Source organism: Eublepharis macularius, chromosome 7 (genome assembly GCF_028583425.1).
Source record: "Eublepharis macularius isolate TG4126 chromosome 7, MPM_Emac_v1.0, whole genome shotgun sequence".
Lineage (NCBI taxonomy): Eukaryota > Metazoa > Chordata > Lepidosauria > Squamata > Eublepharidae > Eublepharis > Eublepharis macularius.
Genome location: NC_072796.1, coordinates 45,950,877 through 46,022,965, shown reverse-complemented (window position 1 = coordinate 46,022,965; position 72,089 = coordinate 45,950,877).

Here is a 72,089-nt window from a genome sequence, read left to right as displayed (position 1 = left end):
GCCTCTTGCCTAATCAAAGGGCACTTGAAGCACATCCTCCAAAGATGACTGCAGTGGTTGAGTAAGTTCATAAGGGAGTAGGTATGTTGGTCCCAATCACATAGGGCTTTAAATGACAGCACCAGCACCTTGAGTTATGCCCAGAAATAAATTGGGAGCCAGTAGATGAGCCAGGACTAGAGCGCTATGTTCCCTAAAAGCCACTCCAGTCAGCATTGCAACTGCAGCATTCTGCATCAATTGAAGTTTCTGAACACATTTCAAGGGCAGCCACACACAGAATGCATTGCACTAATCTAGATGTAACCAGGCATGTACCACAGTGGCCAGATATTTTCTGCTCAGGAAAGGCCGCAGCTGATGAAAGGCACACCTGGCCACAGCTGCCACCTACTTATTCAGCAGTAGATCTGGGTCCAAGAGGACTATGGACCTGTTCCTTCAAGAGGCATGCAACCCCGTCCAGAAAAGGTTACACCTTAAATCCTGGGTCAGACCTTCACTCACCAGTACAACTTGCATCTTGTCAGGAATAAAGTTCAATTTATTAGCTCACATCTACTCCAGAACTGCCTCCAAGCACTAGTTCAGGGTTTCTACAGCTTCCTAGGGATCAACTGAGAGTGCAGGATAGAGCCGAGTGTCATCTGCATATTGGTGACAACCCAGGCCAAATCTCTAGATGACCTCAACCAGCAGTTTCATGTGGATGTTAAAAAGCATAGGGGACAAGATGGAACCTTGCAGGAACCTGCTGACCAAAGACCAAGGGGCTGAGCAACAGTTCCCTAGCACCACCTTCTGAAACCTACCCTCCAGGTTGGACTAGAACCACTGCAAAACAGTGCCTCCCTGTCCCTGGCCCTCCCAGAAAACTGGTCCAGAAGGATACCATGATTGATTGTACTGAAAGCCCCTGAGAGGTCCAGGAGAATCAATAGAGTCACACTCCCTCTGTCCATCTCCAAGTGCTGGTCAATTTCCAGGAAACCAAGTTGTTTCAGTCTCATTACTAAGCACAAAAACAGACTGGAAAGAATCTAAATAATTTGCCTCATCCAGGAAAGCTTGAAGTTGTACAGCCACCACATGTTCAATCACCTTGTTCAAGAATTAAACGTTTGAGACTGGTTGATAGTTATTAAGAGTTCCTGCATTTAGGGTAGGCTTTTTAGAAGTAGGTGTACCACAGCCTGTTTCAAAGCTGGAGCTACAACCCCTCTATTGAGGAGGCATTAGCTACCAGTGGTCCACTAGGGATTAAAAACCCAATCGATGAAGCTCCATAACCATTGACACTCCTAGCCTATGTGTTGAAGACCACTGCTATAAACAGCAGCGGAACAGAGATGTGAAAGTTCTCCGTTCTAGTCCCACTGGGACCTGACAGACTTTGGAGATGTTAGAATAATGTTTATTTTATTCTTGATTGAGGGTGTTTAATTCTTGGTCATCTGTTCTTTTAATTGAAATTTGTTCTATTGTGTGATGATGTTCCCCTTTCCTGAAGTGTGAATGGCCTGTTGAGGTTTCCTTTTTATTTGGCTCTATCTTCCTATGGCAAACTAGAAGAAGAAATGTTATTCTCTCAGAGCCAATCTATACATTGCAACAGTCATGAGACATGTCAGAGGCACCCCAACATGACTTACATCTACACATGCGTAAAGAGATTTACTTTTCCAAAGGGCTCCAATACTCAGTGCCATTATGAGCTCTGCAAAGGGGAAAAAGGGACTTCTGGGTTCCCTTCTACACCATTTCTGCAAGTGAAAAAAGCTACCAGCAGGGTCTGTTTGTCCTTTCTGAGGGAGAAGCTAGACGTGCAGGTTTTTGAAGAGTCAGGTTTCCTCAGCCTTACAGCAGTTAAAAAGTAAATGGCTGTTAAAAAATAAAAGAGAGCCCAAATGGCCTCAGAATGCCTCGGGCAGGGGAGGGCTCCCCCATCCCCCCTTAAGCCATTTCCCCATGTCACAATAGCACGGAAGGAGATTCTCCCCCCCTGTATTTACTGCTCCACATGTAAATGCACAGAATACTCCACATGGAGCAGAAGAAAGGAAGAAAGAGGAGAAAGAAACTCGTTCTCCTGTTATTTTGATAAGAGAAATGGGTTGAGGGATAGGGTTGCCAGGTCCCTGACTCCTCTGGCAGAAGATCAGGAGCCTGGAACCTACCTTGCTGTGTCTGGGAAGTGACATCATCGCACAGGTCAAGGGACCACCTGACAGCATGCCTGCACTCTCCAGGGGGCCAAATTGACCCACTGCAGGGCACGATTTGGCCTGAATTGGGCCCGCTGCAGGGCATGATTGGGCCTGCTGCAGGTGCAATTTGGCCCGAGTCGGGCCGCTGTGGGCGCAGGAGCATGCCATGCTGCCTGGGGAGGCGCCCTGGGAAGTGTACCCCCCCACGGGCCAGGTAAGCAGGGGTGGGGGAGGGTGGGAGCAGGGGGTTCCCCACCCTCAGTGAGGGAATGGCATCCCTAGTGAGGGAGGAGCTCCTACTCTCCCTGCAGAGGCATTCTGAGGCCTTTATTTTTAACAGCTACTTCCCAAAGCTGCTGTGTAGCTGCAGGGAACTCGAGTTGGGTCTGGGGAATCCAGACCCAGCTCTTTAAAAAATCGGCACATCTAGCTTGTCCCTCAGGCTCCAAATGTTCTACAGTCATCAAGGACACATCTAGTCCTCTTATGTTTGTGTAGTTATGTGTCCATTGTATAGATAAGCCATCATTTGGAAGTCATTGGGGTTCAAACTCTAAAGAAATTTCTGTGTGGAGGAGGGACTTGATGGAATCACACCTATCTCCCTCTTCTGCTGGCATGAGATGTGAGATGGGGCCAATTGCACCTGGCTCTCCCTCTTTACTGACCCCCTCCCCGGCTATGTTACTTTTTGTCCATTAGGTACTGTGACCTCCAATATCATTTTTAAAGGTCTTGCTGGGTGAAAAAGAACCATGGAAACAAGCAATTTCTGCTGATATGTCCCTGCATTCCACCCACTATTATCCAAACTATTCCTTCCTTCTGTCTGTCCATCCTTCCTTCCACTATTTTTGAAAAATTACAGTCTTTACAGCAGTCTCGACACTCTCTTGTTAATGCAGTTGCAAAGATTTATCTTGATAACAAGGTTTGCTTAAAGTTCTCATTACACAGACATAAAATGAGAGGAGTATCTAGCAGAAAGAAAATAAACATCTCTGGTTAATTAACTACCCCTGATAGGAACAAACATTTGGGGGGAAGGACCCCCCCGCCCACATACACACAAAGAACTCAATGTTTATTTTTTCCTGGTCAATACAATACTATAGTGCATGTTTAAGCAAAAAGCAAGATGATGTATTTCATTTTAGGGATGGCAATTATTTTGTACTCTACAAATGAAAATTTAAAAATGCCCTGACATAGCATTCATATTACTTTAAGAAAACACATTTGACCCAATTCAAAACCTCACAGAAATTATAGCTGATAACCTGTCAAGTAATATGCAGCCAGCTTTGCCCTTGTGGATGGAGAATTGTATAATGTCAAATGAAAGGTTTGTGTGGTATCAATTTGAAGGAATTAGCAAATGAGTAATAACTAGCAATTTTTAACGAAAGGATAAAATCATAAAGTTTATGGAACTTCAACAGTTAAAACTGATCACGTTTATCCTCTTCCACTGTGAAGATTCCCTTTGCCTTTGAAGGTAGTTCAGAGGCTACAGTTGATGCAAACATGGCAACTCATCTTCTGCAGGGACAAGCTACAGAAAGTATATCAGTCCAGTCTGGGCACAACTCCACTGGCTGACTAGCCACTCCTGGGCCCAGTTAGAAGTCTTCTGCCTTAAATTACTAAGTGGTCTGGTTCCTCCATACCTGAGGTAATGCCTTATCCCATGTATACCTTCCCAGTTTCTTTGATATATGGGAGAGATTTTGCTGTTCACAAAAGTAATTGGTGTGTGGGGTGGAGCTGGACACTTTATAAAGATAGGCCTGAATCATTCACTGTTGGGTTTTTGCTGACAAGTGAAACCTTGGCTATGGGCTCGGTCAGGGACCGCACAATTCCCTGCAGCCTTACAAATCAAGCATTGTTTTCACACAGGTTGTATGAGGTATGATTCCTATACAAGACTAGAGATGGGCACAAACCAAAATACGAACCAAAATTAAGCACAAACCAGGCTGGTTCGTGGTTCACGAACCGCGGTTCGTCAGATCCCATTTCTGATGAACCACCGCGAACTTTAGGTTGGTTCATTTGGTTCATATTTTGGTTCATGACTGCAGACAGCCTGGTGCCAATCAATCAGTTTCCTAGGCAACAGGGGATGGACTTCTTGCAGACCTTCGGCTGACCCAGAAGTGACCTTCTTCTTGCCCGGAAGTGACCTTCTGCTGACCTGGAAGTGATGGTTTTCTGGCCCGGATGTGCCGGTTTCACGAACCAAATGAGCTGGTTCGTGAACCAGGGACAGGTTTGTGAAAGTTCGTGGTTTGTGGTTCATGAAATTTGATGAACCACGAACCGCATGGTTTGGTTTTTTCCAGTTCGTGCCCATCTCTATACAAGACATGAAGTGAAAGCAGAGGATTGCCTGTTTTTGAATGGATCTTTTCAAGTTATCCTGTGGTTCAAGTAAATTGAATCTGGTATGAGCACTGGTTTTAATGCCCTGGTTTTATATTTTTAATAGCTTTGTTTTATGTTTTTGATTTAAATGCTGCTTCAGCTGCTGTTAACCACAGAGAACATGGTCAAAAATCCATTCAGGAATAAATAAAATGTCCACGCAGTGTCCAGAGAACAGCAACAACATTTTCACCTTTGTAGTTAGAGTTAAGCGCCCCCCCCCTAAAATTTACATTATTGTGACTCCAGTGCTTTATAGCCTTCCTTCAGTGGTTTGGATATACCATAGCTCTACCTTTTCTTTATATAGCCCCAAGAAGGAACCTCACAGCTATCACTGACAGATATATAATCATATCACTCTTCTTTTTAAGGTCTTGTTGCATTCTAGTTTTTATATTTTTAAGATTCTTCATCTCTCGATCCTGTCTACATTATTATAGGATTGTACTGCCAGACTCCATTCTGTCTGTCTTTTTGGGGAAGGAGGCCAATAGCACCTCTATCTGTCTGTCTGATATACTTTTATCCTGCCCTTGAACCATGCAAATTATCTGTGTGGCTTGAACAGTTTACTATCATTTTTTAAAAGCGAGGCAGGTAGGGGAAATTCCCTATTGCCCCTTTCTCCTCCACAGCTATACAGCTATTTGGGCTCCCAGGATGCACAGAGCCCAAGAAACTGAACAGAAGGCAGTTTTCCCTCCCCAGACAACTAGAGGATAATCATGATAAAGGAGGCCATGAGTCAGTGCAGGAAAGAAGCAGAGAAGATGGCTGACAGAGAGCACGCTGGAAATGGGCAACATGCTTTTTCCTTTCCTGCTGCAAGCACTGATCCTCAGTGTGATTCCCGTGGTGGTGCCTCTTGGCTCCTGGAACCAGCGGACCCCTTTGCATGTTTACAGCTCCATACAAAGAGGAGATAGAACTGGGAGAGGAGGGACCAAGCAAAGAAAAGCTAAAAGAAGCTCTGCTGGGAGGGGGCTGCTGCTACCATGGCTACAAAACTGGGGACGGCTGGGCTGGAGAAGGATGGAATCCACCTGCAGTTCTTGTCGGTCACCACTTGTGTGTGTATTATGTGAGTATACACACATATGCATACAGAACAATTCAGCTTCTACGACACTCTAGCGTGAACAAGACACAGAACCCTATGCTGGGTTCTATTGGGGGGTAGCTTTGTTTTACTGGTCAGTATCAGATGATAAAGTAAAACAGACTGTATTCTGGGACATAGTTAATACTTGGGGAAAACATTACACAGGCATAGGGTTATAAAAACTAGGAGAAAGATTTATCTCCCACTCACCCCACAAATCCCTCGATTCCTTCCTGTGATGAATGGAGGCTGTCCTGTCCCCGAAAAGTAAAACAGCCACTCAGCTGTTGCTTCCTTGAGCCCATGGGAGTGCTGCTCCAGCATCCAATCACCTTTCGGGGGGGGGGGGTAGAATGTCAGTGGGAAACACAGCAGCAGTTCTGTCAGTGTTTGCCTCAGCAAAAGAGCAGGCAGTTTTGTGTATAGCTCTGCCTGATATTGTGGAAGAGTAGTTTAACTCTACGTCTGGGAGAGGACAGAGTTGTGAGGACTCCCTCTGGCGATGAGCAGTCCTTGTACCCTTTAAAGCTGTGTGCCACTCTGAGCCCATTCGCGGGGAGGGTGAGCTATAAATACATTAAAATAAAAATAATAAAATAAAAATAAAAACAAATAAATAATATGACTCTTGGGAAAGGGCAGGCTGGTGTGGGTAGAGTCCTGTGCATGTAAGAAAGGTTCTAACCTGGTGGCTAGTCAGTGAAAGCCTATTTGTACCTGAAAGCACTAAAGGGAATTAAAATTGCAAGCTGAAGCCATAACTAGCTTAAATTTATTTGCCTAAGCCAGGGGTTTCCTTTGAATGTTGAGAGACCTGGGCTGCTGATCTGTTCTTTAAAAACGACTGGCCAGAAATACATCTTCTTCATTGTTTGGTTGAACCTCCTATTATAGTGATCGCTATACTCTTCAGACTCAATATAAAAATTACTTCGCAACTGTGAATGCAAAACTTTTATATTCACTGCCAAAGGAACATCAGGTAACTGAAGAGAAGGTTCAAAACAAACCTAGTTCCCCAAAATTATAAGAGGCAATGTGAATCCCCTCAGTTGGACAAAAGGCCCATCACACTTCCCTTTTAGTTTTTTCCTATACAATTGATTGGCTGCCATTCACATGAGGGAAGGAGTGCTGTATGTGAGTACACCAATACAGAGGGAACTAAGCCTGCCCCTGGTATTACCTTGCCCAGGCTCAGCTGACTTACACCATCTCAGGTATGCAAAGTGTTTCTGTTTGCCCCATACAAATCATTGAGAGTCTGACCACAAGTGACTTTCTTCACGTGGAGAACACTAGATTTTTTTCGCAAGGTTACTTGGGAAGTGAAGTCTGAGTGGTCTTTCCCCTCTCTGTTAGAATCACTGCCTGAAGAGCCACAAGAGGGCTTTGTTTGGGGGCGGGCAGCTGCTACTTTCTCCAAGAGTGTCCTGCGGGCTGCCTGCTCCCAGGGAGCTGCTCTGGAGATAGCAGCCGCGTTGATGAAGCTTCAGCCGTGACAGTGGAAGGATCTGCTGCAGATTCTTCTGCTGTTGCTGCAGCTGAAGCTTCACTGCCGCTGCCGCTTCTAGAGCAGCTCCCTGGGAGCAGGCAGCCTGCCGGACACCCTTGGAGAAATAGCAGCTGCCCGTCCCCAAACGAAGCCCTCTTGTGGCTCTTCAGGCAGCAATTCTAACAGAGAGGGGAAGGACCACTCGGACTTCACTTCCCAGGTAACCTTGCAAGAAAAATCTAGTGTTCTGCACGTGAAGAAAGTCACTTGTAGCTTTGCTCTGAGTGTATAATATGATTCTCAGGCCACCTTCTGAAATTCTGACATTTCAAGATCTGAAAATATTCCCATTTCTGTTATAATCTATGGATCACTTCTCCACACTTTGTTCAAGTTCATCGTTTGACTGCTATTTATTGTAAGCCTATAATAGCTGGTGAAAGTTCTCCAGTTTTATAATACTCCAGAGATATATAGCCATTCTTCAAGGCACTTCACCCAAAGGTTAAAAAAATGGCACACTTCCCTTGTGATAGAGAAATTAAATTTTGTGAAATAGGAATGGAGAGCGGGACAAAGTGACCTAGTTGCAATCAAAGACACAGTCTTTAGAGAAGTCAGACACTTCTAACAGGGTTTGTCCTAATTTCTGGATCTATACAAATGGGCATGAAGCATTATGCCTTTAACATGCTATGCAGCACATCTGTATATTTATGTACTTTGTTCCTTTATTCCTATACTTTCCTTTACACCAATAATAGCAATGTTAGGCTATATAGTTTGAGTAAATAGAAACACAAGACTCTCATAACAGTTCTCATTTTTTAAGAGGTCACTGTGACAAGGAACCATTCTTGCAATGTTATCAGGTATGTTGTTATTGCATGTTGTTTCTGTTGCTAGCTCTTCTATACTAGCTTAATGCGATTTAGAAATTAATAAAACAGATTGAGAATAATAATAACATTAATAATAACATTTGATTCATAAATTGCCCTTCAGGATGTCTGAACACCCACTCAGAGCAGTTTACAAAGTAGGCTATTATTATCCCCACAACAATAAACACCCTGTGAGGTGGGTGGGGCTGAGAGAGCTCCTAGAAGCTGTGACTGACCCAAGGTCACCCAGCTGAATTCAAGTGGAGGAGTGGGGAATCAAACCCAATTCTCCAGATTAGAGCCCCGCGCTCCTAACCACTACACCAAACTGGTTCTCGAAGATGCATCCACATGATTGCTGACCTCCAGGTGGGTCCTGGAATTATAACTGATCTCCAGGAGACAGAGAGCGGAACTACAAGTGACAAAAGGCACAGGTTGAACACTTGTCAGCTTCCCTCAAGTTTTGATGGGAAATGTAGGCAGCTTGGTGGAATGTTGGACGTGACAGTTGAAAAGTCCATTGGACAGCAGTCAGAGAGTCAAGCTGCAAAACCAGGATGCCTACATTTCCCATCAAAACTTGAGGGAAGCTGACAAGTGTCCAATCTGTGCCTTTTGTCACTTGTAGTTCCGCTCAGAGCTTAGTTCCCCTGGAAAAAAGGTCTACTTTAGAGGATGGACTGCATGACATTATACCTGCAGAGGCCTGCCCACCACAAATCCCACCCTCCCCAGACTCCACTCTCAAATCTCCAAGAATTCCCCAGAGTTAGCAACACTATTTGCCTCCGAGATCCAAAGGGCTAGTTTAGGCATGCTTGGTTACTTTGTCATTCCCAGTGGGATGTTTCATTATTTTTTACTTCAAACAGTAATAGCCCCCCCCCATCTCATAAAATGATCTTGCAAATCTGTTTACTAAGTGGATAGAGAGATTATTCTTTGAGGAGAAAGAGGCCCTAAGGTGTGTGGAACAAGTTGCCCAGTTCTTTGATCCTGGTATACGTGACTTTGCAAAATAAAATGTCAAAGGATATTTTTTGTAAAATCAAAAATTGTCAAATTTCCTTGGACAGGGAGGAGTTTGACATGTTTTGTTCAGAGCCTTTCATAGCTGATTTCATTTTGAGGAGAATAAAGGGAGATGGCATTACTGGTAATTTCTGAATATATAATTTAAGCTTATTTAAATAAAATGACTGACCACTTCAAACATTTTCAAAGCAGTGGTGGTGGCTGTCCTGAAAATACAGGGTAAACTGAGAAAGGAGGCATATGAGGGAGCATCCAATGCATTTTGCAGAGGCACCCCAATTCTTAGAAACAACTTTAATTTACTACTAAAAATATTTATTGCATTAATTTGTCATACTCTTCCTGCAAGGTACTCAGGATGATAGACATTTTATCCACACATTAACTCTGTGAGGTAGGTTGGCTGGTAATTGGCCTAAGGACTGGTGAAGGAGCTGCATGACTGAATGGGGATTTAAACTTGGGTCTCCTGAGTCCTAGTTCTACCATACTATGCTGACTTTTGCTGGCTATGTTACTAGAACCCATTTATACAATATATGGAAGTCAAGTAGTAATTAATGGAACAGCAAAACCGCTAGTCCCTTTCAGTGAAAGATGCTTCATTGGTGTCTATTAGAGATGGGCACGAGCAGCAATATGAACAAAAAAAAGCCATGAACAACCCAATCTACTGTTCATGAACAAGCTGTTCGTGAGGCCCCATTCTAAATGAACAGGTGGTCGTTGCAAGCCTCGTTCGTTGCTGTTTGTCTTGCTGTTCGTCAAGCCAGACAGTCTGGCACCTGCAATCAATTCCTTTGGCAACTTAGGCAGGGATTGTCTGATCTCTGTCTGAACTCCTGCTGTTGCTCTGGAAACCCCAATCTAAGCCCAATTTTGCTTGATAGGCAGGTCTTCCTTTCAAGTGTGGAGCTCCAAATTTGTTACAACAAGGGAGCAAAGAGCAGGGGGGAGGGGGGCTCCCAGCTCTGACTTTGCAGACAGTGGAGAGGGAGAGAGAGAGTTGCCGTTGGCATTTCGATAGAGTGCATTGGAGCTTGAATTTTCATTGTGTGTGGTTGGGATAGGGACCTATCCCTTCAAGTTCCAGGGCTGCTGCCAGACTCTGGGCCAAGCTATTATTTATTATTGGTACCTTTCCTGGTGCCTGCTCAGGTCAGGTTTCTGGGAGTGGTGCCGTAGGGATCTTGACTTGGATGATGGCTGGAGGAGAGCCTGCTGGCCCCCATGAACAGCCAACCACGAACATGTTCGTGAACAGGGCCATGTTCGTGGTTGTGAGTCCCTGTTCGTGGATGGCAATGAACATCATGTTTGGGGTTTTTTTTCTGTTCGTGCCCATCTCTAGTGTCTATCCCCATTCTGTAGCACTTCCTCTAGCCCACTTTGCGCCCTCCACCACAGTTAGGAAGATTACACTTCCTTCTCCATGAAGAACCATAGAACTGTGGTGAAAAAATAACCCTGCAGTTCTGGTTAAATAGATCTTAGTATATTTCCCGGAGTAGACTTGCTTCAAAGGCGACTATGGCTGCAAGTGATTCATTGGTTATGCACCTTTCAATCTGCTTTCAGATTCCTACTTGGTTTTCAAATTTCTGCCACCCTATTGTTTTGCTTATTGGATGTACCATCCTGTTGACTGTATTGAGTTACACTGTGTAATCTGCCTTGAATCTCAGTGAGAAAAGTGGACTACAAGTAATATAAAGCAAACAAAAATTTAGAAAATCATATCAATACCTGAAATAGCCCGGATCTACCTATTCACATGTAGTGTCATGAAAGCCCGGCTTTCAGTTTTTAAAAGCTTTTCAGAACCTGTCAGTGCTCATGAACAAAGCCCTTCCCTTCTTTATAATTTTAAGGTCACTGGGGGTAGGTCATAGTTCAGAATACCCCAATGCCCAGACTGAATGCTGCTCACTTGGGAGGTAATTCCTATGTGGAGAAAAAGCATTACATTCAGAACTTGTTTTTCCCTTCTCTCTTTCTTGATACATAAGGTAAGTTTAATATTTATTAAAATATTTTTACTCCATCTTTTCTTTTGGCTCAAGGTAGCTGCTGGCTCAAAATCCATCTTCTTCTGAACTTTCATACCTTGAGACGACATTAGATTATAACATATGAGGAATCAACTGGAGATAATCACATTTTCCCTCTCCCCTGCAGTTTCAAAAAAGTCCTGAAACCGTTGAACTTTAGTTGCTTAATACAGGAAATGGCCTCCCAGGTAGACCAACAACCTGTTCGGAAGATATAATTAACTGTCTAAAATATCTTCTAACTTTAAAGAAAAGGTATTTATAAACAGTCCTCAGCAGTCATTGTGTTTACAATTCTGATTCAGTTTAGTGTCATCTTTTAAAAAGATGTCTCGATTTCAAAGCAAGATGGGTGATGCAGGAATTATAGAGTATTTTAGAGAAGCCCACCCCCTCTCCTTATTAGCCGTTCCATAATCACATTAAGGTAGGCTTTTTTAAAAAAAGGGCAATTCTTTTCCCTGAAGCCCAGCCAGCAATGAAAGTAAAAATCTGTGAAATAGGATAAATACAATTCAATAATTATATTGATAAATAAAATGAAAATCAACTAATTGTGCCTTTCAGTCAGATGCTTGCCTCTGTTGTTGCTGGCTTTCTGCTTCAGTGCTTGCTAAACTTTTTCTGTCACACTTCAATAAATTTAATTGTGCAGAATAAATGAGCTAATTTTTGAAGTCACAGGCTCTGTTTGCAAGATAAGGGTGGTGATTTATTGACCTCCTCCAGCTCTGCAAGAATGTCACCCTCCTTTTCTACTGACAACTGTGTGAAGGTTTCTTCCCTTTTTTTGTCCCTCTCTTCCACAGCCCTGCTAAATCCTTCACTGATTTACCTCCCAATCTCATTTTGTGAAATCACTTAACATATCACAATAGGAAAAGCTCCCTGTTACACTGTGTGGTTAGGGTAGCCCTGTGGAAGGGGGGCAGGAAGCTTAAAATGTTTTCTACTTGCAGCTGCTGATTCCATGTATCATGCGAATGTTGAATGAAGATTACCAAAGGAAAATATTGGACTCAACTGATATATCAGGTTTGGAGTGAGAAATATAATGTAGTGGTAGGGCACCAGACTGATATGAGGAAGACGAGGGCCATTTCCCCACATCTTAAAAATAGTGCCTCACTCACCGAATGCTGGTGACTTTTTCCGCATGATTTCTGATGTCACTGTTTTCAAAACGGATGCAAGCAGTTATGATTCCATTTTCGTGGGGCCACCTAGCAGAGGTTCTTTTTCACAATACTTCCTGTGGACCCTTGCAGGAAACTGACAAGTGTCCTCCACGCATCAGGCATCTCATCTGTTTTGACTCTTACTGTTAAAGAAATGCAAACTATGAAAAGAAAGGTAATATAGGTTTGAAAAAAGTCCCTGAGATCTAGACAATAAAGGGACGACAACAAACAGATAAGAGCTCTGAAAGCATACAGAAGGATTTGATCTGTCCACTTTGCTGTTTCTGCTCTCCTCCTCCCACAGTACAGGTGTGCTTGCTTCAAGAGATGGTTTATAATCCTTCACTTTCAACAAGAGGAAGGATGGGAAAGATGGATTTGTACATCTAGCGCTCTGTATCTGTGTGAATGTTTATAGTCTCTGCCTATTTGCTGCATTTCCTGCTTTGTTCATACTAGCTGACATGAGGATCATCTATTGCACTATTGCACTTCCATGCCTTAGGGATAGCAAGCTCCCCTACTGCCCTCCCCTTTACCACTCTTTGAGAAGTGGAACCAAATAGGTGAGTGTTTACAGAAATCAGGCTTCAAGCAATCAAAGTATAAGTGTTTAATAAACAAATAAAAAGAGTATACTTGGTCTGTAAAAGCATCAGGATGAGCAAGGATAAAAAGAAATGGTGAAAACACACAATCCTCTAAACCTGAAACTCTATACTTATCCTAATAATAGCATAGCTAGGATAGGCTAATTATTCCTGAAGTTGCAGCATTAAGAGTCCACCATTACTTTAGTTTTCAGAGCTGGGGCTTCTCTCATTGTCCCTTGAACTATTGGAGTAAATTCTAGTATTAAAGGCATTTTCCCCACATTTGTGATCTAGTAACTTTTGTGAGCATATTTGCATGGCTATATTTGCTTTTTAACATTTTGTTGCTGGAAGACCTTTAGTGCTCATGGAGTGGCAGTGAGGTGATACATTCCATCATCAACTCATGTATAGCAGTGTATTACAATTGCTGAACTGTAGAACAAAAATATGCTAAAATATAAATTAAAAAAAACGAAATAAAAATGAAGGCCATTACTGGAAGCTGACTTTGGTCCCTCTGGGCAGCATATTCTAAAGGTTTTGAGCCACCATTGGAAAGGCCCTCATATGCGGAGAGATGTGCCATATGACAATTTGTACAAAGTCTTTCCTATGAGTCGGTTTCTATTTGAAAAAAGACTTCTGAATACAAAATGCAGCTGCTCTTGCTTCAGTTATGTATAGTACCCACTACTCATGAACAGGAATAATAATTTTTCCTTTCTAACACATCTGAAGAATTAACATTGGGTTCCTATTTATATGTATTTTAAAAGGGAAACTGTGATGTACACATTAAACTATCATAGCTGTAAATCTCTGAATACAAAATGATTACTATGAGGTGGCCTCAGAAATCTAGGCATGACATTATTGGTCCTTTCTGATATCTCCCACATATGAAATTGGTTACTCTTAATTAGGAACTATGGAAGATCCAGGATATGCAGTAAATAACAAATAAAAAAATCTACTTCAGCTTCTTTTTGGCCTAGCTACTCCTATGTCCTTAGGTTTGGGGCACAAGGCTCAAGTTAAAATGGAGACTTCTTGTTAACTTCTTGTACAGTGTGGCTTGGATCCTAAATAGGGCCCACACAGGCACACAGACAACTTCTCTACCTTCCCTCTCTCACTACAGCCTTCTGTGACCCTGGAAGTGATGCTCCTGTGGGTCAGTGGACCTGGCGGAACAATGTGGAGAGCAAGCTGGGAGTCTGTGACAGGAGGGGGAATTGGTAAAAATCTCCCCTTCCTCCTCTGCATATGGAACAGGTGTTGTGTTGGATGAGTTGCCCCAGCACCAATGGAACAGCATCTTAAAACCCAAACCTTTCTGTCTCAGAATACGGGTTTGCATGCAGTGGTAGAATGTGAAGGTGCCTGAGGCTTGTATAGAGATGGTAGTGATTTAGCTGCTATTGTGTAAATGTCAGTAATGCGTATTGATAAAAGTTAACAAGTATTGCTCATGGTGATTTGATTTTTCTTCTTCGGGGAAAGACAATTCATTCCACAGAGACAGCCAAGTAAGGCCATTGCTAATTTAATTTGTATTACATTAAAGCAACGGAGAGGTCACCAAGGCAACCGAGAAGGCTGAGTCAGCAAAACTGATGATTAAAGCAGATAACCTGGCTAAAAATTACAGAACTTGTTCAATTAGATTAAAAAGTCACACAACTGTTCCTTCTCAGCAGTCTTCATTGCTGCTTGAAGGGCTTGGAAGTATATTGTCATGGGCTTTAGCAATATTAGCAGGAATGGAGAGGCCAGTGGGGGCTTATAGCAGGGAAATATAGAATTAAGGGAAAGCTACAAACTGGAATTCACCTGACCTTATAGATTGTCTCATATCAGGATCTTGAGCTAGCATTTGTAATTTCAGGTAATGAGCAACAAGGCTATTAATTTTGGGTAGGAATGCAGAGTATTAGAATTAGATGACACAAAATAAATATGTCTTGATATGTATACAAAATAAGGCAATAACTCAGGCTATGCAAGCCCTGCTCAGCCATGAAACTCATTGAGTGAAAACTATCCTGTGTCTTAGTCTGGTGCTTGAAGCATATTTTCGCTCAGCCATGCTCCAGCATGGGAAATCTACTGGAAGAACTGGAGTGTAGTGAGGTAAAGTGAATGGAGTCTTGGTTCAGCTGTCCTCTACTGTACTGTGCATTCCATTTTTGAGGGTGGGGTGGGGAGAATAGACCATACTCCTTTAAGATCTCGGGAAAAAGGAAAAAAAACTGACACCAGTTCACACGTGCATGTGCCCACTCTGCAAGTGAGAATGTACTTGCCTACAGAACAAAGATTTTTTTTCTATCTGCCCCAAAACTGAGAGAGATCTCATAAATAAAAGGAGCCGTCCCTGAGAATGTCATCCCAGTTATATGTATATATGTATGAGATACACCCTGAAAAAAATGTTTCCCATTGACACCAACTGCCTGCACATGCACATTCTCAATTTTGCCCCCAGTCTCAGGGAATGGCATGCCTGTTGAGGTTAGCCCTCCCTCCACTCTCCTCACTTTCCACAAACTATGCAAAATGGAATTATTCAGGAGGGCTTTCTGACATAGGTAGAAGGAATGTACTATAAGGAAATGTTTCAGAGCGATGTATTGTTAAAGGGACAGGGGCTGTAGACTTCAGGGATTTTCCACAGGGTTTTTTCCTGTCAGTTCTGGACCCATACCGCTTTGATTTATCCATTGATTTCCCCACACATTTTTTTTGCCTTTAGTTTTCACTTTGGGTTTTTTGATTTTTCTGGTTCTTTTGAGATCATTTTTACCCCAATCTTTTTCTGGAAGCCGATTTTGTGTTGATTTTTTCCCTCGTGCATATTGCTTCCTTTGGTTTTGTTTGTCCTGCCCACTCCCACCCATCTCTAACCCACTTTTCAATGATTGGATTCACCATCATCGAACCACTGTCCCCCCCCACACACACACCTCCCTCCTCCTGGTTTTGTTTTCTTTTTTAATAATCATTTTCATAGTGTTATAGCAACCTGCAATTGTAACAATACATGATGCAGATTCTCTAAATCCCCAGCTTTCATTTTTTTTAAAAGTAGGTCTCTGGTCCATTCCATTGAGGAGATATGCCTTTTTCATTATATCACCTCAAGGGAAGGGGCTAGAGACCTATTGTTTAAAAAATGAAACCTGGGAATTCAAAGAGTCTGCAGCATGTATTGTTACAGTGGTAGGTTGATATAATGCTATGAAAATAATGATTTTTTAAAAAAAATTGCAAAAGCCCTGGAGGCCCGAGGCGGGGGATGGCCACTACTGGCACTAGAAAAAGCAGCACGGTTTGAAAAACAAATAGCTGCCGTTGCTCCCGGCACTGTCCCAACACAGGGTTGTTTGCCCTGCTGGTGTCAGCCTCTGTGTCCTAGCTCTGGGTCAGCCTGATAGAGCTTTCCAATTTGGACTCGGGGGGGGGGGGCTTAGATATGGGAGGTGGAGCTGCTCCCTTTTAGGCTGCAAAGATTTCTCATGTGCTCATTTTCAATCTTTTTTTAAAAAAAATCAGTCCTTATATTGATATAACATTATAAGCATGTGCAAAAATGAAAAAGGGTGCGCGTGCTGTGATGTTGATGATGCCACCAATGACAACAATACCCTTACTTGAAAATCTTGATTATGTAAGGCATGTGCAGAACAAAATAAACCAACTCCACAACTGTAAAAATGCAAAGGGAGGACAGACATGAGGAAGAACTGTACCCAAAACTATTCCAATGCTTGTGGATCCACTGCTACGAATATTAGGAATAAGCTGTGTATGCAGAAAAACTGCGTATTATCGTGTACTCTCTGTTGTTGTAGTATTTTCCTACTGGGTTGTTTCTCTGTTTAATATGTCACGTTTAGTTGCTTATGCTTGTTAGAGCGCTGGTTTCAGCTCTGTATTGGATTTCGTTTGTTTCCAATCTGCACAAATTTACATTTGCATATCCTAGTGCATTGTTTATTGAATGTTGCAGTCATTGATCATATTGACTTATACTGTGTAATCTGCCTTGAGTCCTAGTAAGAAAGCCAGACTATAAAATGAACAAACAAACGACAGTTGGACTGATTTCCTATTATGACTAGATTACTCTCATTTGACTTTTTAATATCACATCCAACTTCACTCCAAATATTTTTTTCCTGCATCCCCTACCTGTAGACCAAGACTTTATTATGTAGAAAAAACCCCTTCCTATCTTTTGTAAGAATGTAAAAACAAAATGCTGGCAAATTGTAATATTTTGATCAATACTAAAAGTTATATCGTCTTTGGATTGTGGGTTGTTTGTATAGGTTTTGGACATATATTTTTGAATATTTTGCCAATGCTTTTACTGACTTTTGAATTATTGGCTGTATTGTTTTTATCTGTTTTCAGGAATTGGTTTTTATTATTTCTAGATATGGACTCCTGAAGGACTCCTGGGTAACATGTTGATGACATTGAAATAGAAGAGCAAGATTCGGGTCCATTGGCACCTTAAAGAGCAACTAGATTTCCAGGGTATGAGCTTTCAAGAGATTTCAAGCTCAGACTATTGAAAGCTCATACCCTGGAAAACTAGTTGGTCTTTAAGGTGCTACTGGACCTGAATCTTGCTCTTCTATTACAGGCCAAAAGAATATGCAGGGATTCTGATCCAGCATAACAATTGGTTTGTTTTCTCTTTGCAACCCATTCTTCGAGCTTTCAAAGAAGCTGTCAAGATTTTGCTATTCACCCTGGCCCTAACATAAGTTTCCTTAGCAGGAGGAAAAGGATTTTCTGATGCCTAGTTCCTTCTCCTCTGTTCCATTCAGAGGATTTCTTCCTGACCTATTTCAGGACCCAAGATGCACATATAGATCCCCAAATATTCTATGAGTGTTCATGGCTATAGGAGTGCACAAGTGGAGATCTCACAAGGACCTGCAGCTGGGGACGGCATCTTATTTTTCCTTTCCCCGTTATCTTCTCTTTTCCCCTGAAAATCCCCATAGCCTCTCCTCTTTTCCTGTTTCCTTTGTTCCTTCCCATATACTATCCAGCCTACATTTATCTGTCCCCCTGTCTTCCTTCTTCCCCCCTCTGGCTGGGAAAACTATGGCCTAGTTGTGTGGTGCTAGATGCTAGGCTGGGACCAGCCCAGTTGTGTGGTACAGAACCTGCAAGTACTTACAGGATGGGGGGGGGGGCTCATTTTCTCCTCTGTCCCCTTTCCAACACTATTTCCTTTCCCCCTCTCCTGGAAAACCTCATCTTACCCAAATGAGGTCTCCTTGTGAGTTGGGAGGAATTAGCAACAAGGAGAGGCTTGGGAGAGGAGGGGTAACTTAGGGATCTTTTAGTCTATGTATATGGGGATTGTCCCAACTAGAGAACTCCATTCAATAAACAGATATTTCAAACAAACAGGGAATCCTTATTGAACATAACCAAAATCAGAAGCACACAACTCATTCACACAACATGCAACATGCATCCAAGGCTAACTAGAAAAGGGAGTAAAAATCTAGACGTCCAAGAGAGAGGAGGAGCGATGAGCGGCCGGCGCTTCAGGGCAGAAGGGCTCAAACAGAGTTCGAGGATGGAATGCTGGATCCAAGCATGCACACATTTTAGGGCTGAGGGGCAGCCTATTTTATACCATGGGTCCTGTCTTGGAGTGAGGTTGCATCTTCCACCCCAGAAGCAAAGGCTTGAGTGCTTGCTCCCAGGACAAAGGATTGTGAATCTGTCTCCGGGGTGAGACAAAGAGCTGGCAAACTGTTTCCAAAGTGGGACAATAAGCTGGTAGCAAGTTGGTTGGTGGCTGCTGCCAGGCTTGGCCTTGATGGGCACCTCCTTAAAGGCCAAAACATCCTGAGAAGCCTTCCCCTGCCTTTTATTGACCAAAACTAAGGGTTGAAGACAGGCAATACTATTGTTGTTGCTTAGCAATGGGTATTAAGGGTATTCATTTCTTTAAGCTACAATGCTGTTTCTATTATTTGGGTTTTTTTTAAACTCTCCCAATTTAAAAAAAAATCAGATTTTTCTGCAAACCTGGGGCATTTTTCAGTTTTATAGAAAGATCTGTCTTGTTTGTCTGTTCATGGCTGCGCTCTCTGTATTTAAGTATCCATAGATTTGGCCATGTTCAGAATTAGATATAATTGATGATTCTTGCTGCCCAGGAAATTGCAGTAACCTTCCTCACATAGTCCCAGGAATGGCTCTCTTGCTTTCTCTAAAGCTAGTACAGCATGCTGATGTGTTCTTGAGGTCACCAGGACAGGCTCTGCCCAGTACAATAAATTAATGCATTTCAAAGGCTTTAAAAGTTCTAAACTGCACCACTATCAAATCCAATTGCACTTTATAGTTTTCTTCCAGCTTCTCAAATAATACATAACATAACACTGTCCTGAAGGCAGTAGACATTTCTCCAAGCATTGTCTTGAGGGGCTTTTAGACAGACTCATCCAACTGTTGAACTGGCAGCTTGGAATTCATCCCAGGATCTCTCCGGGCCAGAGATGCCACTGGCCATTTTATTAAATGTCAGTGCCCATTGTTATTATCCATTGAAAAGCCACTGCAGAATCACTTCACCCCTTAAACACTCTTGCTTTACAAGCATACAGAATGCTACAGGCAGAAAGCCTATTTGTTAATGTGTATCTTTCTTTAGCAATGTAAGATGTTTTTATTAAATAGCAGTCAACCAGCATTTCTTTTTCTGCATACTTTGAGAATAGTTGTGCATAATTACAGAGTACTAGTCAAGAACATCACTTCATTACAGGGAAGCAAGGAAGGAATTTAGGGTTAACATTGTGCACCCTGTTATATAATATATGTAGGCAAACAAGAACTGAAGCCCTTCATTGGTTTGCCACAGCAACATGCTGGCCTCTTTTACTTAATAAGAAGGAAATGGGGAGCAACTAGTACAAGCCACATACATTTGCAGATTTCAGAAATGAAAGTGTTTTTGGACTATGTTTGCCATCTATCAGATGGGAGAAGGGGAGGCAGTTGAGTGACTGCTAGGGTGGTCATGATGCAGTGCTGTCACTTATGGTTACATGGCTGGAAAAGATCTCACAATATTGAGGAATGCTGTTTCAGAGAGTCTCGCCCCCCACCCCTGCCGCCAAAGCCTCGCAAGGGTTGTCAACCAAGAGCTGGCATCTTTAGTCTGGATAACTGATCTATATTATTGTGTTTGTGTCAGTGAAACCTCTGGTACCGATTTACTGAATTAGTATAGTGGCACAGAATGTTCATGAAAATTCCATCTATTGAATGAACAAAGTTATTAGGGTGTTTGGAAACTAGCTTCTCTGGGGAAAAGGAAAGCTTAGGGCAATAGTTAAACTTAAGGCCCTAGGACCATTTGTAGTTTTGTGGGGCATGTTAAGAACTGGGAAGATGTACCAGAAATACTACAGAGTAGTCTTCCAGAGATAATATAGGTAAAGGAGGGGAGGAGAGTCGAGAAGGGACTGATGAGAAGGATAGGTGAAGGAAAATAGAGACTCAGGAGGGAGAGGGCAGAAATTAAAGGAAGCTGAGGCAATTTTGCATATTCACTCATTCTAACTAGCCAACTCTAGTTGCGGACTTCTAGTTTAGCAGTTTGGGAAGGAAATGGGCAAAGAAATGGAGGACATAAGTTTTCTGTGCTTACTGCTGCCCTTTCTTTCTGAATGGTTTGTTTCCATGTAATTAATATGTTACCCTAAATGGGGGTCTGTGTGTCTCCTTGTGAGTTGGGGGAATTAGCTTTCAAGGAGATGCAGCGAGAGAGGGTAACCGGGAGATATCCACCAATATATTCCAGGATCGTTCCCTTAGAGAACTCTCTGAAAGAACCAAGCAGGTATTCAACAGGAATTATTTTTATTAAAGGGGCAGTAAAAGAGCAATTGCACAGAATACACACAACACAGAGAGAGAGATAACTGGAATATAGGCAGGGAGAGAGATTCGGGTTGGGTGATATTTACCAGTCTAGGAGATAGAGGACATTCATAGAGTAGCAGCTTGAGCAACCAATATTTGTGGCAAGAAGAAGAAGTCTCAGACATGTGCCTGAGGGTGTGCATAGGATCACAGGACATACTCATAGCATAGGGCTGGGGGCAGCCCAGTTATAGTGTAAAATGTACCCTGGGGCAGAATTACATCTCCTGTCCCTGGAATAGTGGATCGTGTGGGCTAAGATCAAAGCACTTACAAGGAACAGAGTTTATTTTATTTTCAAACAGCTCTCTTTCCATAATTTACAAACAGTACATCAAAGGCAAGGGGGCTTACAACCTAAAAACAGCAGATAAAATTTGAAAATTATAACAAATTAAACAATGTTCATTTGATAAAAGCAGCAAGTCAACAGCAACCAGAAATAATAAGAACAGCTAATAAAAATGGCAGCAGTCAATAGATGAAACAGCTGGGGGAAAACCCTATAAAATCAGCAATTATATCAGCAAAAATATCAGCACTAGTAGAAAAAATGATCATATTTTAAAACAAAACAAGGTAAAGAGATTAAACTGGGAAACAATCTCCAGAACAAAACAAAGTGAGGCACAAGGAGTCCTTTCTTGGGGCAAGGAATTCCCCACTATGGGGGCCACCACAAAGAAAGCCCTGCATACTTGCAGTCTCAGCTCTCTCCAGGTGACCATGCAGAATAAAGCCAATAGCTCATCTCGAGCTAAGGGCAGACACAATCATTCAAGAACTATGATCCCAGCATTGAGGATTTTAAAACACCAGCTCTTTGAATGGGGCCTAGAAAAAATAGGTGACTACTGCAGCCAATTGGCAGCCAAATTGGCAATGGTAGCCAAGGGGTGGCTTTTCACTTCCCTTGAAGATTTATCATTATCAACAGGAGGAAAACTGGGAACAAGCTAATACCTACCTGCTACAAGGCAGATCCAGTGCTGTAGAACACATTTTAAGACAGCAGGTGCAACATAAAAGCATGCCAAAAGAGCAAATTGTCCCAGATGACTCATGGAGAAAACTTAGTGGTGTACTGCAAAAGGAAGGCAAATGCTAGTAAGAAATAATACAAGATCAAGATGTCAAGCATTGTGTGTAATAAACCTTTAGCATCTACACATGACATCAAGAGTTAGGCTGAGCATGAAAAAAAATACGGAAGTAACCACACACACACCCTTTCCCTGGATACATCACTAGTAATAAGGAGGTTCCAAACATGCTTCAAAAAATAGCATTACCCACCCACAATTAATTTTCTGAACTAACTACAAGGGCATCCCAAAGGACAAATGTGCTATTTTTGTTTAGTTGTTTAGTAAATACAATTCATCAGGCCAATAATGCACTGACTGGATATGTTCACATCTGAAAAAATCAGGCCTTTTTCACACTTACAGTTTAAACCACAATTTGAGCTTTCACCTCGATCACAATAGCTTCTGCATTGTGTCTCTTCATTTCACATTGTCTGTGGCAGTTTCGATTTGGCATCTGGTGCTTCATTTTAGACCCACTTCAAAACCTCAGTTCAGTTTTGGAATTTTGGGGTTTCCCATTGCACATAACTTTTTAAACTTTGAGCATGTGCAGTAATGGGGGGCTGGGAAGGCCAGCCACCCTGTAGCCTGTGCCCTCCCAACAACATGCCAGACTTTCACAGGGGGCCCCGCAGGGCAGGTGCATGAACACCCCCAGCCAGGCCATGGCTCCCCTCCATGGCACCTGCCCCCACAACCTGCCCTGGCGAGGAGGAGCAGGCTGGCACACTTTCACTCCCCCGATCATCCCCCAGCTTGGGAGGGCCATGGAGGAAGGCGCTGTGCCAAACCGGCCCCCTGCTCCACACAGTGGGGGAAAGCGTGGAGCAGATGCATACCAAGACCCAGCTCAGCTGAGATGTGCGCCAAGCCATGGCTCAGCTGGCCCAAGTGCTTGCCTGCTTTGCAGCCGCTCCACTCCACTCACCCAGAGAGGGCTGTGGAGCAGTAAAGTGGCCATGCCAGCTGAGCTGTGGCTTGCAGCTGCACCTCAGGCTGACCCCTGCTCTGCTCACTCTCCTGGGTGTAGAGCAGGAGAGGGCCGGGCCAGCTGAGCCGTGACTTGAAGCTGTGCCTCTGGCTGACCCCTGCTTTGCTCGCCCTTCCAAGTGAGGAGCAGGAGAGTGGCCAGGCCAGCTGGCCGACCCCTGCTCCGCTTGCTCAGGGAGGGCTGGAACAGGAGAGCGACTGAGCCGGCTGAGCTGTGGTGTGAGTGGATCTATATCTGTGTGGATTGTAGGAATGATCTTGAGTTTGATTAAGGATTGAATGAAGAGAGTTTATTCAGGAACTACAACTTTGATAGAAAACAGAGAAACAGAATAGACAACTAAACAAGGAGAGAGACTTCCAGGAAGAAGCAGGAAGTAGCCTAAGAATACCAATCTGGAGACAGACAAGAAGGGCAGAAGAGAGGAGGAAAAAGGATCCCATCCTGCTATCTATCTGTCAGACCTGCTGCCCCCTGCAGGTATTCTGTGTCTTCTGCCTTCTCTGTACACAAGATATTGTATTTCCAACACCCCTTCTCAAGGTCTAGTGTATAGAGTCCACAAGGTTTAATTGCTTGTGTAGAAGAATCCATCTAGACAAAGATTCATCAACAGTATATGATCAGGAAGAACTTTTAAAATTAATTGTATTAATTTTATTAAATTTTAGTAAGAAGGTTTTACTTCATCAAAAAATTCTTAGGGCCTAGAGTTTGGCTTGTTAGGCACAGAGAGAAGATATTTAAGGCCCAACCATTGGAAGTGTGAATTATAGTGAATTGTTATAATTATTTTAATTCTTAGGGTTAATATTTATTTAGGTTCAACAATAGCTAGCGATAAACGTAAGATTATCACCTTAAATTGTTCAGGGTTGAATACCTGCATTAAGCATAAGCGCTTATTCGTGGTGTTAAGATGAATGCAGGAATTGTTTTTCTCCGGGAAACATATGTGAGGCGAACAGATGATAAGTTGTTAAATAGTTCCAAATTCCCTTTGCAGTACCTAGCCTCAGGATCATCACATTCTAGAGGGGTAGCTATAATCATCTCCTCCAAACTGAGATTTCAACCAGCTCAATGCCTAAGAGATGGACAAGGTAGATAATTTTTTGGAATGGCACATTAGATGGCCAGAAAATTACACTGGTGTCATTATATGCTCCTAATAGGGGTCACATTTCTTTTCTTAAAGAAACACTGACAAAGCTAGATAAATTTCAGGAAGGCCACCTTTCAATTGGTGGCTATCTCAATTACCTAATTAATCCTAAAATTGATAGATCTTCCATACATCCACAAACAACTTGGGTTGTACATCCAAATTCAAATTTATCAGAATTACTTTGTAAATTTGATTTATGTTTGGAGGCATTTCAATATCGGTGTCAGAGATTATACATATTTTTCTTCTAGACACCAAACCTTTTCCCGTCTGGATTACATATTGTCCTCAAATTCTTTGCTACCAAACCTCTCTGAGGCTAGTATATGTCATAGGCTTTGGTCAAATCACGCTTGGGTTGAAAGTAGTTTACAGATAAATAAACAAAATCACATGACATCAGTTGGGAGATTATATATGGGTTTATTATTAAAACAATTATATTGTGACTCTATAGCAAAAGAGATTAGATCCTTTTTTGATATTAATTCAACTTCAGAAGTAGCCCTGAATGTTATATGGGATACTGCTAAAGCTGTTATCCGGGGACATTTTATTTCCCTAGGGGCACAATACAAAAGAGAAAAAGGGAAAATAATACAGGAGATTAGAAATGAAATAGAAAGGCTTGAGTTACTGCATAAGAGAACTTGTAGCAAGCTTGAGTTACTGCATAAGAGAACTTGTAGCAAGCTTGAGTTACTGCATAAGAGAACTTGTAGCAAGCGTATCTACCAAGCACTTTTAGAAGAATGTAAAAAGTTGGAACTGATAGAAGTTAATTAGATTACTAAGAATCTATCTTAAGCAGGCCCACTGGTATAAAAGCCGAAAATCCTTGAAGATTTTGACGTGAAAGTTAAAAAGCAGAGAGGTACTAAATTTATATATAGTATCAGGGATGATCAGGATCAAATACATTATGATAATTTTTATATTATGCAGGAGTTTGAAAAATATTATAGAAACCTCTATTCTTCTTCCAATCCTCAAAATATTGATATTCAGCAATTTCTAAACAGTTGTAGTTCCCTCCCAACATTTAGTTTCCACCACAGAAAACTTTTAGAGGCACTAATTATGACAGAAGAAGTACTGGAAGTTATTAAATCTCTGAAGCCCGGTAAAGCTCAAGGATGTGATGGGTATCCTAGCAAGTACTACAAAAAATTTGCAGGGCTATTGGCCTTGTATTTGGTCATAATCCGTAATAGTGGTATGGAATCTGGCACTATGCCAGCCTCATGGAATTCAGCAGATATAGTTGTGATACACAAAGAAGGTAAAGATCCACTAAGTACCAAATCCTATAGGCTGATCTCCTTGCTTAATTGCAATTATAAGATATTTGTCTTAGTATTGGCCCATAGACTTAATTTGTTTCTAGGTGATTATATACCTGAAGATAAGCCGGGTTTTATCTTAAATAGAAATATTATGGATAATATCCGTAAAACAATCAATATTATTCAGTATGCTAGACATCATGGTTTATCCTCAACATTTATCTTAGCTATCAATATAGAAAAAGCTTTTGACAGTGTAGAGAAAAACTATTTGTTGATGTTAACATTCTCAGCGACATGGAGGCTTCTTAGGCTGGCCTATGTGGAATTATACTGCACTTAGATACCATCTGACAATTGATGCCAACCCACCTAGAGATTTTCCAGAATTACAAATGATTTTCAAATGAAAAATTTTAATTATCTCACACAGAATGGTCGCTTTGGAATGTGGCTTCTGTGGAATTATACCCCACTGAGGATCCTCCATATTAGGGTTGCCACACCTGGAGATCTTCCATTTCAACTGTACTCCATATGATCTATTATACCTAAATTGGAGACAATGGTGGCATTGAATATTGGCAACTGTGATGTCTGAAACACCTTACAGTAGTTACCAACTCACCTAGAGATCTCCAAGAACTACCAATGACCTCCAAAGGAGAGATTGTAAAATTCTGACAGCAGATGTTTTGGAGAAATAACCTCTTTGTCCCTATTCTCCACAGAGGCCCCTCCATGGTAAGGTTGCCAACACCTCCACTTGGCTCCTGGAAATCTGTTTCCATTACAACTGAACTCCATATGGTGATGTTATCTCTCTTGGAGACAATGGTATCATTGGAGGTCAGTGCCTGTGGCATTATACCCCTCCAAAGTCTATGTTACTTTGCTTCCTAATATACACCTTCCCACCCTTAATTTAAACCCATTATTGTGATTCCTATCCTTGGCTGCCAACAGGAACAGCTCCCTGCCCTCTTCTAAGTGACAGCCCTTCAAATACTTAAAGAGAGTAATCATGTCCCCCCTATGACATCTTGCAGTTTGGATGTTGATACACCCTAAGATCTCTTCTGCATCTGGACCTATGTTTTTGCTACACAGATGTAGAACTCAGCACTTATCCTTGTTAAATTGCATCCTATTCACATCCACCCACTTTCCATTGTGTTCTATCTCTATCTACTGGTGTGTTTGCTGCTTCTCCCAATTAGGTGTTATCTACAAATGTAATGAGTAGCCCCTCCAAACCTTCATCCAGATCATTTATAAAAATATTGGAAAATATCGGGCCCAGAACTGAGCCCTGTGGCATCCCACTGGACACATTCAGATGAAATGCCATTGACAACTACCCTTTGAGTGCAGTTCTCCAACCAGTTCAACTATCTACCTAACTATCCTAGAGTCCAGTCCACAATCCTCTAATTTACTCATCAGAACATATGAGGAACCTTGTCAAAAGCTTTACTGAAATTCAGATAAACTACATCAACAGTATTCTTTCAATCCAGTAAGCCTGTCACTTGATCATAGCAGGAGATGAGGTTGGTCTGGCAGGACCAGTTGAGGACAAATCCATGCTGACTTCCCCATATCACTATGTTGTCCATCAGATGCTTGCAAACTGACATGTTTAATATCTGTTCCAATATAAGTTTGGGTTTATTTGATATTGATTTAATTAGTATCCCAGTTTTCTTTGGGATTCTCTAATATTATTCAGTATACCCGGGGGAAAATGAATCAGCAATTATTCGGTATATATTCAGTATACTGGATACTGAATCACACACTCCTAGTATACTTATGGTTGGCTGTAGGTTTTTTGGGACAACTGGGCACAAGATATCCATGGTTACCTCCATTGGCATGCCTCCCTCAAGTCCCTGCCACATTTACTCTTCTCTCCACTGTGTCTGTACTCTCCCTCTGTAATAGCCACCATCACCACCCTACATTGCAGCTGTGCTACAGGGAATGGAGTACAACATTTTAGTTCTATCAGTGCCGGTGGATCTAAGAGGAACATGAAAGATTCAATGCAATGATATCAGTGTCTCTGGGCTGATTGAGGGGGTGCCTGGAGGAGATAGCAAAGCACAATTATCTTGCTCACTGCTTCCTCCAATGCCTCCAGGCACTTTCTTTGAGAAATGGAAGAGTGATCCCATGAGTCCAGATGCAGGAGAGAACCTTTGCCAGGCCAAAGTGCTTGACAGGTGCCTGACCACATAAATCCCGATGCCAACCTGAGAATACTACAATTGTCTTCCCATCCATTTTTTCTACTTCTTCCTTCGTTTCTTTGCTTTCTCCTTCTTGACTGGATAACAGAGGCTGGAGCTGATATAAGGAGAGGCAGAAGGATCCAAAGTGTCAGCTATTTGTCTGTTATTTTATTCCTAAAGCAGATAAAGTTTAAAATGCAGTGTTTTGATCAATGAAATAAATTCTGTTAAAACCAGGATTGCAAACTTCTTTAGAACTAAAATATTGTGTGGTATGTGTGTGTCTGCATGCGTATGCTCATGTATGCTTCAGAATGGTGGACTATAAGGTACATGACACCCAGTGCTGTTTTCAGAATCATTGGGAAACTTTTCAAGAGTTTAAATGGGCTTTGAAGAAACTCTAGAATCATATGCAGATAAATTCATAAATGCCAAATCCAGATGCCCTATCCTTAAGCATATTGTACTGTAATAGTTAAATAAAATACAAAGTGATTTGGAAGGGGGCTCAGTATTCAACTCTGGGTACATGTGCGAACAGAGATGCAGCATGTGCCCACTCCTTCACATACACTGAAATTGATTTCCTCCAATATTACATGCAAGTAGGGGGGTTAGTTGCCAGGAAGAGCTAATTAGAGGAAAGATTCATAAGTAACTGATCAATAAACACAACTGAGATTGGAATAACACATTTGGTAGGACATGTAAATAGCAGAAACTTGGCATACAGGTAATAAAGAAGTTAACAATATTGATTGGTTGATTACATTTATATTACATTTATAAATGATTACATTTATATTATATCATGTATTCTCTATTAACAATCATGTATTGTCTATGGACAATTTATTCTCTGTGGGCAAGTGTGTCCTCCATTATTCCCTACAGGCGAGCGTGGACTCCATTATTCTCTATGTGCAGGTGTGACCTCCATTATTCCCTATGGGCAAGCGTGGTCTTCATTGTTCTCTATGGGCAAGCATGTATTCTCTACTGGCGATTATGTATTGTCTATGGGCAACTTATTCTCTATGGGCATGCGTGGTCTCCATTATTCCCTATGGGCAATCATGCATTCTCTATTGGCAAACATGTATTGTCTATGGGCAATGGGTGTCCTTAGTTTTAGTATGTCCCTTGAACTCCTGTGTCTTTAATGCTTCCCACTGGTTTTTGTGGTTCTAGCATTTCTTTAGTGCCTGTTCCTGCCTGTTCCATTGTGTTCTGGGAGCATTTTGCCAGGGAAAGACTTAATAAAAGCATGACATTTCCATGTTTTCATTTCTAAAATCTTGTTCTCCAATGTCTTTAACACATCCCACTGTTCTTTCTGGTACCCCTATTTATTTAATGCCCATTCCAGCCCATTCTGGCTTTTACCCCATTCCGGGTCAAACAGCTCTTACTTCACTGGCTGAACAGGCTGTATTACTTGTTTCCTTGTCTTGCTCTGCCCTGACTCCTGGGTGGTCTGTTTGCTTTTCTCTTTTCTCCTCCTTTCCTATTACCATATCATTGCTTGCCCAATATTCCTTACAAGTTTAGTGAAGTGGCACATTCAAAATGCAGGAGCCTGGTACCCTCATTTTATTTAATCCTCAAAGTGCTCCACTAGAGAGACCTACATTTTAACTTTGGATTTTGGAAAAACAGAACATAGTTATCACTGCTGTGCAAAGATACTAGCTGTTGGGTACTCTTAGTTGTTTTTTTTTAACTGAAAGGTATTAGCAATACCATTTTTACTCTGCAGTGGCCCTCATTTATTAAAGGTCTGCATTGAGTTGCTAAAATATTTGCTTCAAATTCTGCCAGAGTACAATAGGAAGTGTAGGAGTGGGAGGGGATGGCAGCCTAAACAGAGCTGAAGTTGATAGCATCGGCAGACACCAACTGCAAGTGAGAGCTTTTAAAATCTATATATTTGAGGCACAGAATTCTCAAGCTTCCTTGCCTCAGGAAAAGGAACATATATGCATCTCATTTCTGCACTTCCCTGAGATAAAATCTACAGAAAATCCATCAGTGGAAGGGAAAAAAATATTATTGTGATATGTTCCTGTTTTTGTGCTCCATCCTTATTGTCAGGGGAGTCATGGACTCTTCTAAGAAAGACAAAAAGACAATGCCAGCCCTTTCATTGTTGCCTTGCAAACCCAGTTAGAGATATTGTACCTTTATGTGCAGGGACTCTCCCCCACCCTGACCAACTTATTGTCTCGATTATCAATAATTGCTGCGTGCTGATTTGAACATCTACTAAAGCATATATATGAGACACCCAGTGAATAGCAGGTTTAGAAGCAGGAAAAATCTGTTATTATATTTTGAAATTGAGTGCAAACATTACAGCAGAGGTTCTCAAATATGCAATTCTTTCATTTGCCATAAATATGATTCAGAATGACTTATATTCACTTGCAAATCTAGTGTCTTTGGGGAGCTCAGGATCGAATAAACTTGTATAAGCTCCTTATTGTTCACATTTTGGTAACAATAGTTGGGAAAGAATTGTGGTTGGCTGGTGGCCATTACAGCAACTTGGGGCATAACTCAAACAGGTCTCGCTTCAGTGACCAAGAGTTTCATTGATCCTGATCTTCTCTTTGGGCTGGTTCTCAAGACAGAATAAAAGGCACAGCCAACTGCCCAGAGCTCAGAAAATTTCCTCTAAGGTAGGGACATGCATGAAACATCATCAGACCTTTATAGCTCTTAAGCCATGTTCCAGCAATTCTCAGGTTTCTCGTACGTACGTACGTATATATGTATGTGCTGTAAAGTCACAACCAACTTATGGTGATCCCAGCAGCAGCTTTCAAGGCAAGTGAGAAAAGGGTTGCCTCTCTCCAGGTGGTGGCTGCAGATCTGCCAGAATTACAGCTGATGTCAAGAAGACTACAGAGATCAGTTCCTCTGGGAAAAAATGGCTGCTTTGGCATCATTCCCTGCTGAGGTCCCTCCCCACCCCAAACCATGCCCTCCCCAGGCTCTACTCCCCAAATCTACCAGGATTTTTCCAACCAGAGTTGGCAACTCTAATTGAGATATAGCAGCAATGACCACGTACTAGCCTTGCTAACAGTCACAATGTATTTACTAATACAATACATAAACTCAATACACAGTAAAATGCATGTACAATAAACAATTATCAATACAATTAACAATACAATTAATTCTACACTTCACATGTGGAAAACCATTCATACAATTGCTAAAATACAGGTACCTCAAGATAATAAAGTGCTGGTGCTACCAATTGCTACATAAATTCATTGCACATATAACTACTAAAGTGCAAGTGCATAGTAACAACCCAGCATATTTCTATTCCACAGGTCCTGGATAGCAAAAGTCCAATTAGTGAGTGAGAATGTCCAATAAAACAACTTCAATCCTTGTTGTATATACTTGCTGTGTGGAATCCAAAAACAAAGGTCTGGTCCTCCGATGGGTTATCTAGATCCTCATGTGACCCATTTCATATAATGTTTGTCAAAGAGCGCACAGAGAGTAAAAGTTCATTAATGTTATTCATAGATACTTCTTCACAAAAACCATTCAATAATTGAAGACCACTCTTTACTCTTTTTTTTTTTTGCTGAACTCTAATTGAGAAGCACAGGTGGTTTGCCGTTGCCTTCCTCCACAGAGTCTTAAACTATATATTCAGAAATTACCAGTAATGCCATCTCCCTTTATTGTCCTGAAGGGCGGTATATAAATCGAATGTTGTTATTATTATTTTTATTCCTTGGTGGTCTCTCCTCCAACTATCTAACCCTGCTTAGTTTCTGAGATCTGATGAGATCAGACTATACTATGCCACCTTTCCCAGGTTTCTCTTAGAAGGCTCCAAAGAAAGATCTCACAAAATAGAAAGATCTCTGAAAAATAGTTCTTATGGTTACAGAACAATAGACTGAACTGTACCCTTTCCAGCCTATATCTATGTAGCTGCAATGGAAGCTATCTCCTAGTAGTTTTGTTTCCTTTATATAATGTGGACAGAGAAATATGATGTGGGCACTAAAATAGGCACATTTGCTTATTATTTAAAGCATTGCGCAAGCCTCCTGGCTAATTAGGGGCTAAGCGTCAGCATTTATTTTTAATGCATATATGCAGCTCATTGGCATGTGCAAAAATACCACATCAAGTTCAGACATAGTGCATTCTTTCATAACAGTCATATTGTTTTGCTGTGAGCCACTTCAGGTGATTTCTGGAGAGGTGGTATACAATTTTGTTAAATAAACAGGAAGTCAGAATGATAGTTGTTTCCATTGGTGCCTCCTTCTCCCCCAACCAGAATGAAATGTTCAGATACTCTACCTGTCATTCAAGAGTTTTTTTCCTTCCAAGTTTTGGGCCAATCAGTGAACAATGTTTTCATGAATTTCCCCTCCTTTCCTGGTATCTTCAAATGGGTGAGGGGTGTGTGTGTGGTATTTGGTTTATTTCCCAAAATGGAGCAATGTTCAAGCTACTCTATAATTTTTTTAAAGCATTGTTGAGATGAAATGTTCTTTTAAACATTCTTAAACCCTAGTCCAATCTAGGACACTCTTTTGCACAATTAATTAATACATTGTTCCCTGGATGGACAAAAAGAGTGTGCTTCGGTACTAGCCCTTGATGTGGATGTAGGTATTACTGTTATACAAGTGTGTCTGTTTTTATTTGTGGAGTAGGGTTGCCAACCATTCCCCTAGTGGAGGTGGGAAATTCCCCACTCCCACCCTCTGCCCCTCCACCACTCACCTGGCTGGTGCAGGGGTAACGTGAGGGAACGAGCTCCCGGGACAGCATGATGATGTCATCACGCTGCATCAGGACCACTCTCATGCTTCACACAGGGCTGATTTGGGCCCCAAATGGGCTGAATTGCTTGCCCTGCCCAGGCTACCAGTAACTTCCTTTGGGTCTGGCTGAGGTAGAGCTGACAAGCTACTTTAGGAGGAAGGTGAGCTGGCTGCACAACTGGGGGTTGTTGCCCAGGGTTATTTATGAGTGTCAGCAACTGCTATTCCAATGGGGAAGGTGGCCTGGAGTTCTGTAAGGTGCCTGCAGCTGAAGTGCCAACAGAGGAGGTACTGCAGGGCCCTGGGTGGAAAAGAGGACAGCATTGCTGGACATGGGCTACGGCAGCTGAGCCTGCAATTTTTCGAGCATACATGAATCTTCAATGCAGCCAGTTAGACCAGAGCTCAACACTTTTTTTCTGGCTGAGTTTGGAATATTCTTCTGACTGGAAATGTCAAGTCATGCTGCCTCTTAACTGTTTATTTGAACTGGAAACCATTTGACAATTAAATAGCAAGCTGCGAAGTTCTTAGGGATGACAATAAGCCTGTGTATATCCAAGTGTTTCAAAGGATTTACTGTCCATTATTGAAAAGCCTTTGTGGAAAGGTTCAAATATTTCACTTATCAGATGATTATTAGCTATAAAGAGGTCACTGGTAAGAGCCCATAATTCAGAGTGATTCTGGAGCTCTGGAGTGAAACAGGCCTCGGGGCTTGATGGATCATCTAGACTAGAAGCTTTCAAATAAAAAAAAGAATCCCCCGCTGTTTTGATTGCTCCCACAGACTGCTGATGTTCCCGGGTATCTTCGTTTACAAGAAATAAGACCTTTGGTTCTGGCTAGATAAAGAGAACAAATAAGATTTACAAAGAAGACAGTGTAAGAAATAATATGAACACTCAACAAGACAGCAAGGTTTTACTTTGTGAAAAATTGGTGTTCTTTCCTGGCTATGTCTCTCTCTACAGCCAGAAAGAGAAGTCTACAAGCCTGGAACTACCTTGCTTTAAAGTATTGTTAAGAACCAAACTTCTTTCTTTAAATATCTTTTAATTTAAAAAAATTATTGTGGACTTTGAAAGAATTAAAACATCATTAGAGACCCACAAAGTCTAGTGTAGTAAATCTAGCCAAAGTTACACATTTCTTAATGCCATAAAGGGCATGGTTAGAGATTTACAGTGCCATCCTAAAACAGAGTTATACAATTCTACTCTCATTGACTTAAATGAATTCATAAAAGTATAATTCTGGTTAGGACCACTCTGTTAAACGTCTGCAATATCTCTGCACTCAGATCATCGGCACTTAAGTGCTTATCCCCCTCTTTTTTTTTTGGTATGAAATGAAATTAACAAAATATTCCAAAACAGCTATTTTAAAATTATTGAAGTATTTGAATAGTTGCTTTAAAGACCAATAATGTCTGCCAGTAGGCACAATGGGAAGAGGGGCAGAGTGCAAACAAATAAGCAGTTTTAATCTCACCATTATTTACATGTTTTCCTCAGATATCCAATACAATATCTGGCAAAATGTTTAAGGATTTGGCCACAGATATATCTGTCTGCTCATGTGCATGAGAGAGACAAAGAGCAATTAATGAGCATGCATGAAGTATTTGCTAGCATGGATTTTTTTGTAATGGAGGATAAGAATGTCTGCAGATGTTACAGAATGCTATGCTGTGTCCTGTAGCTGAGCAGAAGGGAGCAAAAAGCCTCGCCCTAGAAAATATACACCTTTTAGCATACCGTACATTTACTTGAAAAGCTGCTTTGTAGGACGGCCTTAAAACTGGGATTAAGGCTCATGTTTGCACGTTCCATTCAGTGGGTTGGATCGTGTGATCCATCTGCAGAAAGCACTTGCAATTGTGGATTCTCCTCACTATCCTTTCTCCCCAGCAGCTATTTTCGATCTTGAGAACAGGCTGCTCCATCCAGGGCTGGCATTAACACATGGCGTGGTTGGGACAGCTGCCTGGGCCTGTGGCTTCTGGTGGGGCCCACTGCTGCTGATTCTCTGCTCATGCATCTCCTCTGATTGCCTGCATGTGAGTGCTTTGTCACCTCTGCTCCCAGCTGCATATGCTGCCTAGCATGGCTGAAGAAGGGCATGTGGGTGGCAATGGCCCGGTGGGCAGGGCATGTTGCAGCTTCCATACAGTGCAGTGAAGTCAGTGAAATCATTTGGGTCATCCTTGTCTGAGAAAGTTTATTCCCAGAATAGTAAGATATGTGGAACCATGCAGTAGATAGTAAAACCATGAGGAACCATCACAGGGCAGGAAGTTGCAAGGGGGGGAGAAGGGGAAATAACTACTCTTGCATCCTGCATGAATAGAGCTCCACCAACAGAAAAGAAAGAAATGACAATTTTGTCCATCTCTCCATTGCAGCCTCCCATCTCATCCTGCATAGCCATTGCTCCATATGGGCGCTGCTCCCTTTGCTGGGATGAGAAATGGCTGCTGAGGGAGACAGAAGATCAGAGGTCAGTGTGCAAATCTTAAAAAATCATTGCAATGGATCCAACTTCAGTGGCTTCTTTCAAATGTCTTATTACAGCATAATGTGGCTTAGAGTCAGCAAAGATTCACTGAAAACCGCAGCAGTAAGTTTTCAGACAATATATTTCATGATGAATATAGGCGTGAGAATGGCCAATATGCTTGGAAAAGCAACGAATTCAACCTTCTCTCCCAGTAATTTTTTTCAGCGCTCTCAGACTTCACTGGAACAGAGAATGTTCAATATACAACCCTTCTATTTCAGGGTGACTAAAACAATGTTGCCTTAAAATTCATAAATTTGCCCTTTATTTGAACACAGCAACACGTTGTTACAAACAGCGATACATCCAAAAACCATTCCCAGCTTTTACACAAAAACACAATGATCACAATATATTGTCAGTTATCTCTATATCCAATTTACACATGAATGTTAGGACAGCTACTTTCTGTGTTGGAATTCCACTATTTTAAATAAAAACTCTGTAAAGTGCATTTCCTGTTATCAATTCTGCATTGCACATCTTTCATTTGTATTGAACTTCCCATTGTCATCTTTTCAGTGAAAATAATGTTTGCTTAACTGAAAAGGCATTCCAATCTCTGTTCATACTGGAGTTTCTCATTGCAGTTTGACTGTATTTTCCTTCCCTGAATTCCCTCCAATACTGCAGTTTCTTAACTATCAAGTCTTAGTACAAGTTCTGTTTGCTATCAGTTCTCTAACTGTAGAACAACACCTATCACAAAGTAAAAATAAAATGGTGGCGTTGAGCCCCAACAAAGCGTTCAGATTGCGGGAAACTGAGTTTGGAAAGGAAATTGTATAATATATAGTGTGACAAATTACTGGTTTACATTATGTATGGATTTGGTTTAAAAAGCAAAAACAGGGTATGGACTAAAAATAAAGAAATGTAAGTATATACCTTTAAAGAAGTTTCTGTTCTTCAAATAATTCCTATTTCTCTATGGGAAAAGAGCTCCTATGTATGCTAAAAATTAATGCTTAAAAAGTGCCTTTCTTCCCAATCATTAGATCCCCTAAAACGTATGAAGGGAAACTAACTTCAAATCAGCATCCCGCAAACCGTTTCTATTTAATCATTTTGAACCGTGAGCCAAACTAGACATGATGGCCCTCGTGGATCTGACCTGTGGATGCTGCTACCATTTTAAAATCCTGAGAGGCCACAACAAGCTGAGGTGTTCTTGTCCCCCCCATCCCCACTTTTTCAAGTGTTGAAACAGCTGCAGTTCTCTGTGTATGGCCATTATGGCACCTGAAAAGGCATGGGGGGAACAAGAGTGCTTCAGCCTGCAATGCTGCAAGCCTGATCAGGCCCAGGCCTTTGCAAGGCTTGCCAACATCCAGGTGAAGCCTGGAGATCTCCCGCAACTACAATACTGTCAGACAATAGAAATCAGTACCCTTGGAGAAAATAGATCCAGAGGAGTGATCCGTGTTAGTCTGTAGTAGCAAAATCAAAAAGAGTCCAGTAGCACCTTTAAGACTAACCAACTTTATTGTAGCATAAGCTTTTGAGAATCACAGTTCTCTTCGTCAGATGCATGCAGGGCAAGAAGAAACTGGTCAGATATAGAGGAGGAGAGGGGAGAGCGGATTAGATGCAAACAGCTCCTTCTGGTATGGAGATCAGTTTGCTTCTGTAAAGGAAATCAGTTACTTTTGATAATGAGATAACCATTCATAGTCCCTATTCAGTCCCAGCTTGACAGAGTCAAATTTACATATGAATTCCAATTCAGCAGCTTCCCGTTGGATTTTGTTTTTGAAAGGTTTCTGTTGAACTACAGTGACCTTTAAGTCTTTGATGGAATGTCCTGGTAGATTGAAGTGTTCTCCCACTAGTTTCTGGATGTTGCCATTTCTAATGTCAGATTTGTGTCCATTTATTATTTTGCGTAGAGGTTGGCTGGTTTGTCCAATGTACAGAGCAGATGGACATTGTTGGCACATGAGGGCATATATCACATTGGAGGATGAGCAGCTGTAAGAGCCAGAGACAGTATAGTTGATGCCATTGGGTCCTGTAATTGTATTCCCTGGGTAGATATAAGGGCAGAGCTGGCATCTGGGTCTGTTGCAGGGCCTGGTACCTTTGCTGGTGACTCTGCTAGCCGATTCATGATTGTAAGTGAGAAGTCGTTTAAGGTTGGGGGGCTGTTTGTAGGCAAGGAGAGGTCTTCCACCCAGGGCTTCTGAGAGAGGGGTATCATTTTCCAGGATGGGTTGTAGCTCACTGATGATACGTTGGATGGGTTTGAGCTGGGAACTATAGGTGACAACCAGTGCTGTTCTGTTGTTAGTTCCTTTAGGTTTGTCCTGGAGCAGGCTGTTTCTGGGTACTAGTCTGGCCCTGTCGATTTGTTTCCTCACTTCATTTGGTGGGTACTGTAGTCCTAAAAATGCTTGTTGTAAATCTCTTAAATGGGAGTCCCGATCAAGAGCATTGGAGCAGATACGGTTGTAACGTAAGGCTTGGCTGTAGACAAGTGACGAGTGGTATGTTTAGGGTGGTAGCTGGAGGCATGTAGATATGAGTATCGGTCTGTGGGTTTCCGGTATAAGGTTGTATTTATCTGTCCATTATGTAGTTGTACAGTGGTGTCCAGGAAGTGTACCTGTTGTGCACTGCCGAGCAGTGCAGAGGGCAATCTAAACTCCCCTCTGTCTGGAGATCAGGGGGCAGGGCCACAGGACATGTGACCATTTTCAAGAGGATCCAGAACTCTGTTCCACTGCATTCCAGCTGAAAAAAAGCCCTACTTATTGCTATATCATAGTGCAGGAGATGAGATATGGCAGGAGCCATACAAGAGTACTGTTTGGCATGAGGGTTGGGTGGGTCAAGTGGGACTAAGGAGGCAAAAAGATTGCATAGGTTAACTGTCCAGGTGCACAGAAGAAGGCAGTAGCAGCACAGCTGAGAAAGATGACAGGGTTTATCGGGCACAGACTGCCCTCCACCCACACACACCTGGACTTCTTACATACAAGATTTTAGTCCCTCATGAAGCAAATAGAAGGCAGAGGAATATTTTGTGCTTATAAACAGAAAGGAGGCCCCAACCCTTTCACTGCTTGCATTATTTGCTCAGGTGCTGCTTGTTGACATCCATGTGAACTGATTCACAGGAACTTGCCTCAACTGGAGAGCACATAGTGCCACCAAGCAAATTATCCTGATACCACAGACATAGGTTTTCTTCCAGGAATAGGCTGTTCAATAAATATATCTTTGAAACTGTGACTTGTAAATCACTGGGTGATTTGCCTCCAAGGATAAACGCAATTTTAATCAAGCAGCGAAGCCCACAGTATGTAAAGTTCATCTTCATTTATGTTTTCCCGACGGTGAACAAACCCCTCATGGTCTTCAACCTTTAGCTACTTTAGCCTCTGCCAGTTTGCCCATTAGAATTGCTCTTAATTACATGCCTGGCTGCATTCTTAACTCTCATGGGGAACAGTAAACTTTAAAGCTTCCCTGTCCACAAAGAATACGCGCAAAAACATATTCTATTTTTGAAAGGCTCAGTCAGGCTCATCTACAGGATTATTTGCTCATAATTTTTAACACGTTCATCTTGGATGTGCAGGAATTAGTGATGGATTTAGACCATGGAGATCTGGGTTCAAATCCTGACATTTGTCAGATTTGCCTTGGGCTACCAGCCTCATACACCTCAGGGTTTTAAGCACCAGGTTTTTGCTCTAGCTTGGCTTCTTAACTGCACTGTTTCCCACCCCCCTTATGCACAGCATAATTTGCTGGTCATTGCACTCCCATTTTTTTCTTTGCAATTTCCCTGTGTTTTTTCAGATAATAGGTTTGTTGGGAGAATAAATGAGATATAAAGTAATGTGTATGATGAAAAGAGCAATACAAGTTAACAAGAACATGCATAATTTGAAGAAAAGTATTTATTCCAAGTACTTTCTGCTTAATGGAGCAGTTCCTATGTCTCTGTCTCCCATCCCACCATGTACATATACTGTGAGGGCTTCACCTGAACAAATCTGTGCTTGGTGTCCCTCAGCAAAGGACCACGACTCCCATGACCTGGCTCTCCTTTGCTCTCTGCACAACTCTTTCTCTCAACCACTCGCTGCCTTTACCTTGTGTGATCTTTCTCCACAAATGTAGTTATTTATTTAGTCATTTTTATCCAGCTTTTCCTTCCACTGGTGATGATTCAAAGCAGTTTACAACTCACCCATATTGTTTAAATAAATAAACATTTTAAAAAACAAAATACATTTTAAATAAACGAACAGAAGGGGAAAAAACGCCAAAGATTACACTAACAGTGCCATCCTAAGAACACATTCCTGGGAGTAAGGCCCATTGAATTGACTTGAGTAGGAGTCTGAGTAGGTCTGCTTAGGATTGTGCAACAAACACCCTGGGCTGATCCTGGATCCACTGGGCTAGTTCATGCAAGGCCACAGGTTGGGAGCCAAAAACCAGGGAAAACACCGGCAAATAAACTCAGTTAGGATCTTATTCATTTGCTACCAACTTCCTTCCCCATTACCATTCAGTGGCAGCAGCTTGGTCAATATCTGATGGAAGAGGCTTCACCATTCCCTTTAGCCTTCTTATCCTAGCAGTGCAATCCTAAGAAGAGTTACACCAGTCTAAGCCCATTGATTTCAATAGGCTTAGACTGGAGTAACTCTTTTTAGGATTGCACTATTAATCTCATATCTGTCTTGTATCCTCCATCCATTCTTCCCATCATCCTCTGCTTCATCTACTGGTTTCCCCCAAGCCTGCTTCTCTTTCCCCAATGGTTCCTGCACCTCTCTTGCCTTTTATCTTCCATTCTCTTCTCTTGTCACCTGTGGCATTGAAAAAGTGTTAAACTCTCCTAGAGAGCTCCATATATCAGTACTAGACATGGGCATGAACTGAAAAAAACCCCTGAACAAGCTGTTCATTGTTTGTTGCCATCCACAAACAATGAACAACGAACAGTAACGAACATGACCCTGTTCACAAACATGTTCGTTGTTCGTGGTCCCTTCAAGATCCCTTTAAACTATCAGCTGGCAGGCAGCAGGGGGATTTCCCCCCTGCCGCCTGCCAGCTGATAGTTTAAAGGGCCAGTTTAAAGGGCCCTCTCCTGCACGTGCAAGGGGAAGGGCCCTTTAAACACCCCACAAACTGGCCTTCCCAATGTCCAATACCCACCAAATTTGCAGGGGACATAGTCCTCACTGTCCTCCGAAGTCCCCCCAAGTTTCAGAGAGATTGCACCTTAGGAAAGGCATGATCCATGGGTCCTTCCCTTGTCATTTCATCTTCACAATGGCAAAAACGGAGCTCTCTGCTGGAAGTACTTGGAAGGGTTAAAGCCAGAATGAAAGCCAGAAAGAGTTCAGACAGAGTTCAGTCCCTGCCGTTGCCAGGGGAATTGATTGAAAGGTCCCAAACTGTCTGGCTTGATGAACAGCAATGAACAAGGCTTGCAATGACCACTTGTTCGTTTAGAATGGAGCCCACGAATGGCTTGTTCGTGAACAGACGAAAGCGCTGTTCATGGGTTTTTTTCCGTTCGTAATGCTGTTCATGCCCATGTCTAATCAGGACTAGGGTGTTCATTTCCTAGTTCTGCAACATTACATGGTTATCTGATAGCTTGGAAGGGACAGGATGAGGAATGCACAGAGATCACATCTGTATGTAGCTCACAGGTACTTCTCAAGTTTGTGGGAAGTGACTTCTCACATTGTATGGATTATTTAACACTACCACTACCACACCACTCTTATAGGTAGGAAAAGGTGGTATCACACAGGGCGTGCCTTTTCTTTCTACCAGGAGCTGCAACCATGTAATTGCATTTTCAAATAGTACCTGGAAAAAGATCTGGATTTGGAAAGCATCCCACATCAGTTTGTTTGTTTTTAATCCCTACAATTGTTTTGAAATATCTCATTATATTCTTTTAGGGAGCTGTATCTTTTTAACAGCATTGGCCTTATGCTAATTTAAGCATCTTCTCTACACCTGGAGAAGAACAGCAACAACAACAACAAAAATATCAACTTGTGGGTGTCTCTCAACACTGGTTGATGCTTGGCTCCAGAGAGACTAGTCAAAATCTGATGAACATTAGCAGGCCCAGAGAAGCCAAATCCAGTCCAAGTTTCTGTATGTGTGTTATGGGATGGTTCTGAGACTTAAGGTAAAATGAACATATTTCTCTGTTTTATTTTTTTCTAGGCTGTTTCCTGCCTTCTAAGAGTTTAAATACTACAGAAACACTTAAAACAATATTAGGATCCAGTCCAGCTTCCCCTGCCAGTTGAAAGAAAAAAATGTTTGAAACCATGCATCTGAGCCCCCCAAGGGCTTTATGATTTGTTAGGTTTAGTAGTTCAGAGGATTAAAAAGACGGGAATATTAGCAGGCAAAAAAAGGAGAGGAAGAAAAGTCAATGTATTCACTGAAGCAAATCTAATAGGTTGCTGGGCCAGAGGAGAGAAAAAGGTCCCACCTACCACCTGAGTGAATCTTATTTATAATTCCTGATTTACTATAAAAAAATAAATTCCCAGACATCTTTCTCTTTTTTTTCTTTTGCTATGCTAGTCACATTTTCTAAATCCTTTATCAACGGCTGTTCTGCATATGAATGGGCTGTAATTGAACTGTCACATTCATGAAGGTCAGTAACCTTTCATTAGGAAGAATGTGTCTCTCTTGATAAATTGAAAAGTCCCTGGGGATTTGAAAGCAGATTTTTTTTTAAAAAAAACCACTCTTTCAAATATACCTAAAAATCTAATACAGATCTCTCTTTCTGTCTGTTCCTTTCATAGTACTCTGGCAAACTCTTATCCTTTGTCTTTTTTCATAGTCAGCTTTGTTCAGAATATCCAATCACGTGCTTCACCATGACTGGCTTAAGAGCAAAAAGGAGAGTGTATAACTCATGGGCTTTAAATTGCAGAGTCAAAACATCTCTATATAAGTAAACCTTGAGATTCCAACCAGTTGGGGCGGGGGGGGGGAGCTTCTTTAACCTTCTTTATGAAATAGACCAATAACTCATACGGTAACAAGTACAGGACTTCTCTGTGTAATTCACCATTGCGGTTACTCAAGAAGGGATATCAAGTCTGGAAGAAGTTACAAGTTACTCAGATTGTGTTATTCCTGTCTATATCACCAATCACCAAGCAAAGATTCCTAAAGAGAATAGGTGACATGTATCAGTAAAACCATCTTTCTAAATGGCTTTGGGAAATCACCATTTGTCAGCCCGGACTAGAACATCCTTAGCTTTTTCATAGTGTAGTGAAAGGCCCTCCCTTCCATTTCATCACTTTCCCCTACCTCCACATCAACCTCTGTTCCTGCTTAATCCCCTAGTTGGCCACAGGTGCTGTCATGTCATAGCATCCATCTTATATGAATGTGTAGATGTTTCAAAGGGACGCCAACTACAAAAATGCCATAGAGAAGCTGATCCCCCCAGGGGATAGGCCAGACCACAATGCAAGCAGAATATACGGTGTGTCTAGAACAACCCCCACCCTGCCCCTGAAACTGCTCAGAGAGCAGGGAAACCATCCAACAGCCCGCCCCCCTACCTCACACGTGCAGAGGGAAGAAGACGTCACTGAAGATGCGGTGGCTCACTCACACAATCTCCCCCCCCCCTTCATATTTACAGCCATTTTCCTAACCCTAGGACACAGAGATTAATCTTTTTATAAAGGCTTAAAGGTATCCATGACAAAATCTCTAAAATAAACCAGTGATTCCACCTTGGTTCAGGCAGATCACAGTTTTCATACATTGCCAACACATTGATATAAAAGGTAATTAACTTTTCTGAGGTCACAAGTAGGGATGTGCGTTTCGGCATTCAGAATGCCGAAAGAATGCCGAAACAAAAGTGTTTCGGCTTCTTTCGGGGAATGCCGAAACGTTTCGGGGAATGCCGAAACGTTTCGGGTAGCCGAAAGAAAAAAGCCGAAACGTTTCGGGATTCTTTCTGCTTTCTTTCGGCTTTTCTATGGGAAAATGCCTCCGTCTTCCAGGACGCCTGGAGGAGGCATTTTCCCACCGAATAAGCCCATAATTGGTGGGGACCTTCCTCTAACCCTTCCCTAACAACCACCCAAGTTTCAGACAGATTGGACTTTGGGGGGCCCTGTTATGGCCCCCCAAAGCAGGTCCCCCCATCCTCCCATAAGAAAGCGAAGGAGCAGCATATTGTTAGCATGCTGCTGCTGATCTTTCTTCATTATTTCCTATGGGGAAAAAATGAAGAGGCAGGCTTCCTTTGCCAGGGGTGGCATTTTGCATGCAAAATGCCCCCCAGCCCTCAGGGGCCCTTCTCCCACCCCTCCTCCCACCCCCCACCAAGGCTCAGCCTGCTCCCACTTGGGGGGGCCATTTCATGGCCTCCCCAAGTAGGTGCTCTAATCTCTACCACTGACAGCTGGGGGAGGCTTGTGTTGCCAGGGGTGGCATTTTGCATGCAAAATGCCCCCCAACCCTCTGGGGCCCTTCTCCCACCCCTCCTCCCACCCCCCACCAAGGCTCAGCCTGCTCCCACTTGGGGGGGGCATTTCATGGCCTCCCCAAGTAGGTGCTCTGCTCTCATCTCTACCACTGACAGCTGGGGGAGGCTTGTGTTGCCAGGGGTGGCATTTTGCATGCAAAATGCCCCCCAGCCCTCTGGGGCCCTTCTCCCACCCTTCCTCCCACCCCCCACCAAGGCTCAGACTGCTCCCACTTGGGGGGGGGCATTTCATGGCCTCCCCAAGTAGGTCCTCTCAGCCCCTAAAGTCCACCCCTTACAGCCCCACACAAACCCAATTCCCCCCCAGCTGCCACACACAGACCCAAATCCCCACATTAGCCCCTCACAGACCCAAATCCACCCCCACCTGCCCCACACCCATAACCCCAGGAACAGGCTGGCAAAGGCCAGCCCTCTCCCTTTGTTCCCTATGCTGGGAACTTCTAAACTCTCTTTCCCTGGGCAATTCTGCACAGCCCAGGGGTGCCACAATGGTGGGCACACTTCTGAGTGCCAGCTGGTCCCTGTGAAAGAGCACCTGAACCACAGACACCCTCCCTCAAATTCCCCCACCACCTACAGAGATGGCTGGCCAGCCAGCCCCATTGTTCCCTATGATGGGAACCAACTGCACAACAAAGAATAAAACAAGAACAACACAAAATAAAGTTTTAAAAAAATTATTTTCTCCCTTCCAAAGTACAAGGAGGCAAAGCATTATGACACATTACACCAGCAGTCCCCCACACAGAAAAATTAAAACAAAACTCACTTAACATCAGAGAATCACAAAACACGATTCCTGTCAAAAACACTTTATTTCTTGAACAGCTTTAGGTTACACAGCAGGGGGGAACACCAAAGGGCATGGCAGCACTATCTTACACAAAAATAACACAACTCACTTAACATCAGAGAATCACAAAAGCACAATTCCTGTCAAAAACACTTTATTTCTTGAACAGCTTTAGGCTACACAGCAGGGGGGGAACACCAAAGGGCACGGAAGCAGTATCTTACACAAAAATAACACAACTCACTTCACATTAAAGAATCACCCCAAAAATTGCTGTCAAAAGCACTTTATTTCTGTAACTGTTTTAGGTTACACAGTAGGAAGGCACCACAGAGCAGGAAAGCAGTGTACTACGCAAAAATAACACAACTCACTTCACATCAGAGAATCACACAAACACAATTGCTGTCAAAAACGGTGAAGTGGGTTGTATTATTTTTTGTAGTACATTGCTATCATGCCCTGTTGTGCCCTCCTACTGTGTAACCTAAAACTGTTCAAGAAATAAAGTGTTTTTGCCAGGAATTGTGTTTTTGTGATTCTCTGATGTTAAGTGAGTTGTGTTATTTTTGTGTAAGATAGTGCTGCCATGCCCTTTGGTGTTCCCCCCTGCTGTGTAACCTAAAGCTGTTCAAGAAATAAAGTGTTTTTGACAGGAATTGTGCTTTGTGATTCTCTGATGTTAAGTGAGTTGTGTTATTTTTGTGTAAGATAGTGCTGCCATGCCCTTTGGTGTTCCCCCCTGCTGTGTAACCTAAAGCTGTTCAAGAAATAAAGTGTTTTTGACAGGAATCACGCTTTGTGATTCTCTGATGTTAAGTGAGTTTTGTTTTAATTTTTCTGTGTGGGGGACTGCTGGTGTAATGTGTCATAATGCTTTGCCTCCTTGTACTTTGGAAGGGAGAATATAATTTTTTTAAAACTTTATTTTGTGTTGTTCTTGTTTTATTCTTTGTTGTGCAGTTGGTTCCCATCATAGGGAACAATGGGGCTGGCTGGCCAGCCATCTCTGTAGGTGGTGGGGGAATTTGAGGGAGGGTGTCTGTGGTTCAGGTGCTCTTTCACAGGGACCAGCTGGCACTCAGAAGTGTGCCCACCATTGTGGCACCCCTGGGCCGTGCAGAATTGCCCAGGGAAAGAGAGTTTAGAAGTTCCCAGCATAGGGAACAAAGGGAGAGGGCTGGCCTTTGCCAGCCTGTTCCTGGGGTTATGGGTGTGGGGCAGGTGGGGGTGGATTTGGGTCTGTGAGGGGCTAATGTGGGGATTTGGGTCTGTGTGTGGCAGCTGGGGGGGAATTGGGTTTGTGTGGGGCTGTAAGGGGTGGACTTTAGGGGCTGAGAGGACCTACTTGGGGAGGCCATGAAATGCCCCCCCCCAAGTGGGAGCAGTCTGAGCCTTGGTGGGGGGTGGGAGGAAGGGTGGGAGAAGGGCCCCAGAGGGCTGGGGGGCATTTTGCATGCAAAATGCCACCCCTGGCAACACAAGCCTCCCCCAGCTGTCAGTGGTAGAGATGAGAGCAGAGCACCTACTTGGGGAGGCCATGAAATGCCCCCCCCAAGTGGGAGCAGGCTGAGCCTTGGTGGGGGGTGGGAGGAGGGGTGGGAGAAGGGCCCCAGAGGGTTGGGGGGCATTTTGCATGCAAAATGCCACCCCTGGCAACACAAGCCTCCCCCAGCGGTCAGTGGTAGAGATTAGAGCACCTACTTGGGGAGGCCATGAAATGGCCCCCCCAAGTGGGAGCAGGCTGAGCCTTGGTGGGGGGTGGGAGGAGGGGTGGGAGAAGGGCCCCTGAGGGCTGGGGGGCATTTTGCATGCAAAATGCCACCCCTGGCAAAGGAAGCCTGCCTCTTCATTTTTTCCCCATAGGAAATAATGAAGAAAGATCAGCAGCAGCATGCTAACAATATGCTGCTCCTTCGCTTTCTTATGGGAGGATGGGGGGACCTGCTTTGGGGGGCCATAACATGGCCCCCCAAATTCCAATCTGTCTGAAACTTGGGTGGTTGTTAGAGAAGGGTTAGAGGAAGGTCCCCACCAATTTTGGGCTTATTCGGTGGGAAAATGCCTCCTCCAGGCGTCCTGGAAGACGGAGGCATTTTCCCATAGAAAAAAGCCGAAAGAATGCCGAAATAATGCCGAAAGAATCCCGAAAGCCGAAAGCCGAAAGAGATTCTTGTTTCGGCTTTCGGCTTTAACGATAGAGAATCTTCTTTCGGCTTTCTACTTTCGGCTATAGCCGAAAATGTTTGGCTTGCACACCCCTAGTCACAAGGCAAAGGAAAGTCTTTGCATTTACAACCTCTGCTCTTGTAAACACACCAGACAAAAAGGTGTCAACACAAACATGGTAACTTTATAGTTGATAGTGATTTGTATCAAAACATACTATAGTGCCCTAATTTTTTCTTGTTCTTTAAAGCTGTCAGGAGATGAGCCTCATACTTCTAAGTGTTTTGTCAGATATTGTATCCTCTCCACAGCTTGGTGCTAGCGCCTAAAGCGTTAGGATAAGGGGAGCTTCAAACTCCAGACCCCCGGTATGCAAGGCATAAGGCTCATCGGTTTTATTCTCCATTTTCCTGCCACATGTAGAAACACCCCAACTTCCAATCTTAGCCCAAATTGACTCAGAACACCCAAATGACACAGAGACATTTCCCAAACATTCATATTAAGTGACTAAATGGTATATGGCTTGCCCAGATATAAAGGTATCCCTTAAAGGAGTAGGTTTGGCCTTCACTGGTTGCCTTATTCACTCCACATAAAAACCTCTGCAATTGAAAGCCCTTTTTCAAGGCTGGCAGGGAAGAGCATCTAGACTGTCTTTCTTCAGGACAAATCATATGGTTTTGTTTGCGCACCCACACGGGCAGCTCAATCTTGAGGCCCACTGTGCCGCTGGCACCCCTGAGCCTGGTACCTGTGGCACTGCAGATCTTCTCCCTAAGGACTCTTGTGGGAGAGCTACACTGGCAGCTGAGCCTAGCAAGGTGTGGTGAGGCCTCAGCCGGGAGCCAACATTCTGACAACCCCACCAGCATCCCCCAATGGCCATGTGGCCCCCATGACAGGTGCACAAGTGGCAAGCAAAGGCACAGCCAATGAGTGGGCTGTGATCCCTGCTGCCAGTAGACACCCCCTTTCCCCTCCCAGAGAGCAGGTAGCTGGGGACCACATGCCCCTGTGGTCATGGCTCCCACATGAGGTACGCGGGTGGAGGAGCTGCCTAGCTAAGCAGCAGGTGGGGCACATGGCTCCCCTTGGAGATGCAACCCACAGCAAAGGTGTGTGTGGCAACTGCTCTGCTGCAGGGGAGGAACCTGCCAGGGGAGCAACACAGGGCAGCCTGGCCACAACCCCTCCCCCAAGGCTGTAGACCACAGAGTTGGCCCACATCACTGATCGCACCGATCCCACGGGTGGCTCATGCAACTTGGGTGGCCTTTATGGTACCTGGGCCAGTCCGATCGAGACTGTTCACCCTGAGAATACTGCTAGAGAGCTGTTGCATGTTTGCACCACCACCCACGTTCTTCTTCCTCCCTGGACCGGTATTCCACATGGAAGCACCCTCCCACACCTGTTTCTTTTCTTCAGTACGCTCTGGGTTAACAGTCCCAATTGGAACAGGGGAGTGACTGGCAGCCACCTGTCAACCATCGGTGTAACATCTAGTTGGGCCCCAGGGTGTTTTTGCCTTCCCCCCCCCTCAGGATTGCACTGTTAAACATAATCAGGAAACTCAAGATTCATGGCCTCATTTTAACTGGTATATGACAAAAAGAAATCTCTTTTTCTTATGGAACACATACTGGTCAACATTTCTTTCTTTGCTTATGCCTTTTTTGTAGTTTTTCTAGTATTTGCATTAGTAACTATTCCTTTGCTTTTGAATGTAATTTTGACTAAGTCTGGTGTTAGATGTTTGCATTTAAAGACTGGCATTTACATCTCCCTTGCTGATGAGAAGCTGGAGGCCTGACTGCTCTTGTTGCTCTTCTGTATTGTGGTAGCTTGAGCATTACTTGTTGCATTTGTAGTTATTCCTTGGTATGTTTATCTGACGTTAGTAAATCCTTTTTACCATAATTAAATGAACTGGCTCAGTGATTTCTTCAAGGTCGGCCACATGATGCTTATTCCTTCATCAGATCACATTGTAACACAGGAGGATTGAGAGTTCTCTCTTCCCTGTTAAGTTGTCTTTCCTCTGGTAAAAATGGACTGCACCCCCACAAGACTCCAGTATAAATCAAAAGCAAGATTCTCATGCATATGTTAACCCTAGTGGTATTGTTTGGTTTGCACCATGGACACACTCAGAGGGATGTTTCTAGCAGGTGCCAGAAGACATTGATAGAGCTGTTGGGACCACCGTTGCAGCACTGTCCTTGTATGGAGCTATTGAGTAGCTTGTGGAACCCATTGCCAGCAAATCATTACCCAGCATTTGTGGTGGGTACCACTACACATGCTGAAAACTGAGGTAGTACAGTTGCAGGTGAAGACTGTACCACTTCATTTGAAACATCCATTCATGCTAGCTGTAGAAACCCATCAAACAGTACTAAGGCAGACTCAGATCTGGATGTGCAAAGTCCGGGCACATTTTTTAGTATTCAAGGTACCACAGAACCATTCTAGAATGGAGGGATACGCTCCATGTTACTTGCATTTAGGACCCTCGTTGAAGCCCACTTTTATTTTATGATGTTAAGATTCACTTACATGGCCAGAAATCCAAAGAATGCCTGTCTCATCATTCTTCAGGTCAAACCTTCCAATAAGTAAAAGTTAAAAGATGGTTAAAGAACATCTTTCAAAGTATGTTAAGCGTTTTCCAGCCAGACAGAGAACAAACCCACTTTTACCACTTCACATCTGTACAAAAGAAGCCCATCCATTAACATGGGAAACTGCTTGTTTGCATTTCTTAACAGCTGACATTTGTACCTTTCCAAGGAAAGTGAAGGGCATCTCATTGCTTCCTTGTTTAAAGCAGTGTAGAAATAATGGGGATGATAGGGAATTGCAGCTAATTTCCTTTGTCTCCTATTCAGCAGATAATGGTGGTATGTGTGGGATGTTAAAGGCCAGGCAGAGGAGGTGACCTGGAGATGACTCCATTCTTCTGAGGTTTATCAAAGGCTCCTGTCAGTCAAAGGCATGCTGGGAGACTGGGGACTGGCCATCTGGTCCAAAGTTAATCAAAGAGGAAAAAGCGAAGTATGGAAGCGAAAAAGAAATCTCACTGTCAGTTTTGTGCAGGGTGGAGGGAAGAGGCCTCACTGCACAGAGGGGGAAGTCCTATACCCCAGCAGATCCAGCACATGGCCATGGTGATAGTGGGATCACTGGCAGCACGGAAGGTTTTATTTAATACAGAGGAAGCAGTGAGATGATGGTCTGTCAGTTTTCAGTGGCAACGCTGAAGGTCACTCATGCTGTTAGCTATTCAGAGAAGCAAGAGAACCATTTCAGTCAATCGGAAAAAGAGAGGAAATAGCTGGTTCACGATGGGGAGCCAATTTAAATTCAAACGGGAGTCCTGTTTTGAAGCTAGAAGTCTTTTCATCATTGTCATGTTTATTACAAGCATCGACAAGAAATACCATCACTAACCCACACCATCCCTCACTACAGCACACATATGTCTTTGTGATCCAAAGCTCAAAACCCAGGTACGAACTGTAACAAAACATTGAATTTCCAGAAAGATTTATTGTATGGTCTCTCCATTCTATACATTATTATCCATCCATTGGTGATTCAGTCTAATTGACAACTCATGTATAAGCATTGTATGGTTCAGTGAATAGCCTGGAAGCATCTGAAACTATAGCATTGTCGTAGATCTGATCAATTAGTAGAGGGAAGACTACTAGCAGCCCCATGTGAGCCATTCTGAGCTTTGTAGGAAAGAAAGGGATATTAGTTTACTAGAGACATTTTAGATATTAGTTTACTAGAGACCCAAACATTGCACATTGACTATAGAAAATATCTTGATTCCTAAGTCAAAGTCCCTACACATATTTCTATGCCATATGTTGAGGAGATACTGAAGTCACTTGACATATGCCATTTATGGCTAAGCTGTATCTAAAGAGCCCTGACGTAGATAGCCCACGTGAGCCTGATCTCATCAGGTTTCAGAAGCTAAGCAGGGTCAGCCTTGGTTAGTAATTGGATGAGAGACCTCCAATGAAGATCAGAGTTGCAGAGGCAGGCAATGGAAAACCACCTCTATTAGTTTCTTGCCATGAAAAGACTTGCCTACAGACTTGCCTACGCAAGAGGGGGAAAAGTTCCATGGGGGTCTGGGCATATTAAGAGAGCCAGTGAAGTCTGAGTAGCCCTAAAAACCAATGAGCACTCCTGTACTTTCTGAAACTGTAAGGAAGCTGATGATTAGAGATGGGCACGATCTGAATTACAATTTCAAAAAAAACCCGATTTTGGCGTTTTCGCCATCGTGACTCAGCTAATTGGTTCTGTCCATGGCAACCGATCCGGCAGTCGGGAGTTTGCTTGTTCGGGACTTGATCGGATGGATCAGTTTCTGTTCGGAATTGCAGACATTCAGGCACTAGTAATTTATTCCCGGGGCAATGGAGTCAGGGAAATGAGCTGTGTTTGCCCTCCTTCTGTCGCCCTCGAAACACGAATGGAAGCCCAGCTTTCCTTGATTAGCAGGCTTCCTTCCAACCACGAAGCAGCAACCCAGGGGAGGGAGGGGGAAGGGGGTAGGCACAAAGGAAAGGCAAAAGGCAGCGCGGGAGGCTGGGAGGCCGCCTGCGCCGTTTGGCTTTCCCCAGGACAAGGGGCGTGTGGACAAGCTGGCCGCCCCTTGTCCTGGGGAAAGGCAAATGGCAAAAGGCAGTGCGGGTGGCTGGGAGGCCGCCTGCACCGTTTGCCTTTCCCCAGGACAAGGGGTGCATGGGCAAGCCGGCCGCCCCTTGTCCTGGGGAAAGGCAAAAGGCAAAAGGCAGTGCGGGTGGCTGGGAGGCCACCTGCACTGTTCGCCTTTCCCCAGGACAAGGGGTGCGCGGGCAAGCTGGCCGCCGGGACAGCCAGCTTGCTGCGTGGGCGGGGGCGACTCAGGAGCGTGCACGCGCAAGAGCCTGACTACGGTTGCCCCGGGCACTGGCCTCCCCGATTCCCGATTGCGGACCGGAAACGAGAGTTGATTGTTTAGAATCGGTGGCCTGCGTTCAGCAGCAGCCCAGATCTACGAATGGCTGAATCGGAATTTTTTTTGGGATCGGGCCCATGTCTACTGATGATCATGACAAAAAAAATCAGGGCAGAGAACAATGATCCCTCTTATGCCTTTATACAGTGATGTAAGGCAAGTGTTCTTTTTTAAATAATAGTTGAAAAATTTCTGACACAAAGCATAAAAATTCCTCATTACCAATGTATTGTCGAAGGCTTTCACGGCCGGAGAACGATGGTTGTTGTGGGTTTTCCAGGCTGTATTGCCGTGGTCTTGGCATTGTAGTTCCTGAAGTTTCGCCAGCAGCTGTGGCTGGCATCTGCAGAGGTGTAGCACCAAAAGACAAAGATCTCTCAGTGTCACAGTGCACAGTGCAGCCCGGAAAACCCACAACAACCATCCTCATTACCAAGTTTGGGAAAAGAGACCATAGGGCAAGGTTGTCCCACAGTCACAGTCCAGTCAGCAAGAAGTGGCAGGAATCAAGAAAAGCACAGGGAACATTAGACATACATTCAAATGCAACTGAAATTCAATTTCTAGAAAAAGATTGGGGTAAAAGTGGCCCCAAAAGAACTAGGGAGGGGGGAATAGGGGAAATGCAAGGTAAAAACAAATGGCTCCAGAGAACATACAGAAGACAAGGGATAAACCAAAGCAGCATGGGACCAGAACCAAAGTAATGCTACTGTGTGGAAAACCCCTCGGTATCTTAAGTTCAGACCTAATGACTCAAATGTTTGCAGAACAGATCTGCATCAGGGTTCTTGTGTGTGTTTGAAAACACTACCAATCCAAATAGATCAGTGGCCATTAATATTGCTACAAACTGCTTAAACGGAACTGAATGTTTTTTTTTAAACAGAATTTATTTACTACTGATTTATATGATTTGTTGCTGATTTAATTGTCTATTTAAAAATTGCTCTTTGAACAAATCAGTAGCAACAGCAAGGATGGTGGAAATAGAACTCAATTGGGCTGTATGAGAAAATGTATTTGTGAAAAGCTGCTTGTACTGTACCACACCATTAGGAAAGAATACCCTGAAGCAATCTGTTGAATATCCATGAATGGGTCAACAAACAGTCTGTCAAAAATCAGCTTCCTGTTTTGTGACTAGGAGTGTGCATAACAAAAGAAAACGAGCCAAAATTACACACAGAGATGGCTGGTTTGGTTTGTTAAAGTAACTTCCTGAATGGCAGAACAAGTTCGGGAACCAAAGATAGCAAGTCAAGGAGCACCAGGAGAAATTTCATCTGGCCCAGAAAGCCTTCAGACTTTGGGGGCCTTTCTGATTAAAACTGTTAACCCAGAGTTAAATGATACAGGGGTAGCAGGCATGTACATTGCCCACTCGCACATATACGCACACCACATCTTTCCAGAAGTCCACGTAGAAGGACTGATCTGGTCAGATGTTTTGTTCTGGGGCACAACAACAGGACTCTCTTGTTCAGTTTCTCCTTTGATTCCTCCTTTTTTCTTTTCATTCAACTCTGGGTTAATAGTTTTAGTCAGAAATGGAGACTGGAAGCCAGCAATTTGTCAGTCACCCACTCTTACTAGTAAAAACTAGGGGGGAAAGAGGGCCATCCTCCCTCTACTTCCCTTCCCATGAAGGGAAAAAACAATATCTAGTCCTCCCTTTTGGTGTGCTTTTATGCACAGGCTTTAAACAGGGAGTCCCGGGCTGCTGCAAAGCAGATGAGGGTGAGGATGGATTTGCCCTTCATCATGAAAATGAAACTACAAGACACCGGATAACATGGCATAGCAGCAGGGCTCAAAGGTAATAATTTATTGGCTTTGTCACTAAAGCAGGGTTTTTTTTAAAAAAAAAAAATGCTGTGCCAGTTGGCAATGGAGCGCTCTCCTGCTTCTACGCTGTGCTGGTGCTGCCTGTTTCCCACCGTGGTGTGCACCCACCAACGCTTGTCTTCTTTGGGGTCCATTTGTTGTATGAGTTTTCCTGTGCCTGAGGAGAAACTCATTGGATCAATGAGTTTTTGGATGATGCAAAAAGACAGCCTTTCCCCAGGACAAGGGCTGAACCCGGCCATGGAACAGCTGGAAAAATTCGTTTGTTCCATAAACACACATTCTCATGGAACACGTGTTTTGGTGCAAACGAACCAGCCATTCCATATGGAATTTTGTTCCGTGGTTCATTTCGTGCCCATCTCTACTGCCAAGTCATTGTCTTTTCTCACTGCCTTTCCCACTGGTTCCTCCTTGGGCAACAGTGAAAAGCCAGCTGTGACACAACAGAATAATGGTCAATTCTGAAAATTTCTGGAGATTACTTCTTATTTTTAGCACACAAACGTCATTTAAAATATTAGGTAATTGAGGGGGTTTGGTTTAGATCTGTTTAGTTAATGTCTAGAGGCAAATTTCTATGGTTCACTACTCTCAGCTTTCTTAGCATTTATCTGCTTAGAGTACAGGCAAGACCTGATGCTCTTGACCAGTGAATGATATATGAGAGTAGCTATCTAGATTGGGGGAAAAAATACATTTTTGGAACAATCCTAAGCAGTTCTATTCTAAAGTATGTCTTATGTTATTCAGTGGGGTTTAGTCCCAAGAAAGTGCTGTGAGGATTGCAGTCTGAGATGTGACGGACTGCGATGGTCCTTTCTTTTCTATCTGCCTGCAATGTTTTAAAAGGGAGAAGCCCTTCAAAATAAGATCCAGCACTCTTAAACTTACTTTTGAAAACTGGATTTTATTTTGAAAGGTTTGTCACCTGGCTACCTAATTGAGAGATCTGTATTTCACTCTAGCACTAATGTAATGATAAAAGGAGAGCAATGATAAATGAGAGTTCAATAGAGGTTATTTAGAGGCAAAGCATTTTAAAGGAATCAAAGCCTTTTAATGCATATCTGTTCTGTTCTACTGTTACTCAACCATGAAAAGTAGTTCCTGAGGACAGGGCACCAGAGGAAACACAGTGCAGTAAAGCTGAAGGTGAAATAGGCTGCACTACCGACCTTTTGGCCATATGCCCAGTCTGCTGAGACTTAACTGAACCTTGACCTAAAAGCAAATGAGACTGTATATAAACTGAAATAATAGAACTGTATGCCAAGTGCTATGGTTAGAAGCTTTTATGATCAAAAGTTGCTTTGATACCTGGTGAGAGATTCCATGTGATATTGCTTTTTTAAAAAACGTACAGTGCTATTGTTAAAACAGCAATATATCGTCCTTCTTAATATTTATTTAGAGTGATTATATGCCCAATTGTACAATTTATTTTGCTTAGAGTAATATCTCCTGAACTCATTTCCACCCTCGTTTGCTAAAACTTGTAATGGGTAAATCTGAGATGACTCATATATTAGATCATTTCACTGTTTGTTTGTTTGTTTGTTTGTTTGTTTGTTTGTTTGTTTGTTTGTTTGTTTGTTTGTTTGTTTGTTTGTTTGTTTGTTTGTTTGTTTGTTTGTTTGTTTGTTTGTTTGTTTGTTTGTTTGTTTGTTTGTTTGTTTGTTTGTTTGGAGAATACGTACACTACCAACCCAGATACCTATCTGGGGCAGCTCACAAAGAAAAATCAGTACATTAAAAACTTAAAAACAACAACATAAGGCAGAATAATCATAATAAAGGAAAAACATACATAAGATATGGTTTGAAATGGATGTTTCTGTAAGATGGGTTGATATGGGGATGCTCACGAGTTGTGTTTCTGCAACTTGGGGTGAAACAAAGATACTTGAACATGCACCACTTTTCCTGACATCCTGTTTGCAGTCACAAATAGAGGTGTGCACCATGAAAATTTGTGTTTCAGTTTTGGTTCTGGGGGGTTCCAGAATAATTCTGTTCCATTACTGTTTATTCCTGCTGGGGCAATGCCAGCTCAGAACTAGTCCATTTGGGTTTTTCTCATGTTCATGAATTTTGGCCCTTACATGCGTGTTGGCCATGCATGCACAAATGCATGCTTTTCTTTTCAAGGGGGGGGATATGAGGCTCTGGGGCAGCTGTTGGGCAGCTGTGCATGCACACACACACAGGAGCACCTGCACAGGAGAAAGGGGCTGTCAGTTTCACAGACCCTGCGCTGGGTCTGTAGTGAAACTGGCGCGGGAGTCTGTGAAACTGATAGCCCCATTCTCCTGCTACCCAGGCTGCAGAAGAAAGGGGCTGTCTGTTTCAAATGCCCCGCACCGGCTTCAGCAGCCGGTGCAGGGCAGTTGAAATGCCATGGAACAACAAACCACGAACTGAGAAAAGGTCAGAAGTTCGTGGTTCAAGGTTCCATGGAATGCTATGAACCACAAATCATGTGGCTCGGGGTTTTCTTTGGTTTGTGCCCATCTCTACTTGGCAGATAATCTACCTGTCAAGGACCTCTTCCATCCACAAAAGCTAGCAAATGTTCCCATCATAGATGATTATTTCTTTAGGCTGCGGGTTCCCCAGCCTTATTGAACCTGTGAGAACTTTTAGAGTTTTTAGAAAAGGTAGTGAGTACCGGAACAAAATGGCTGTTATACAGTGTGGGCACAGAATGGCAGCCATTAGGGCTCAGTTCAATCATAAAAAGCTGGGAAGCTCCTAGCCAAGCATCCTCCTAGGATGGAGCTAGCTGTTTCTTTGCAGAAAAGGGTTATTCTTCTTGGGCTTTTCCTACTCCAGTGATGTGGGATAAAGTTAGATCTGCTTTGAAGAAGAGATGCTTTGAGGAGAAGGGAGTGGTGCCAAGAAACACATAGGTTGGCAGCACGAACTGAAATACAAACCAAAGTTCATCACGAACCGGGCCAGTTCATGGTTCATGAACTGACAGTTCGTGGGAGCTCATTTCTCACAAACGGCGATGAATTTTATCCCGGTTCGTTTGGTTCGTATTTTAGTTCATCACTGCAGACCGCCTGGCACCGATCAATCAGTTTCCTAAGCAACAGGGGGGATGGGCTCTCTGCAGACCTTCTGCTGACCCAGAAGTGATGTTTTCATAAGCCAAACGAACTGGTTTCCGAACTGGGGCAAGTTCGTGAAAGTTTGAGGTTCATGAAATGCGATGAACCACAAACTGCACAGTTTGGAATTTTCCTGGTTCATGCCCATCTCTAGAGGGCATTATGACACTCATGGGTACCATGCTGAGGAACACTAGTGTTATTTCTACTTTTTGATGAACAAGTAACTTTTTACAACTTCTTTATGTAACCATATGTAATACATTTCATCTCACTCTTTCTCCCATAATATTGGTGTAATGGTAGAGTATAAGACTAGGATCTGAGAAAACCAGGTTCCAGTTCTCGCTCTGCAATGGAAGCATGCTGGGTGACCTTGGGCCAGTCACTCTTTTACTCTAACCTACCTCACAGGGTTATTGTGGGAATAAAATGGGGGAGAGGCGAATTATGTAAGCCATGTTGGGTCTCCATTGAGCAGAAAGGTGGGGTACAAAATAAAGTTTTTTAAAAAACTCACCCAAGCAAGGCCTTTTGAAGGTTTCCCCTTCCAAACAGGTAAGATTAACAGTTGCCTGTACTGAGCATTCTCTGTTGTGACCCCCCACCTGGTAGAATGGCCAGCCTGCAAGGTCAAGAAGGTTCCCACACTACTAGCATTCCATAGAATGTGTAGAATGGAATTGTCCAAGGGGGAAATTTTATTAAGGGAATTTTGTGTAGTTTTAATGTATGTGGAAATTGCTTGGGTAGTTTTATTGTAACTATTACTAGTTTTTATCATGTTTGTTGTATTATTTTATCACATGGAAAGCAGTTGCAGTCCTACAGATATGTGAGTACCAGGCCATGAAGAATTTTATAGGAAGTAATAACCATCACCTTGAATTGAACCTGGCAACTAATCAGTAACCAAAGATGCAACTGCTGAACAGGTATAAAAATAGGTGTCATATATTTCTCTACCTCTTTATGATACATTTTATTTCACTTTACAGATCTAGCAATATTACTGCTTCCCTGCATTCATATTTCAGTAAGTAGCTGAAATGTTATCAGTGTAGTCGCCCCAAAGCAGCAACAAGAACAACAACACAAAGAAGTTCTGAGCCCATTTTGATGTAGCCATGTAAATAAACAGAATCACAAATTTTAGGGGGAGTGTTGGGTTGGTATACTTACACAGTAGCACCAAAAAAAGCTTAAAAAGAAGTAACAGTAGATGGTGTGTGATACCATTGAAGCCAGCAGCAGTGATCCAAGTAGAGTGGTGCCCTGGCATGTGTCCTGCTACTGCAAGGCAATAAAGATAAAGAAAGATCGATCACTTGATACAAACAATCTGATGAAGTGATCTTTGAGTCATGAAAGCTTATACTGTGGAAATTTTGTTGTTCTTTAAGGTGCTACTGGAGTCTAAATTTGTTCTCTTGCTTCCGACTAACATGGCTACCCACTTGAAACGATAGAACCAAGTGAGATTCAGGAAGTGGACATTATTCTGAAGCTGAAGTTGTGCTGTTTCCCTTGTATTAAACAGGGGAAATATGTGTAGAACAACTAGTAGCGACACTAGTCCTGGAGCATGTGGCAAAAGTAAGTGTGGTCTGAATCAGTGCAACGATAACGAAATGGGTGCCAGACCCCCCCACCCCCCAAATTATTATCTGGAGTCAGCTCACACAAAATAAGTTACTGGGTTGCCTAAGGTAATATAAATTTACAAAATACCACAGGGAAAATAAAATTGAGTGAGAGAAAGGGATAAACACTGGGTTGATAGACAAAAGTCTACTGTGAAATTCCATTAGACACAAGCTAGTCATTTGAGGCATCAATTGGAGCTTTTATCAGACAGTGTTGTGTACATTCAGCAAGGGCTAAAGGGAGACTACAGTGTGCCTCATGTATTTATAGTTTGCTGTCTGTAGTTTCTGTTGGACCTGAAAAAGGGAACAAAAATGTTGGTTTTCTAAAAGAGGGGCCTGAGCTTCATATAGTTGTCTGCTAGACCAGTGTGAATTTTCTATTACAAACAACATATTTTTTGTATTGTCGAAGGCTTTCACGGCCGGAGAACGATGCTTGTTGGGGGTTTTCCGGGCTGTATTGCCGTGGTCCACGGCAATACAGCCCGGAAAACCCCCAACAACCAACATATTTTTTGTTCTCCCTTTTCTCCCAGAGCTTCATTTACCTTTGAAATATCTTGACATATTGAGTCAGAGATAGTATATTATTATTCATTTATGGGTCATGGCTGAAGTTTTCAAGGCCAGGTTCCTTCCTCTTCCACACTACATACATATCTGCTGCAGATCTGGAAACTAATTCCCTGTTTATATCCAGAATGGAAACCACCTCAAAAACCTGGGAGCAGGGCGCTGAGATACAGGATAAAAATCTTTTCAATAAACAAATTAAAATGAACTGTGCAAAATAACAATGCCTAAATTTGATGCCACCAGATTCATAAACTCTAAAACTCTAGTTGAACTCTTGTTGATTTCACTAGGGCATAGAGTCACAATTAACATTTGGTGAATATTGCCCAAAGTGTTCGTGATACTTAACACGTCATTATTGTGAGCAATTTTTACACACCACCATAGTGAATCAAAGCTCAGCTTTAGCTGCAAGCACCCATACAAAACTCTGTGCAAGCGCATGCTCTTCCCACTTCACTGTTATAAGAAACTAGCAACAAAACCCGTCATGGGGAAAAATACAACGGGCTCTAGAAAGAGGAGGGCAGGCGGGCATTCCCTCCTCCTCTGTCATTGATCACAGGAGGATGAAGGCGGGGGGGGGCAGGCATGGCCACCTCCTCTGCACCTGATCCTGGCCGAGTGAAGGGGGTGAGCATTGCCACCTGCTCTGTGCCTGATCCCAGTGGGTGAAGGCGGGGAGCAGGCATTGCCATCTGCTTCGCTCCTGATCCTAGCTGGGTGAAGGTGGAGGGCTGGCATTGCTACCTGCTCCTCTCCTGATCCCAGCTGGGTGAAGGGCAGGTGAGCATTGCCACCTGCTCCACTTCTAATCCCAGTTGGGTGAAGGCTGGGGGTGGGCATTGCCACCTGCTCCGCTCCTCATCCCAGATGGGTGAAGGCGGGGCACAGGCATTGCTCCTTGCTCCGCGCCTGATCCATACCTGGACTTCCTGTTGTGCTGTGCTCTCTGGATGTCTGGATGCCTCATCTGGGATTTCCTCCACAGCAGTGCCCTCTGGTGGTGCACCAAGGTAGGATATAGTAGGATGCCACATAGCTCAACCACTGCAGTGCATACTTTCCTTAACATTGAAGTAAATGGCTATCCTTTGCTTCAAGTGAACCTCTGTGTGTACAGTAGACTTCCTAGATAAACATTAATGGTGCTTTCCATCATCATCATCACCACCATCACTAATGCATTGTGAATCCATTCCGCTTATGATGACATTTTCATCCAGTGCAAGGAGCTTTCCCTGACACAAGAAGCTCTTCTACCAGTTGAAGAGCCTCTTCTATCAGCAGAAGAATACTTGTGCAGGATGAAAACACCTCCAATAGTGGAAAGAATCTACAGGATCAAGCCCGTTGTCCTCAGTTAATACAGTGATTTAAGGAATAACTTAAAGATCACATCCCTACCTCATTGTTTATAACATAAATACATAAAATACATAAAATAAATACAACCAGCTTCGGTTGGTTCCTGAAAAATTCAAATTGTTCTAATCCATGATATGCTTTGTGAACTAATAAAAACACACATTCACATACATGGTAGTTTCTCAAGATTCTTTTGACTCAAATGCCACGAGGGTGATCATGAAGACAGATGGTAAGACTGCAATTCTGAGGCTACTTTTCTGAGAGAAAGCACTATTGAATAATATGGGACTTACTTCTGAGTAGACTTGCTTAGGGATTGCTGCCTAAATGATGTAATGTTAGCTGAATTGCCTCAAAGATGAGGAATGAATAGGCAATGGGCATATATTATGAGATCATAACCTGAGTATACCAGGGTCAGAGTTTCCGGAGCACGCACAATAATGGAGGAAACTAGTACTTTAAAATGAATCACGGCTTTTACTTAAGAACCTTTAAGCTTACAGGGTCTAAGAATCACACACACATTCAATAGAGGACTGGGAAATCAAAGGGTGGAAAGGGTATAGAGACAGTTGCATTAGCAGGAAAGATCGTTGGTGGGCGATACGTACCTGTCCGTCGAGAAGCAGAGATTCAGCAGCAAGGAGCAGAATGCCTTGTGGAGTGACCAGCACTACACGAGGAGGGGTAGAATGGGAGTGAGCTCTCGAGCATCTGATCTGTGACCAGAAAGGGTGGTCTTAAATAGCCAATTTCTATCCTGAGGCAAGACCCGGGGTGGGTTTCACGCCTCGTAAGTGGTTCTCAGGCAATTTAACAAAAGTAATTAATGTGCCATTTATTGAGACATAAGAAACCCGGGGTGGACACTTTGGAATCTAATGTTTGTTTTTGTGACACCTCCGAAGGGACAAAAGGGCAAGGAGAAAGAATGGGTGGGGAATGATTGGATTTTCCGATAGTCCATAGCTTGATGGGTGGAAGTGATTGTCTTGATGTGTGATTAACAGAGTCCAAGGCATCTTGCTTCACGCCTTTGTCTTTGGCTGGACAATGACATCTGCATACCACGAGGCACACCTGGAAAGTGGTGCATGACAGGAGCACTGGCGTGTCATGGCTCCCATAGGAAAATAGTTGTCCTTTTTAAACTGTCTCTGGAACATGGCTTCTCTGTGGCCCACCACTGGTCCCAGTTCTGGTAGAGATCTCAGCAGTGGCTGGCATCTTGGCAAGCAAGCATGCTGATCTGGGTGCAGAGCGGCTACTCCAGAGTGGTCCCAGGGAGGGTTGCTTGTGCACACTGGCTGGGGGGTGCCCTGCCAGTCCCACCAAGTTCCCCTTCCAAGCATGGGATTGGTCTTAGTGCCAAGCTGAGCACTGTTCATACAAAGTCCATGTCCAGGTTCGGGGGAGGGAGTTCCAGGCAACAGTAATGGCATTTAATTGATTAATTTTATTGTCGTTGAATACATTCGGTTTTTCCCATAGCAGTTGCTTCTGTCTTAAAAGCCGTTCTCTTGGCTAAGCAGAACCCTGCTTGCTACTTGCAAATTATCTCTACCCACTTTTTAACACAATTGTTATCCAGATCAACCAAAAAGTAAAGCCTACAAAATGCATGTGCACACACATCCACAAACACACACACAAGTACAAAGATGTGTTTGCTATTTTTTACATTCTAATGTAAAACAGACCCTTTTAAAGTAGGCAGCAGTTCAGTATACACACACACACACACACACACAAACTGAACTTCTCAAATAAATGTATTTTTTCTTCAGAAACAGAGAACAGGGATGTAAGATGGTGCTGCAAAGCACTAATACAATTTATTAGACAAAGCCTGTGAGGATGCAATAGCAGGTCTGCTATCAAAGCGGGGAGGAGGGAGGACCTTCAGGCATTTTACATCCCTTAATCCCAATGACAGCCTGTTTTTGCAGATACCCTGCAGTTCATGAATCACTGGCTATAGCATGCAAAATCCCTATTTAGGTAATTACAATACAATACACAAATCTGCACATTGGCTAATGTCACAGAAAATATTCCAAGCTGTCTTCTAGCTGAAATAATGTAACAGCCTCACAGTTTAGTGCATTCTTTTTCTGTTCCACAGCGATAATGTGATGGGGAGGTGGGCAAGTGTCACTTTGGTCAGGTGTGCCCTTGTAGGCTTTAAATGGGCTTCACACACAACTAATGCACTCCTTTATATCAGAGACACTGAGTCCTCCTGATAAAAACAGATTCGGAAAGGAATTTGAGCACAAGTCCCACTCAGCCACAGAGTCCAGGGGTGGATTTGGGCATCACTGTTTCTGAAGTCTAAATCCTCATCTGAAAATGGATTATGTTGTTGTGAGATTTTTTTTAAAGTTCTATGCATACGCAAGTATAATGTTGCTGTTACTGGTTTGTTCCAATCACACACAAAAATATTCTATTCAGGGCTTTTTTCTGGGAAAGGAGGTGGTGGAACTCAGGACTGCACAATGAGGTCACTTTGGGTCAGCTGGAACAAGGAGGGAGTTTTTTAAAGTTTAAATCACCTTCGTTGACAATGGTCACATGGCTGGTGGCCCTGCCCTCTGATCTCCAGACAGAGGGGAGTTTAGATTGCCCTCTCCCCTCTGTCTGGAGATCAGGGGGCGGGGCCACTGGCCATGTGACCATTTTCAAGAGGTGCCGGAACTCCATTCTACCGCATTCCAGCTGGAAAAAAAGCCCTGATTCTATTTTAGGTGTGTATAGGGCGGCAATAAACCAAATGCATGATCACTGGACCTAACAACACCAGTTATACCTTCTCAGGTTAATTCACTTGTTCATCTTCCAGTGTTATATATGCTATCAAGTGCCAGCAATGCCCTTCTACTCTCTACATTGGACAAATAAATCTGACATTAGAAATCTCAACACTCAAAAACCAGTGGGAGAACATTTTAATCTTCCAAGACATTCTATTGCAGACCTAAAAATGGCTGTCCTCAAACAAAGAAACTTCAAGGGGAGATTACAATATGATATTGTGGAAATGGAGTTATGATGGACTGCACTTTTTAAAAAGCCTACAAGTGTTGTTGTCACAGCAGGCAAGGACTAGGGAAGCTATCTGTAGGCTGCCACTGATCTTGTACAGGTTTCCTCGGAAGGGCCCAGAGCACCCAACCAACCCCTTTTGTTTACTCTTTTACAGTATGTTTTATATTAAGTGTGACCGAATGAGGCATGAGGACCCCAGGCAGAATAATAAACAACTTTATTTTAAAAGGTTTAGTAATAACTGATATTCAAAACTCTGTAATATAAAGCAAACAGTAAAGGGTGGTGAACAAACAAAATAAAACACCCTAACACATCTAACTAGACTGTTCTAGCAGTCTCCTGGTGACTGACTCAACTGTCTCACTCCTTCTGGATGAGGGATCCCTCTGTCTGCAGCAGCCTCTCCTCAGCTCTGCTCCCTCAGAGTGAACACCCTCCCACTGTGGAGAAGCCTTCTATTCCTTCTCTCAGGCACCATCCCCCGACTTCTCTATTGGTTCAATTTCCCCCTCCAAATCCCCTCTTAATGAATCATAGGGGCCAAAGGGGATGTGGGAAATGTAGGCCCTGTAGTCACTTTAGTACAGGCTTCCTCAGAGCCACTAGGTCTCACTATGTAGGCCCAGACTCATAGCAGCTGTACACACAGCTGCAGGACTATTAAGGGTTAATAACGCACAGACACAGAGAGCTTTGAGTGACATGCTACTCAAAGGCACTTGATTGAGTAGCATGAGTTGGAAAGAGGCAGGTCTCTTTTTTAGTCCTAGCAGAGAGGAATCAAATGTGAGGAGTTGGGGGATGGAGTCTTAATGAAGAGCAGTTTTACAACTGGCAGGAGAACTGTGGAAAGTTGACAAGGAAGTCTGGGAAGTAGGCAAGATTTCCAAATGGGTCAAAGAAAGGAGATAAATCTTCTAAGGAGAGGAGATTTTTCCCTACCCAGTCAAACAGGAAGGTAGCTCAGGAGAGTGAAGAAATCCTTGATCAGATGTGGTTGGAAACTGTGGAGACCTTCAGATTCAGTTAACAACTGAAGGAAAACACTGATGTGTGAAGAGAAGGGAACTGGGGTACTAGAAAGTGGGTTCCAGCATTCCTAACTCCAAAAAAGAAAGAGAATATTTTTTAAAAGTATACTAGAGTGTTTGGGGGGAAATAAGGGAACCTAAGCCTCAAAACAGAAGCCTTTTAAGTATCTGTGAACAGCATAAGGCCTAATGTCTGTTCTGATTTTACCTCAGAAGCTGCACGTTCTAATTTTACCTCAGAGATATATATGCTGAATTACTTGATTTCACCTGACTTTCCCCCTCTAAAATAAATAAGCTAGTTAGTTATTTTGAATTTTATAAATGCCTCTGGTGCCATTTCTGCTGTTTAAGGATGAGGGAACATTATAGGAGATTATTTACATATTCAGAAAAATGGAACCCCCACCCCCAAACAGAGATTTAGGATTCTTATCTCACTACAGATGCTAATTTCTGCTCTGATCAAGCTGCACTGTACCTTAACATCCTGATGCCCTCCCTTTTAATATCCCACCCACCTTTGGCTGGGATATAAAGCCTCAGTGGTTAAGTAGTTCGGCTGTGAATCAGTACTCTACTGGTTCAAATCCCACTACTGCCATGTGCTCAGCAGGTGGCCTTGGGTAAGCCACTCCTCTCAGTCCCAGCTCCCCAGATGCATTGTGGGGATAATAATAACACTAACTTGTTCACCACTCTGGGTGAGGCACTAATCTGTCTAGAAGAGAGGCATATAAGCACAGTTATTATTATTATTCCTACTCATGTCTTAAGAAAGGAGCTCTGACCCTCAAAAGTTACCCTCTGAAAATCTTATTGGTCTCTATGGTACCACTAGACTCAAATCCTGCTCTTCTACTGCAGACCAACATGGCTACCCATATAATTCTGCATATCTAATTATGCATTCTCTCCACCAATAACCAGCAAGCTGCTGCCTGGAACTTCACAAGCAAACCATGATGAAACTGCCACAGGAAATTAATAAAACCAAAGATAATCTAGGCAGATGTCTAGGGCTACAACATAGCCAAGAGTGCCCCCAAACCTCCCATGCACCTCTCCATTACATCTCTACCAAAACCTCCCATTACATCTCCACATGATACCAAGTATCATTTCAGGTATTGTGTAAGTATCAGTCTCTTAACATATCAAAGATGTAACTTTTCTTGTTCTGAGGAAGAAACACTGGTGGTTACCAAGAAGCCAGCAAATGCTTCCTCTCTTCAGGACACAAACTGGAAGCTTTGAGACATGCCCCCCGCCTCCCATTGCAGTCTCAAGCTGAATCAGACCCCACTGACTTTTAAAAAGACATTCCCCTCTCCCAACTCATTAAAGTCTCTTGTAATTTAGCCCTTAGCTTGGTCTAAAGACTTTTTACGTTGGGATACTCTTCTGGTGAATTGGCCTAACAGGTCAGTATAGTTTGTACAGAACTCTGTGCATCAGAGCCACACCGAATTTACCACAGTCACCACTGACCTTGCAAAAATAATAGGAGGATACAGGCACACCAAATGAGTTATTTTGTTGCTTATCTTTTACATTATTTTTCAGCAGTGTTATCTGGTAGTATATTAAACTGTAATTTATTTCTAAATGTTGGTAGCAGTCACAGACCTTACATTCTTCAAATAGATTACTGAAAAAATACCCTTTTCCACCTTCCCTTCCAATCTCCTTTACACTTCTCAGAGTGATTTTTCTTTTGGAGTAACTATTTCTCCTACTAGCAACCAGACAGTCCCCACCCAGCTACAAGCTGGATGGCAGTTCTAAGCTGCCTTTCTTTCCAGCCTGGCAGTCGAAACTAGCTGCCGCCAACCAAGTGACCAGTAACGCTAGAAGGAGCCAAATATTACATACAGAAAAAAACAAGTATTGTCACCACTTGCAAAGATTTGTAGCTTGGGCCTTGTGACATCTGGCTGATATATTTATGGTCTTGTGTTCTCTGTGAGGCTGTACATTCGCATCTGGAGTCTAGACTTGCTGACTCTGTGTGCTGGTCTTCAAAACTCCAAGCAAACCTTGGCTCCCTCAGAGTTTTCATCCTTTCCCCCCACGCTCGAGGATTGTATCAGTGTATTTTATTTACTTCCAACTGTTGGCACTTTACTGTTGCACTCAGAAATTTGTACTGCAACAGTGTAAAAATAATACACATTTTCTCCAATGATTCTTGTTTACCGGGGACTCTTTTGTGGTCTCTTCCAAGTAAATGTCTCAATTTTGTCACTGTGTCATTTTTGGGAGAGATCATGCAGATACATTTCAAATTTTTTTGTTGCATGAACTAATTAAAAAAAAGTGTGATCAGACTTTCAATGCCCCTCTGTCAGGTTGTTAGAAGGTAAATCTCTTTGGCTGCAGTGGTGTTGGTAAATGCATATACAATCCTGCACACTGGACATAAGGAATCATGTGGTATACAAACTACCATTTCATAGAGAGTTAAATGGAGACAGAGTTTTGTTCTGTGATTTGTCTTAGTGAGATGACAAAAGTGTTCTGATGTTTCTCAGTGCGGTCTTAGAAGGTATCCACAGTCTAGTCCAAGGCAAAAAATTTAAAGTGCTTCTTCACCTATTCTTGATTGCACAATCATGTGCTACTATTAACCATTGGGACATGTAAAAGCTTTGTCTAAAGGGTGTCATTCAGTAGGTCAGGAAAAAATTGGAGAGTTTGACATTACAAATAAAACAGGGATAGAATACACTATTACTTATAACAAGCTAATTTCCTTTTGCTTTGCTTTGACCTTCAGTTTGCTAACACCAACAAAGGTTAGGGTGATATAAGAGAAACGCAAACAGAACAGTGTAGTTGATGCCATTGGGTCCTGTAATTGTATTCCCTGGGTAGATATAGGGGCAGAGCTGGCATCTGGGTCTGTTGCAGGGCCTGGTACCTGTGCTGGTGGCCCTGCTGGCCGATTCATGATTGTAAGTGAGACAGCTCTGCCCCTATATCTACCCAGGGAATACAATTACAGGACCCAATGGCATCAACTACACTGTCTCTGGCTCTTACAGCTGCTCATCCTGCAAACAGAACAGTTACTATTATGCCTGTATCAAGAGGAATACAGTGGTTTGACCCTGTAGGGTGGCCTGACAAGGGCTTGATCAGCCTCCTGCTGCTCCCCAGGATTATAAAAACACCGTTTTGCCAAGCACTTGACAACCTGAAAGGCCAAGCAGGTGACCTGTGCTGGGCATGCAGATTCCTCAAGCCTAGTTCTAGATATAATAGGGACTATTTACACACCTTTATTTTTAACCTCTGAATAAAGGAAGAAACAGCAAGTTGCCTACAGCACAGTGCAGTTACACTGTAATTTAGAAGGGTAGACTGGTGCAGGCAGGAGTGCTATTTAATCTTTTCCTCTCTCCATTTTGTACTGAAAGTCAATCCCGCTCCCAATGTTGGGGTTACTTTTGAACCCACTGATTAAATGTATGGAGACATGTACATTTTGTCCAGTAGCAATAAAAGCAGCTGGAAAAGACATTTTCAAGAGCAGGAGTTAAATAGTTCATCTTCCCTTCTCTATCATTAGTCTTCCCCCTGACTCCAAGGCTAAACTGTATATAACAAGATAAAAATCAATAAAAATGATCAAAGAAAGGGTTGCAAGGCCTGGCCTGGCAACCAGCAGGAGACCAGATAGGTCGAGAGACAGCCGTCAGCAATGGTGTGATGTCGCTTCCAGGAAAACAGTACAGGTTTGGTAATTCCTAGAGAGGTGTGATAAGAAATGATGTTGTCCTATCATCACCAGCAATTTTTTTAAAAAATCCTTTCTCCTGACAGCCTCTGGAGTGCCAGCAGGCACATGGCATTCCTAATCAAAGACCTACACTAATAAGCATTTTCCCCTTAAGTCATCATGTAAACAATTTAGCTATGAATCTGCAGAAACAGTTTCCATTTCACACGTCCTGAGATAGCTGATAGTGTAGATAATCTCAGAATTAATAAAATCTGAAACAAAACTACCAGTACGAACAGCTCCAGAACGGAAGAATTTCCGTCCCTTGAATGGGATCCTGATCGACAAATTTGTTAAAGGGTTTGGGATATGAATATCTACGATTTAGTTCTCAGAGCCAGATCATAGCTGACATTCAGAGCAAGACATGGGGATAGGGAGGAGACCAGTGGCTCTTTAGGACTGGAAGGGTGGAGCAGGCATGCAGTTGAACTCTTGGAGTGAAGTTGATACAAGTTATTCATAGCTGGCTTGGTGTAATCAAAATAAGCCAGAAGTAGTAATGAAGTGTCTCTGCTGAGTTTTCTCTCAGACATATACAATTGTATCACCACAATGGCCCTTTCCTGTATTGCAGCAATCTTCTGCGTTCATGCTTTCTTCCATTATAGGCACAGCAGCTTATTCATTGGTCCATTATGCAGGGGCCAACTTTCTATTGGCCAGATAAATAGTTTATCTTCTATCTCTTTACTCAACATGATGCCACCTGGATTGTGTGGTTGAATAGGCTACCATTTAACAGAAAATTTAATGTTGACAGTAGACAACCAAATATGTCAATTTAAAGTATCCGCTAAATTAAGGGACTACACTTAAAAAGGACTTCTATTTCATGTGAAAACTTTTTTTCTTGGAAGCCTCCTAAGAATATAAATGTACAGAAAGCCCAGAAACTGTTATGCATTTTGGGCCATGCTATAGCTGACCAGAACACGAATGTCTTCTATAAATAAAAGAATAAGATTATGAGCTTTGAAGTTAGGATAATTTCCACTTATTTTCTACCATGGAAAAAAGTTAACTGCTCTTACATCCAAAGTTTCTTGGCAAGAGCAGAAAAGACATTTGGTAAACTGAATGTAGACCAAACTCTACCCCTCCGCCAAGGCCTCAGTATTCACCCAAGTTTCTGCAGCTATACAATAGCAATAAAAATGTGCTGAAGAGCCATTCACAGACCTTCCAGTATCTCATCTGGTTAGCCCCTACGATAATATCTAATACACATGAAAAGGAGAAATGTGATTTGCTATGATTTGATACGGTGCAAGAACAACATTAAAGTGTGTTCACATTATTCCTGTCCAGTTTGCCTATGTGTCAACATTATGTTTTCTTGTCCATTCATACAATCTTTTTTTTCCCATTCAGGATTCTCCTATTAACTTAAGCCGATTTCAAAGACTTCTGTTGGAAGCGGGTGAATTTACAAACTTTTATTGATAGTCTTATTTTGTAATGGCTAAATTGTGTTGATGCTATAAAAACATATTACATTTCCTTTGTATACTAAAGATTCTCTGGACACCTAAAATTGCTGCACATTGATTAAAATTCATATGGGATGGTGAAAAGGAAGCATTTAAACCCCCTCCTACACACCTACACCTACACACACACACACACACACACACACACCTTAGAAGAGCAATGTCATCTCTCTATATAAAGACAAGTGTCCTGACTGACTCATCAATGCCCAGCCCAAACCCCTGGACCCAGAAATGTGAAATTTGGGGAGAACATTCCTTTCATGATGTAAACACCTACTAAGAAGGGGTTTTAAGAAATTTGCCACCCTAAGGGGGTAAAAAGGGGGGAAATGTGTTTTCCCAAAGGGATACAGCTTCCCTGTGTGGCTGGCAGGCTACTGCCTGCTTGTGCCCCCACTCGCTGCCTGCTCGGCCACTTCCCTGATTGGGCCAGGCTTCCAAGGTCATTTGCCTGTGAGGGTTGGTTGGGGCTCACAGCATTCTACACTTCATCCCCCCTCCAGAGACAGCTGGAACACAGAGGCCATTTGTTTATATGGTCTGATTGGTCCTCACCCCCCACATTCTAAACAGTATGCAGTTACTATTGGGAGTCATTGAATGTGTCCTGAGGTAAAATGCACCTCCCAGTCTTCCCCTAAAAATTCACTAGGGTTGCCACTCTTCCTGTGGGGCCTGGTTTTCCTGTGTGGCTGGCAGGCTCCTGCCTGCTTGCACCCCCCCCCCTTTCTCTGATTGGTTAGCTGAGGAACTCTGTGTTCTGAGGTAAAAATCAGGTAAAGGAAACTGCAGACAGTTGAAGAAAGACACTACAAGATTCCTGAATAGGGATAACATGCTTCACTTTATTTAAACACCTTTGTGAAGCTTGGGTACTATGCTATTACAAAACCAACTTAAAGAAAAACCCCACAAACCAAAAAATGTTACATACCCATAAGTATTATAACTGGATTTAAAGTAGTTAAATACCATAGTGAAGTACGGGTATGAAGCTAGTTTAGAATATAACCACTGTTGTAATCTAATCCACACAAGAATCATACGGGCAATTTAAAGCTTATTATGGCTTGCCACCCAGGGGTAGACAGTGACACTCAACCACAGGGGTGAGCAAAACTTACATTCTATCCCACACCCTCTCATATGTCAGAAATGAACAAGCAAACATGTTATAATACTATAACACTCTTATTCTTATATCAAGGATTACTCAGCTGGCCGCATCCTCCCCTATTAGACACAGCGGAAGTCTTTGTCCCAACTGCTATATACTGGTTTCATTTACTCTACAATAGTGTATTCCCCACTGATTTAAAAGTCAAGAGAGTGCTGGTACTTTTAATAGGGGTATACAAAAGAAAAATACTAGCCCTACAATATCTTACCAAGATGTAGAACTTACCTTGGCAGTTGCAATGTGTACAATAGCAAACTGTGCACTTTCTGCTGCTTTAGGGTTCGCGTGCAAGTATTTAGAATGGATGTGCACAGAAGGCACGATGCATCTACCAATTGTAGGGACAGTGATGTACCAGGTACAGATGGGAGATGATCAGTGAAATCCCAAGCAGAGTTACTCCAGTCTAAGCCATTTAGAATCATAGCATCATAGGGTGGAAGGGACTTCCAGGCTCATCTAGTCCAACCTCCTCCACAATGCAGGAAGTTCACAACTACCCCCCCCCCACACACACACACAGTGAACCCTGCTCCATGCCCAGAAGATGGCAAAACACCATCAGGATCCCTAGCCGAACTGGCCTGAGGAAAATTGTTACCTGACCCCAAGGTGGTGATTGGCATTAACATGGGCATGTAAGAAGAAGTCATGAGAACTAAGCCACAAGAACTAATTTATTTCAATAGCCTAAGACTGGAGTAACTCTGTTTAGGATTTTACTGTCTGCTTGGTAAATGGGGGTGGTTGGGGAATCTACTATCTATCGGCTTGGATCTTATGAACAATTTCTGTGTGTGATAGTCTTTGCTGTGGAGAGCACTTTCTGTACTGCTAGAATTCCTATTTATGCAAGACCCAATGGAAAACCATTGATATTGTGCAAACTTAAATTTTACAGAGACTAAGACTCACAGAACTCTTTCATAGGATCCAAGCCATTACCTGTATTTTCCCATTCGTCCACTTGCTATTTGCTATCATGAAGCTGCTGCCGCGGTGCAAGCTTACCTTGTTCTATTTGGAATGTATACGTGCCTGCCCTAATGACATACAGTAAGGCAGTGGTCAGTTTGATAACTCTCTTAAAAAATTTTATACGTGAGAATGATAAGTAATCTTACCTATACATGTGAAACCTGAAGAATGTACAGAAACTATAAGACTGTGTGTGTATGTATTGTATGTTTATGTGTGTGCATGCAGTACAATAAAAAGTGAGCAAATCTCTAATCTGTGTCCACACGCTCTCACATTTCAGATCAATAAAATATGAAAGTGCCAGGGCTACATTCATGAACGGAGCATTTCCCAACCGTATTAGTATTCTCTGTTCAGTAT